Here is a 72,089-nt window from a genome sequence, read left to right as displayed (position 1 = left end):
AGGTCCTTGTTAGCGTAGCTTTAGCTTCCCTCGGTTCTCCCGATGCTAAACTAGCTTAACACGTGGCTAACTAGCTAGTCCTATGCTAACCGTGCTAACAGGCAATCTTCTCGCCTCGTTATCGCACGCGCGCTTCGAACTGTAGAATAATTCATCGTATCTGGGCCCATAACCTGTTAGCAGATTTAGACTTATACCTTTTGTCTCTCAGCAGCAGAAAGGTGCATTCATCTCGGCGTTATTTATTAGATGCACACAGGTCAAGAGACTTGAGGACTGAACAAGAAGGGGCGTGACTCCAACTGTCATATACCCCAGGTAGTAACATCACAATCATGTGCTCCAGCACTGTTGGAGTAGAATACCTCTGCTACGCGCCGTTCGTTGGATGAGGCTGGATCTCTATTAAATTAAGAAAGGAATTGAAAACACCGGAATCAAAGTTATAACAAATTATCTGAGTTTACTTCTAGTAGGAAACCAAACACATATACAAGTTATACAGAGTACTCGAGCACTCCGGGCTTCAGGCCTGATGATGCGGTTTTACAGGTAGACAGACCAGCTTTCAGAAAACGAGAAGTATGGACTCCAGGTTTGTGATGCGGTTTACCGTCTTCTAGCACCAGCTTTCAACAGACCAGAAGCATTTTACACTCAAAATCATCAGTATTTCTATCTGTCTTTGGGGCGGAGATTTGTCGATTCTTCCTTCCCACTTTTCTCCCAAGCGAATCAGAGAACCCCTGGGGAGGAGCTGTTTAAACTGACCACCTCCTCCAAGTGTCCTGACTGGCTGGATTCGCTTCTGGCCGAGGTCAATCAGAGTTTCGAACAGAGTGAGACCCCAAACCACACTAGGTCAAAAGTCAATGTTTATCTTTACCTTATCTTACTCTACATTCCTTCCCAGGGGTTCTTTTCACCTAAACCATTCTCCCACAGACATTTAAACTCTTCTTCACTTATTTTACGATGTCTTTTAACGACTTAATGACCGCATCTGGCTCTTAGTGGTGATAAGGATCAATGTTGGTGTGTGAAACACAGAATCTCTAAGTCAGTGAATTTAAAAGTGAGAATAACATTCTTTTTCTAAGTGATTATCAAAACCCGTTCAAACAATACATGTTTACTTCAATACAGTGTAGAATCATATCTTCTTACTTCAATCCCTCTTTTGATCTCACCTCACGAGATCAACATATAGCACTTGAAACATTACCACTGTCAATTTTCTTCTTACTGTGTCTGTCCCAACATTTATATAAACCCATCAGAAGTTGGGATATAGAGCACTTTAAACCTTTAGGAACAGTCCACAACAACAACTTATTATGACAGTGGAGGGAGAATAAAATATGTCTAAAAAGCAAAGTCCTTGTCAGCTGAGTCATCTTTACTCTTCCCTCAATGGTGGAACTGATGAGTCTTAACACACAATGAGCAGATACAAGGCACACAACAACAACCACATGTCACCAAAATGGCAATAAAAGTAGCCACAGAAATCAGAAAAGACATTATCATACTTTTCCCTCTTTTGGTAACACATAGTTCTGTAGAATAAAAAATACAAATCCCTTACATTATGGGATATAAAAATAAAGTTGAAAGTTCCTCAAAAAAAAAAAGGATTGTTCAGACAAAGTTCCACACCGGCTATATCAACCTGTTTCAGCGGGAAATGGAGTTCCCTGTGCCGTCTTGGTTTGCCATGTCTTCGTCCCCCCAGCCCGCTGACGGCGGCTTCTGGGGTGCTTGCTAGAGAGATGTGGCCTGATTGTTCTCCCCCGGCCCGCTGATGGCGGCTTCCGGGTCGATGCTGGAGAGATGTCCTCCCGATCCTCCTCCTCCGGTCTGCTGATGGCGCCTCCTGGGTCGACTGTTGGAGAGATGTCCTGATCCTCCTCCTCCGGTCTGCTGATGGCGCCTCCTGGGTCGATTGCCTTGACGAGATGTCCTGATGTCGTCCAGGGTCCTCGCAGGTGTTTTTCCCGACCGCACACTGGCTCCAGTGGTACCAGTTGTCTCCCTTTCCATCTAGGCGGATGGCATGGGAGGTCCCCTCCAACCAGACGTAATCTGCTGTGTTGGCCTTGTGTTTCTCGGGTCCCCCTTTTGACGTCAGCAGCCTGTATGGAGAAGTCTCATACCAAGCCCTTAAGTTGCTGGAAATATGGTTTTGAAATCATCTTTTCTACTTCTTTAGTGTTTATTGGCGGCACCAACTAGACTGGAGTGTGGACAAGAGACTATGCAGAAAATAATAAACAAAAATTTAAAATTTAAAATTAAAATAAAAAATAAAAAATAAAAAATAAAAATAAAATTAAAAAATAGAACAAAAATAAAAATAAAACAAAAAAGGAACAAACTAACAAAACAAAAAATAACCAAAGCTAGATTATTTTAACTGTATCAATTTCTCTTAAAAGCAACAAATAAAACAAAACAAAAAATACCAAAACTAGTATTTTAAATTGATAAATTTCTCCTAAAAACGTAATAATCTCACATACATATTGTCTGATGTATATCCTATCCTTTTCCCCCTTTTTCTGAAATAGAACGCCGTTAACGGTGTTCTTATTTTCAGAAACATCGAGCCTTATACATCAGTTATTTAATATCAGCTATATATTTACTATTACTATTACTTATATATCAGGCATTAAATGTCAGCCTTCTTCCATGATCGACCTCGTCTACATTATCTGACTTATATTGATACGTGTCTGTTTGTATTTATTTAATATACTGGGCAATTATTGATAACCTTTTGAATCTCCCTCTTTTCTTAACAACTTGAGGTATGGCTATTTCGAAATCTGACTTGGTTAAGAGATGATTTGTTTATTGGTGAAAGGAACACTCTTCCCCTCAATGGTGTGGGGGTGGATATTTAGGGAGAGTTCCTTACAATCTCCAGATCTTCCTCTCAGTGTAGAGGCCATAAAACCTTTTAATGGGCTCTGTGGTCTGTTCAGATTTAGATTTTCTTCCTCTCCAGAGGTCACGCCTGTCTTTGACCCTGTATGCTGCTTGGAGTCTGCAGCACCTCAGGAGCAGAGAAAGTGGAGATCTCTTCCCAAAAGTGTAAGCCCCCACATGAGCAACATAGCAACACATTAAACTCCCTGACTTGTTTGTAAAGCGTTCTTTAAGGCCTGAATTGAGTCTTCCGTTATGTAACGGAAAATCCCATTTCCAAAAAGGGTCAGTTTAATAGCCCTTATCATATTATCGCTCTGTGCTTGCATGCTAGGACCTATTGTCTTTGCCAGAGCTGCTGCTATTCTTGCTACATGTTTTAGCTCCATATTAGCAGGGTTCACTAACATGGTTGGTTGATCCAGTTTAAGATTTTCAATATCTTCCATTACTATTTCCAACATTCCTTATCCCTGAATATCAGGTCTAACAATGTGTTTTCCTTTAGGAGTATTAGATGGGATACTCATAAGTGGCATTTGTGAGCCCTTATCTCCTTAGGGTGGAGGTAGGGTCTCAGACATTATACCACCTTCTCGTTGCTCTCTGTCTCTCAAGTATTACACAGATTTGACTTTAAAAAAATCACACAGAGCTTCTCATACCTTATCATATCACATTCAGGCAAATTTTTATTGTGCGATGTTTATTTCAACCGATAGCGTGACTTCCAGAAGTAGGCTTCTACAATCTCCTCACGGTGATTGCGACTTCAGGTCAAGAGTTAAAAACTCAGTCAACAAAATCTCTTTATCGTCACGTTTAATGAGCCTGATTATCCCCACAACAGTTTCGTGATGAGATACGGTCGTTCCAAATAATTAGTTGGAGGTCGCGTCTCTCTCCTCCTCTATCACCCACCATATTACAATTACAGACATTTTTATACATTTAAAGCACCACGAAAGGTAACCGCATTAATCAATCTTATCATGATCTGCGGGGAATGCAACCCTTTTTTACACCTTTTGTAGTCTTTAATAGAAGCGCTGCAAGGTAACCGCATTAATCAATCTTATCATGATCTGCGGGGAATTTAACCCTCTTTTTCTAGCCTTGCAGCCTTCGTATTTAGTGAGTGAAGGGCTGGGATCTACCCGCCACACTCAAACACTATTTTTGCTCTAGATCCAGGACTGAATACCCTTCTCTAAGCACTAATAATCTAATTTAACTAGAATATGTATTGTATTTCCCACCGTGACTAAGAACACTGAGAACGCTGCTGACAACTCTACATTTTTAGTATAATCAATCACAGATTTTCGATAGTCAAAACAGGCGTCTGCTCACCTTTTGTATATGGCCATTGGTTTAGTTGTCACCAGTATCTCTGTGTCCTCCCCCTGGACTGGATTCTGTCCCCTGGCTATCGGTGTTCCTTTCTAGAGATCAGCTCACAAACGTCGGGAGTCACCACTTGTTGGAGTAGAATACCTCTGCTACGCGCCGTTCGTTGGATGAGGCTGGATCTCTATTAAATTAAGAAAGGAATTGAAAACACCGGAATCAAAGTTATAACAAATTATCTGAGTTTACTTCTAGTAGGAAACCAAACACATATACAAGTTATACAGAGTACTCGAGCACTCCGGGCTTCAGGCCTGATGATGCGGTTTTACAGGTAGACAGACCAGCTTTCAGAAAACGAGAAGTATGGACTCCAGGTTTGTGATGCGGTTTACCGTCTTCTAGCACCAGCTTTCAACAGACCAGAAGCATTTTACACTCAAAATCATCAGTATTTCTATCTGTCTTTGGGGCGGAGATTTGTCGATTCTTCCTTCCCACTTTTCTCCCAAGCGAATCAGAGAACCCCTGGGGAGGAGCTGTTTAAACTGACCACCTCCTCCAAGTGTCCTGACTGACTGGATTCGCTTCTGGCCGAGGTCAATCAGAGTTTCGAACAGAGTGAGACCCCAAACCACACTAGGTCAAAAGTCAATGTTTATCTTTACCTTATCTTACTCTACATTCCTTCCCAGGGGTTCTTTTCACCTAAACCATTCTCCCACAGACATTTAAACTCTTCTTCACTTATTTTACGATGTCTTTTAACGACTTAATGACCGCATCTGGCTCTTAGTGGTGATAAGGATCAATGTTGGTGTGTGAAACACAGAATCTCTAAGTCAGTGAATTTAAAAGTGAGAATAACATTCTTTTTCTAAGTGATTATCAAAACCCGTTCAAACAATACATGTTTACTTCAATACAGTGTAGAATCATATCTTCTTACTTCAGCACCCGTCCCAATGAACACAGTAGTAGTCACAGCTACTTATACAAACAATATGTTACACAGTATTACATCGAGTCATACAATATACAATATACATGTCTCTGTATGTTATACCTCAACATATATATATATATAAATAAATAAATAGGGACACCTTGTATTGTTTACTCTCAGTACAGCACCACTTTCCGAACAGGAAATGCACGCTAATACAAAATAAAATCGCACTGACACTTATTATATCTATATATATAGATATTTATTAGGGCTGTCAGTCGATTAAAATATTTAATCGCGATGATCGCATGATTGTCCATAGTTAATCGCGATTAATCGCAAATTAATCGCACATTTTTTATCTGTTCTAAATGTACCTTAGAGGGATATCTTTCAAGTTTTTAATACTCTTATCAACATATGAGTGGACAAATATGCTTTATATGTTTGTTTATTATCATTTGAACAATGACAAATATTCTCATGAATATTAAACACAACAACCTCTGAACATTACAAATATTCACCTCAATTCAACCTGGAACCTCTCTCATACAATAATACTGTGTGTGTGTGTGTGTGTGTGTGTGTGTGTGTGTGTGTGTGTGTGTGTGTGTGTGTGTGTGTGTGTGTGTGTGTGTGTGTGTGGAGAGACACTGTGATGGATCGTTGGAGCTATGTGCAGCTCAAGGCATATATGCTCGAATGGGAGCTGCCTGGACGCTGCAATCATGTTGCGCGTACTATCCGTGCTGAGTGTGCTGACTTTTCGTACAATGTCCCACTGTCTGGCTACCTGCATAAAGTCAAGTGCTCGGCGCAGTTGTCGGCGAAATGTCATTGAAACAGCTCCTTATATCCGTTAGCGCAGCTAGCTAGCACCAGATGCTAACAACAACACGTAAGGTGTGCCTCGCTCGCGCGAGTCGCGCCACACATACACACTCCCTCCCGGTCCTCCCGATGGCCAGTCCGGGCCTGCCAGTGAGCGTGGAAGTGTGGTCTGCCACAAGCGGGCGGCAGGAGCGGGGCTGTCAGCATCAGCTTGTAGATAGTATTTTACACTCAATGCGCTCTGAAACTACGGCGGCCGAGGACAAACAATACACATGCGTTAATCGCGTTAAAATAATTAGTGGCGTTAATTTTTTTTTGCGTTAACGCGTTATAGCGTTATTAACGCGTTATTAACGCGTTAACTTGACAGCCCTAATATTTATATATATAAATAATGACATCTTGTATTTTAGTTACACCCGCTAGACAACAGTGGAGGGTTCGAGAAACAACCGTGTTGGGTGCACCGCAGCGGAGGTTCCACCCGTGGTGGGACCCCTCAGTCAGACGGTGCCTCTTGGTCACGCTTCATATCGGCCGGCCCGGGAAGGAAGAGACACGCAGAGTGGGGGAAGTACCCCACCCCAACGCAGTACACCCTCCCAGCCATCAGAGTCGAACCCGCAGTTCGGAGGAACCGACCGCCAGAGCACCGGCACTAGGCCGGGCCGGTGGAGGCCTTCCGATGGTGGGTCGCGTTTGCCATTCAATCAGTGAGAGGAGAGGAGAAAAATTCAACAAAAATTGTCAAAATCCGTTAATATATGGATGAGTGGGGGGGGAAACGGCTGGACACAGGCCGTGGGGGGGGACCCGAGACCGGGCAGTGTCCCCGGTAGAAGGAACCGGGTGAAATAGCCAAAAAAAGAACAATTAATAAAACCGGGGGAAATAGGGGGAAAAAAAGTGTCCGAAAATAGGCACTCGTGAGGCGGGCAGAGTCCCCTGTCAACTCCCGTTACATTCCTCCATGGTGTCATTTGAGCGAAAAATGGCTAAGTCAACTCTTACGAGAACCAGGCTGGGGGGGTCAAAAGGGCTTGACCAAGGCCGACCCAAAGTGCATGGTGATTTGAAAACTTCCATCAGACGAGTCCTTCGGGGGGCGGGGAAAAAAATGTGTTCGTCAGAATCGTCACTTCCTGTACTGAGAGTGGAGGTGTCCTGAGAGTGGAGCCAACACCGGAACTGTCCTGAGAGTGGAGGCCTGCAGGCAGACTCCTCTCGGATAACGGGTTATCCCGACTTTTTTTTTTTTTTTGAGAAAGTTACCGGTGCGCCAAGGAGGAAGTGGAGCACACAGGAGACAACCATTTCATTGCAGACTGTTATGTTTACGAAATGACAGTGTATACATTATTTGAGATATATTTCGAACTCAGACTTAATTTTATGGACATTTCGGCCAGGGGTGTAGAGCTATTTGTTTAAGATTGGCAAAACAGGAGAGTCTGTAAACCAGTCTGCTTTGATCTATGAATTAATGTCCGTGACTCTCATACCCCTTTCACACCGGCGCTTTTCCAGCTCCTGCTGGGAGCTAGAGCCTGAAAAGCGCCGGTTTTTCCTGTTCACACCGCAGCGGCGGCGCGTCATAGCTCCGGAATGCGGTTCACTTCCAGCTCCAAAAAATTGTCGGTCCAGAGGCAAGAGCTTCGGAGCTATGACGCGGCGTCGCTTACGTCTCTTACGTCGAGGCGTGCAGGAAACCTTACTTTGACCATCCGTTCGCTGTTATTGATCATTGTGGAGATACATGGGCTATACAGGTTGTCATGTCCGACTATCAGAAGTAGAATCATAATGAAAAATACGCCGGTAAAATGTGCCTGTAGAAAACGGTTTAGCAAGTAGTCAGTTTAGCTTCGGTTGCTATGCTAACATCACCCATGTTATACCAGAGAAACTTTCATAACAGCGTTGTGATGCCAAACAGCGTCAATTCAGACTGACACACATTCACTTAAGGGGAACTGGGGATATGTATCAGCTGCTTGTGTGACAGTCAGACAGTGAATACTTTAGAGCCGTGTGAGCTAACCCGGAGCTAACGGGAGAATAAACTCCCGTGGAAGAGCAGCCAGCACTGCAGCGGTCGGTAAATGCCGCTGAAACACATTAATAAACAATGAACCACGGCACTCTGGAGAAAAGTATAAGGTTGGAGAAGTCGTTATTTAATTTAATCTGGCTTCGTATGATTAAAAGCAACACGATCATCGACCCGATGCAGTCCCCGGCCCGTTGTTGTTGTGGGAGAAAATCAGCGACGTAAACTGTGACGTCATGACGCAGCAGCGGCAGCTCTGGGCAGTGTGAACAGAGCGGGAGCTGAAAAGGGAAACGGGAGCTGAACCAGAAAAGCTCTCGCGAGGAGCTAGAAAGTGAAAAGCGCCGGTGTGAAAGCCGCATCAGAGTACCTGCTGCCCGCAGCTGGTTTAAAGGGAAACAAACACTCAGAACACACACACACAGAGCGGAGCTGAGCAGAGCACAAACAGACTCACATCATGCACCCTGGTGACCGGACATCTCCTTCATAAAACTAATAAAAGGGGGAGTAATCGGGCAGTTCGATGTGTGTGTGTGTGTAGAGGTGTGTGTGGGGCGGACTGGCCATCTGTAGAATCTGGAGAATCACAGAACAGCCGGTCGTCAAGGGCCGTTGACGGACGGCTCGGTTCGCTGACGGCAGGCTCGGTTCGCTGACAGCCGGCACCGCCCTTACATTTTTATGTTTTAAAACGGCATCATTGAAGTTGCGCTGACAGGCGACAGAGGTCCCCGCAGCGAGGCTCCCCCCCTGTTGACAATTCACTAGCAACCCCCCCCCCCCCCTCAAATAATGTATGCACTGTCATTTCCCCACGTAAACATAACAGTCTGCAATGAAATGGTTGTCTCCTCCTGTGTGCTCCACTTCCTCCTTGGCGCAGCGGTATCTTTCTCAAAAAAAAAAAAGAAAAGTCGGGATAACGGGTTAGTTTCTCTCTTTTTTTTTTTTTTTCATGTCCCTTTAGGCCAGGGGTGGTTCCCCACCCCTGGCCCGCGAGACCATTTGGTACGGCCCTCGAGGTAATTTATAAACACACGCAAATAAAAAATTAAAAAATTAAACAAGCGAGTGCCTGTTTTTCCTGGCCAAGGTCAGGGTCCTTGAACACAACACGAGCCTAACGTGACATCACGTGGTATATGTCTCGTCTGACAGACAGGGGCGCAGTGCTGACGGAGAGCACCAGAATGCGGCTCCGGCACTTCAGAACTGTCAGTACCCATAAGGAGCCGTACACATGCCGCAGTTTCTGCGTGGCTGTGTCTTTAGTTGAAAGCCCAGATCTGTTCATCTGTCATACTGATCATACAGTCAATCACTTTGTTGTTATTAGCATCTGGTTAGCTAGCTATGCTAACGAATATAAGAAGCTTTTTCTACAATCAGTGAGGTAAAAGCACATCTTTATATGATCATTATAGTTATCAAAAAATAAGAGAATAAAGTAAACAGGTATAAAATACTATGACAGTAAAAAAAAGTTGTTATTAATAAACAAGAACACAGTTTGAAAGGAGAGTGATTTGTAAAATATCCATAAAGAAAAATAAATCTGCTTACAGTTCTGTTTCATATGGGTGTTGCTCTCAAAGTGCACCAGATTGATGCTAACTTCAACATTTAAAAAAAAATCTTCCAGGGGGAGCATGCCCCCCGGACCCCCCTAGAGGAGGTTAAAACCACTTAAATCATGTCCACATGGATAGGAAACTAAATACATTTGCAAACATCTTGTGTCCATATCTTTCTGTTTTGGTGGTCATGCCACAACCGTGCACGTGCATGCATGCGCGAGTCATGGTAAAATATCTGGATTAAGAGGTTGCTTTTTCTTTGCACAGCATGAAAGAGAGGTGAAATGAATGGGCTGTGATTTTATTATTTTTAAGCAGAGGTCAATAATTTGTACGGTCCTCGGAGGATGTTGGAAAAATTGAAATGGCCCTTGAGAGGAAAAAGGTTCCCCACCCCTGCTTTAGGGGCTCCGTACATTTCCCTGGCGAGGCCTGAACAAATCTTCGTATTCTCCACAAAAAGTTGTGTTATAGTGAACCAAAAGTCGTGATAGAGGCTTAATTGCTTGTCAACATCCGGGTATTTCTCCACTGGTGGGCCATGTTAACAATCCCGGGTAACTGTGACGTTTTGAGGAGGTGAAATCGTGTCCCGGACGTGTCCCAGTGTGACCAACATGAAATGTTCACGTCTTGCCGTGATACCGGGTTGAATAAAACAAAACTAACGCTACGTAATTTCTTTGTATGTCAAAGTTCACTGCTGCTCCCAATGATGTTATCTCATTGAGACCCTCTGCTTTCACAAAACAGTAGCATGGAGGTGCACATTCATTATTTTCACATTTTTATTACATTTTCACAATCATGGTGGAAGTGACTGACTGAACTGAGGCATGGAGGTGTTTGTGTTTCATAAAGCTGCTCTACAGCTGTATTCATGACATGCATCGGGGATCGGGCCATGATGATGAGAAGGTCTGGCAGACAGGAAATGGTATGCGTTTGCTTGCTTCAGAGAAAAGGCTAGTGTTTAAAAATGAAGCCACTTAGAGTAGAGGAACAATGGAGGCCCAGTCCTAATCTATTATCGATAGATTTCCAGGGTTATTAGATATAACAGGCTTATTATAATGGCCCCAGCATTTATCCTGACAAGCAGCAACAAGTAACTGTATTGGGCTGCTTTGAATTGCATTCTCCAATAAAACCTTTCTTTATTTTTCATGTTTAAAGCTCTCGAAAAATCTGAAATATATTTTCTAAAACGTAGTCAGAATGTGAATAAAACCAAACCTCCAGTTTTTTCCATTTTATTTGAACTCCATGCAAGTCAGAGCATTTAAGTAAATGTGCATTCTATTACATAACAGATGATCTTTGTGAGATCAAGTAGTGTAATGTATTTTAATACTTTAGAACTGCTAATACTACATCAGTCTGATAAACAGCTGCACAAGATCTGTTGTATTCTTTAAAAGAAATCGGAATACTTACGCCTCACTTTACATGACATTGTGTTGTAGTGAAACTACATGAGGACAGACAGACTGTAAAAAGACATTTCCTCCTGAGGCAGAATAAATAATCATTTGAGTCCAACATAAAATGATGACAAGGTAAACTCTTATCTTCTAACAACATAATAATCCAGTGCATGTATTACCCTCACATACAGTGATGCTCTCCAGAAGAGTCAGCAAAAAGGGCTTGTTCCCCTTTAGTGTTGTGTTTACCCTTTTACCCAGAATGCATTTATGTAAAGCAATTATCTCGCACTAACACAAACACTGTGTTGGCTTTCTGATCTACTCCAGAGGCCTGTACTACGAAGGCGGATTTTCGCTTAGCGCGCTAACTTCAGGGAAAACTCTGGGTTTCCAGTCCTACGACGCTGGTTCACTTCTTACCGGGCTAGATCTCCATGGTAACTTATGCTGAACGGCTAACCTGCTCTGAGGCCTGTACTACGAAGCTGGATTTTCGCTTAGCCGGCTAAATTCAGGGAAATCTCGGGCTTTCCGGTCCTACGACGCTGGTTCTCTTTTTAGCAGGCTAGATTTCCATGGTAACTTATGCTGAGCGGCAAACCTGCTCCGGAGCAGGTTAGGTTGCAGGCTAAGAGATCAACTCAGTGAAAGCACCGCCTGCTGACCAATCAGAGCTCCGTGTGCGGAGTTTAAAGCTATCAATTCATATTACAGTGAGAGGAAATACAGAAAAACTGCCGTTGCAGGAAAGACGGCCGGCAAAAATCAACTGACTGTGTGAACGTGAAAATTAATAGAATATCCCCTCCCAGCTTCAGAGCAATCTGACTATTATAACATTAGCGTTAAGAAAGCTTACTTAAATATCTGCCACAACATAAGTAACCGGATCAAAGTAACATTACGTACAGTCCGCGGCACTGTGAGTGCAGACGTCGATGTGTCTCATTATCATATCACATCATAATGTATCATATATTTCCTTATCTGAGTCAGCTTCTTGAGCCGTATCTGGCCGTGCAACACTCACAGTGTCACATACTGTATGCAGAAGTATTATTTTAAGCAACACATTAAGTTGACGAAACACTCGAGTCAAATGTAATTAAAGTCAGATCCACTCGTGTCTTGGACGGGGCAGTGATATCATAAACCTGTTAATGTACGCATTCAAACACTTTTTCTTTTACCAGCTGTATTCACCTTGCAGGTGCAGCTATGTGGCTTTGATCCTGGATAAAGTGTTTAAGTCATGGATGTTTAAAGTTTAACTTCTTCATATGTCTAATATTAAAGTTCACTTTTCATTCAGGAAGTATGACGCTGCGCTGTCAGTACGCTTCTCCGTGTTTGTGATTGGTCGAATGCTCCAAATACAACCCCTTTCATGTGAACGCGCACCTAACTAGATAGGACACGGCGGCTTAAGCGATCCACTTGATAACCAGCGTCGTAGTACAGTTTAGCGCCAGCGCGTATGTTTTGGCTTAGGCCAACCGGCTAACTCAAACATATCCAGGTTAGGTTGAACCAGCTTCGTAGTACAGGCCTCCGGAACAGGTTTGGTTCCAGGATAAGAGATCAACTCAGTGAAAGCACCGCCTGCTGACCAATCAGAGCTCAGTGTGCGGAGTTTAAAGCCATCAAGTCATATTACAGGAGAAAGGAAATACAGAAAAACTGCCGTTGCAGGAACGACGGCCGGCAAAAATCACCGACTGTGTGAACGTGAAAATGTTCACACAGTCGGTGTATACTGTTATATTAGTCAGTTATATATTTCTGACCAATATAACATTAGCGTTAAGAAAGCTTACTTAAATATCTGCCACGACATAAGTAACCGGATCAGAGTAACATTACGTACAGTCCGCTGCACTGTGAGTGCAGACGTCGATGTGTCTCATTATCATTCATATCATATCACATCATAATGTATCATATATTTCCTTATCTGAGTCAGCTTCTTGAGCCGTATCTGGCCGTGCAACACTTACAGCATGGGTCGGCAATAGGCGACCCGCGGCCCGGAAAATTATTTTGAGAATAAAAATAAAATATTTTTTTTTAGATTTCTTTTTTTCTTTTTTCTTCAATATCGGACCGACAGTCGCACTGTCACACATATAGGCTATAATGTCAGAATAGATAATCTACCTACACCTGAAGAATGCTTATTGTACTTTTATCCATGTTGAGAGTGAATGACACACAGCACAGGCACAATCTGGCAGCGGGGTGCACTGACGCTGATAGTGGATCAATAAGTAGGTGGACAGCGCGTGGTGCTGAAATAGCCAACATGCGGTTTGTGGTTTGAAAAAATAACACCAGCTCACTAAATCATTACAACGTAATGTTTACTTGTATGTGAACAGTAACAAAGTTCAGTCAAAACATTGACAACAAAATTGGAGAAGCCGCTTGATCGTGGAGGGCGAGGGGTGGTGGTGCATATGCTGCCACCACAGTTGGCAGCTTTGTTTTGAAAGAAAAGTTTTGGCTCATCGGACATTTATGAGAGAAAATCCCTAATGTCCGAGTGCAAGTGAATGCAGCACAAGACGCGAGCCTTGTAACCCCGGCCCTGGCGCGAGCATGGAAATGTGATTGTCATTTGAACGGGACGGCGCAAAACGAGAACCATTCGGTCGACAATGACAGAGAAGAGACTGTCAAGTTTGGCTGTACTCAGCATTGATTCAAAACGCACTAAAGCTTTGGATCTTAATAAGCTTGTGAGCAGTGGCGGACTGGCCATCTGTAGAATCACAGAACGGCACCGCAGCGAGCATTCGAACGTGTCACATGTTTTAACAATCAATTACTTAAATAAGCCTTTGATTATGTTCCGGCCCGCCATCAAACTTACTTGCCGACCCCTGACTCACAGTGTCACATACTGTATGCAGAAGTATTATTTTAAGCAACACATTAAGTTGACGAAACACTCGAGTCAAATGTAATTAAAGTCAGATCGTGTCTTGGACGGGGCAGTGATATCATAAACCTGTTAATGTACGCATTCAAACACTTTTTCTTTTACCAGCTGTATTCACCTTGCAGGTGCAGCTATGTGGCTTTGATCCTGGATAAAGTGTTTAAGTCATGGATGTTTCAAGTTTAACTTCTTCATATTTGACTAATATTAAAGTTCACTTTTCATTCAGGAAGTATGACGCTGCGCTGTCAGTACGCTTCTCCATGTTTGTGATTGGTCAAATGTTGCTAACCCCGCCCCTTTCATGTGAACGCGCACTCAGCCGGACAGAGAAACCTTGGCTTGAGTTACCGAGTTGATAACCAGCGTCGTAGGACCGTTTAGCGAGAGCGCGTTTGTTTTGGATTAGGTAAGCCGGGTAACTCAAACATATCCAGGGTCTGTTGAACTGGATTCGTAGTACAGGCCTCTTGTAGTGAACCTGCAACCATCAACATACTCCCTTACTGACTGAGGGGACAAGATGCATCTGAGATACAAACACATTAAAACCACCTGAATCCTCCGTTCAAGTACGAACAGAATATCCCTCGTTTATAATACAAACATGTTGAATCAAAAAGTGACAATGGATTTCTCAAAAACAGCACAGACAGTTTCAACGGAACTAAAAGTGTGCAAACACATCTAAACTAATGACAGTACTATTATTATGACAGCAAAGACATGAAAATGATCTAGAAACAGTAGTGTGTGTGTGAGAGAGAGACCCTCTAACCCCATAAATCTTCAGTCCGGCCAAACTTGTAGATGAGAGTGCTGCAGAGAGAGAGAGGAAACAAGACGTGAGGTCAGAGATGTGTGCCGCTCAAACTACTGCTACATTTATTTTTCATCAGGCACACTGATTCTTCCATCCTTTGAAAACTGAAATAGCCCTACTGACCCTCTCACACTGTTATCTGCTGTGGTCTGAGACGTGGTCTGCATACTCGGCAGAAACATAACACCTGTCTGTGTGACGCTGACACAGTGTCAGAGTAACACAACCAGGGGCTCAGTCAGCATCAGTAAGTGGAAGAAAACAGTCAGATATCAAACTCAAATACCCAATAAGCCACCAGGCTCCCTTGACAGAAACAGTGATTTTACTTCCAAGAACACAGGTCTACAGCAGGCAGACGCTATGTGATGATTAGGCACGTACTCCATCAGTTATGAAAGGTTTGGAGGAATCATGAGGAGCTCACTGGCCATGTCACTGAGCATTATGGACACTCCAGTTCTCATGTCAAGCAGGGAAGAGGGTGGAGGAGGGAGGGACGAGGGATTTTACGCTCATTCTTTGTGGACTTATGGTCAGCTTTCAACTCACAGACATTCTCTAGTCTTTGCTGAAAACATATTCATGTTGTGAAGTTTCTACAAGTAGAACATCAAGTCATCAATGATCTGCACCCAAAAAGACATTCAAAAGGAGAATAAACAGTTTGTAACTGGTATTGTATTGGCAGGTATTTCATATTGTGTAAGGAGAATGTTTGAAGAGGGAATTCAAATTTAATTCATTTCAACCTTTATTGAGCAGTATTTAGGAATCCTTTCATTTCTGGTCCATCTTTGGACAGAATGTGCACATTTTGAATTCTAGCAGTTTCACAAAGTGTCACCAGCAGCTTTAGCCATGAGTTGTTAGCGTGACCTCTCTGTGACCTCTCTGCAACCTCTGCATCCTACGTGCTGGAAACGTATGATCTCTCGAGTCTGACGCCTGAACCTGATGCCCACTGGGCTGAAACTACTGCTACACAATTAAATGAATATTCATCTCAATCAGGATTTTTCCTCCAACCACTAAATAAATGTTGTGTGATATTTACGTTTAAAATGTGTGCTCCGCTCACAGAAAACTGCTGCATGTCAAATAAACAACATGGAGTGTAAAGTATCAACTGCTGTCTGACTTCTGGCATTTAGAGAGCAAAATTATAGTCATACAAATATTAGTGCTCTCAATTTAGATGCTTAAAATCCAAATGAAAAGAAAAAATATAGAATGTTGATGATTTAATATTCCACTACTGTTTCATGTTGTACTCACCTAAAAAAGATGAAGGCGTTCTGAAAGAACACAGCCAGCCCTGGTGCCACCTCTTTCTCTAAAGGTGAACAAAACAAAACCGAGATCACAGTTAATATCACTGACACACCAGTACGTAAAGACATGTTGAAACAAACAGACGTTTCTGTGTCGGTAAATGAGTCTTCTAGACAGAGGAGATGAAACTGAGCTGAAATAAGCTCCTGCTGACTTGTGGGGGGAAGTCATAACCAAACTCTTCTTCTCTGAAGCAGAACACTGCAGGAAGCCACCATGAGGCTTCAGCAGTCTACAGAATATTCTCTAGCTGGATGCCATATCTCTTATTTGTCATTTCCTTTCTTCTGGATCCTCGCTCTCTTTTGTGCGCCATCTCAAGCGTTCCATGGCAGTTATCTGTTCCCAGAGGAGCGAGGAGCCACCAGACCATCCTTCAGTGAAATCCTCAGCTGTTGACACACCCCCTTACTGTGTATCAGTCACTGATTGGACGCTGCAGTGCATCACCTGATCCGATGCAAATGGTTAAAAAAGCCCATTTTAAAATGATTAAACAAATGCCTGTTTGATACTGTACTCCTCAGAGTGCACACAAAAACATGACTTTGAGGGATAAATACATTCGGCTATGTTATTGAAAACCACCCCTCTAACAGTTCTCTTACATAAAAAATGCGGTAAACAGAAATGAGATGAGAGCATCTGCATCACGCTTAAATACCCCCCTCTGAAACCCCTTAAATTCAATCCAAATTGAGCTGGACTCGAGAGGGGACTCAAGAGGGGACTCGAGAGGGGACTCGAGAAGAGACTCGAGAGGGGACTTGAGTCTTGAGTTGACAGCACCCCCGACTCGGCGGGACCCCCGATGAAGAAGGGACTCGAGTAGGCGGGACCCCCGGCCGGTATGCCGACAGGACACGAGGGGTTGGCGTCGGCCGGTGAGCCAACAGGAGACGAGGAGCTGGAGTCGGCCGGTACGCCGACAGGACACGGGGAGCTGGCGTCGGCCGGAGAGCCAGTACTGGAGCCGAAACTGGAGTCGGGACCATGGCTGCTGGGGCCGGTACTGGAGCCGGAAACATGGCTGCTGGGGCCGGAACTGGAGCTGGGACCATGGCTGTGTGGGCCGGTACTGGAGCCGGAAACATGGCTGCTGGGACCGGAACCTCTGGAGCACGGGCTGGAATCCTGGCCTTGCGTCTTTTAGAGGTCTTTTGGAGAATCCGTGGACCTCTAAACGCCAGGCGGGATCCCGAGAAAGGGTCCGAGAATGGAGACTGGCCCTCAGGGCTGTGCGAAAAAACTCTGAGCCATTCAGGCAACGAGCTCCTCAACCATGGCATGTCGGCCACCTCCATTTGTGCCTTTTTGAGGGCAGCCTCTTTGTCCCTTCTAGCCGAGGTTCTACTCCACTCAGCATGATGACACCGAAGAGAGTAATCTAGATCAAACAGATCCAAGTCAAAATAATAAAAATCCGCTGGGTCCATAGTTGGTCGGTTCATTCTGTTAGAATGCGTGGAAAAGGTAAGACCCAAATGCAGACTACAAAAAAGGTAAAAAGGTCTAGAAACAAAAAGCGAGCTTTATTTTAAAAGCAAAAACATGGCATGAAACACATAGGTAGCACAAGGTAACAACAACACCAAAACTGACCGTGACCAACATGGAGGGAGACAGGAAAGACAATGAACCGACATGGAGCACAGGGGAAGACAAGACTAAATACACAGAAGGGTAATCACAGGACAAGACACAGCTGGGCAGGGGAGGCAGAAACACAAGGGCAACAGGTGAACACAATCAGACAATCAGACACAGGAGGGCAAACACAGGAAGGAAGACAAGACACAGGGGCCCTTTCTCATTTCACTAATTCCCCTCCTCGATTCCCCTCCTCGACTCCTATCCTCGACTCCTATCCTCGAGACTTAGTCCCGCCCACAGGAGATGCGAGTGGAGGAGCTGAGGAGGGGAACCGAGGAGAGAGGAGGGGAAGCAGCAGGCGGTTAGAGAAATGAGAACTCCTCTCCTCTGAGCGGTCATTTTAAAGAGACGTCCATTAATGATGACAGGAGGCACAGCAGCACTCTGTCTGATGGACAGATGTGTTCATGATGACTTATATATTTACTTTGAATTCATTCACAGTGCGGTATAATGAGACAATAACAGGCTACAGATGCGGACACACACACACACACACACACACACACACACACACACACACACACACACACACACACACACACACACATATGTATATATTTATATAAATATATACAATTTCAGAATCAAACAGAGCACTCTCATAATAACGTAACACAATCAGAGACTGGATATCCAGGGGATGCATGCAGAGCTGTGATTGGCTGAGATAAGTCCGGCCGTGCGTCACGACTCTTTGAAACATCTCTGTTGTCGGAAATGCATCCACGAAGGAGCCGTGGAGGACCCATCAGTGTATCCTCGGTTATAGCTCCTCCAGAGAGCCTCCTCGACGCTCGATGCTCGGTCCTCGAAGTGCATTTAGAGAAATGAGATGTTCAACATGGCGCGCTAAAATTCATTTCCGGGTCACTACCGGAGGACCGAGGAGTCGAGGAGGGGGAATTGATGAAATGAGAAAGGGCCAGGGAGAACAGAATAGCAAAATAAAACCCATTACCCGACAGACAAAACTAAAACCGTGACATAACACTAAGATCATGACAAAAGCTGATAAGACAAAAACTAGATTCAGACATATTCTTTTGCGCTGTTGCTGTTAAATGGAAACTTTGTTGATTATCTATTCTAACTGGCCACTGGAATCAGATAATTAATATAAATATAGAGATTAAATATGGTTTAACATTCTTTATTAACCATTCTGTTCGGCTCTAACGTTTCAATTTATAGATTCTCATTCTACATCAAAACAATTAGCTCTTATTGTTTCCAATGATAACGTCACCTTAAGTTAACCTGTTTTCAAATGTAGGGTTTTGATTTTGTTTGTCATTTCTCAGTAATGACACCCTCAGACACCAAACATCATTCCTGCTATGCCATCAGTAATAAGCCAGATGTAAAGTGGAGCTTTGCCTCCTGAATCAGACATGCTCTGTTCTTACATCAATTTCCTGCATAATATTTGTTTCTCACAATTGGCTTTTGTAAGCTGCACGTAGGTGATACTGAGTTTCTTCAATTAATGCATTAGCTAAACGATACCATGCTTAAATCAATTCCTAAATTATTATTTCACATGCAACCAGGGGTTAAATTGGGCCGGGGCTGTCCAGGGCTCACCCCCGGCACAAAGGATGATGCTCTGACGTCATCACCCTCGCACATTTGTCATATGTTTACAAAAAACGATATATATGTTAAAACTTTTCTCGTTCTTAATATAGACTATATTTAAGGTCGATATGTGTTGACTTTAAAATAGCAGATCTCTGTGACAGGATATCGTTTTTCGGCATAGTGAACGTGTGTCTCTGCCCTGGAGCTGACTCCGCTGCACCTCCCTGCAGAGAGTCTGTGGTGGTGTGTGTGTGTGTGTGTGTGTGTGTGTGTGTGTGTGTGTGTGTGTGTATGTGTGTGTGGTGTGTGTGTGTGTGTGTGTGTGTGTGTGTGTGTGTGTGTGTGTGTGTGTGTGTGTGTGTGTGTGTGTGTGCACAGATGCCCCTTTCACACCAACACGGTTCCCGTTCTAGCTCCGTGCTAGAGCTTTTCTGGTTTCAGCCCCCGTTTTGTTCACACCGCCCAGAGTTCGACTGGTGCTGCTCCGTCATGACGTCACCGTTTACGTCACTGATTTTCTCCCCAACGGCGTTACGGCGCTCACTACAACAACAACAATGGGGGACTGCGTCGGGTCGATGATCGTGTTGCTTTTAATCATACGAAGCCAGATTAAATTAAATAACGACTTCTCCAACCTTATACTTTTCTCCAGAGTGCCGTGGTTCATTGTTTATTAATGTGTTTCAGCGGCATTTACCGACCGCTGCAGTGCTGCTCTTCCACCGGAGTTTATTCTCCCGTTAGCTCCGGGTTAGCTCACACGGCAGCGGCCGCTGTAAAGTATTCACCAGGGACGTGCACAGGTACGGTCTAATGTAGCCCGGGCAACGGCCCGTTTTCCCTTTTTGGCTGACCTGCCCCTCTGGAGAGAGCGAGAGGTTTTTTCTGTTGTGGTCGAATCAACATGTTAAGCCCACAATTAGTATTGTAGTGTCTCGCTGCGGGAAACACACCAGCTTCATTCTTCTTCTACTACTTATTTTACTTCTTCTTCTTCCCCTTCTTCTTACATGTAATTGCCCGCGACATTTTTGATGAAGAACTCGTTTCAGTGTGAACTCATTCCACAGTATGACCACAAAAGTGTTTTAAACCAGGTCGGCCTACGTTTTTATTATTTATGTTCTATATTGCTAAGTGTGTGATTACACATGTTACGTATTATATATATAATGTTTATTATAGGCTTCTGTATTGGTGCTGGTGCGTTAAGACCACCTCTAGTGTCGGATTTTGGAAAATGGATTTTGAGTTTTCTCATGGCAGGGACTTTACTTCCTCTTGACACCGTCGGTTATTTACAAAAAAACACCTACATATACTTGTTATTGTGCTTCTGTCTTTTCTGTGTCTTTCCATCTGCTCCGTAAACTCCTATTAAACATCCATGGTAAACTCCCTCAACGGGGCAGCTCTCTCTCTTCTCTTGATCGCCCTCTCACAGGAGAACACTTCACTGTCCCGCTTCATTGTAGGATTTCTGCCATGTCTCTACTTTAATTTGACCATCTCTGTTATTAAGTTATGGAATACTAAATATATAAGTGATTAGATACCTTACCGTTACTGCGCTCATAAAGAATGATAAGAATAAGAATAATGCGTATTGAACTGGTTTCATTCATTAGTGAGTTTATTTAAGGTAATTATAGAAGCCCTATTTTATCAGTATGTCTGCACAGCAGTTACAATGGTCAAACTACATTGAATTGTCCCCATTCTTTCTTTAAAGGGCCCATGTCATGGCCATTTCCACTGATCATAATTACATTGTTGAGGTATACTAAAATAGATTTATACTGTGCAATTTTCCAAACTCACATTGGTTTCGCATACAGCATCTCTGTCAAGCATGTGTATTCAGCAGTATTCACTCTCTCCACTAAACGACTCGTTGGAGCTCTTGCCCCCCCCCTCCTTGTGAGCCTAGTGTGCTCCGGTTGGTCAGCTCGGCCACTCTGTTCTGATTAGTCAACCACCAGAGAGGCTCCGCCCGCTTTTTTCGGGGAACATCAGTGTAATAATGGCGTCGGTACAGCTGATATTTTATACTAACTAACCTAACTGAACCTACAACTGTTGTTATAGAAGAGTGTGACGGCCCCAGGGCCTTTGTGCAGGTGTGTTGCAGGGCTTACGGTGGGGTGGAGCTGAAGAGGGTAATCAGCGCGATCACGGACACCTCCGTAGCCGGTGCTATTAATCCCAGCGGCCCGGAGTCTCTCTCCAAAGCGGCTGCAGAAGGACGAACTCAGCGCTCCTCTCCCCTCGACCACCTATCTCTGCATTTCCCACATAAATGTGCCGTGGTTTTGTAAACTCGTGTATGTCTCCTTGCCTTTACGTTGTGGCCTACGAGCCGGTCATAACAAAGAGTAAGTTATTTTTACCTGTAATAAACTACTACTGTTTGATGAGAAATCAAATCATGGTTTGCTATATATGAATGATATGTTATAGGGGCAAATAATTCAGGGAAGAAAGGATAGGCCTACTAAGTATTTCCATTAAACTTTATTTTTAGAAATGTACAAAATGAACATAAATATACATATATACACGGTATATCATCCATTCCTCCTCGCATCTTGCCTGCGCACAGCCGGTGCGGTGCCTTTTAGCACGAGGCCTCAGTAGTAGTAGAAGTCCCGTCCCCGTCATGGATTGTCCGCCAGGATCTGGCTGGACGAAATCAAATGCAAATCACAAAATATTAGAGAAACTTAGTTGTTTTAGATTCGTTAGTAGTAGTTGTGGTAGGAGTGTGGATCTATCTAATGAACAGCTTGCCTGCTAATATGCTAACCTAGCTTTGTTTACCTTGGTAGCTAACACGATATGAACGTTAGCTTGGAGGAACGGCAACTATAATGGAGTGTAATAAAACTACTATGAACAAAAGCTAGTGGTTCATATTAGGCTAGCAATAACGTGTTTATAATTGCAATCGTATACGGGTATTCTGCTACGTTCGGTCATACATTGTAATTTGCATGAATACATTGTTTTGCGCTAGCATACAGCTAGCCTCGTTAGCTACATGCAGTATATGTACTGTCACAATGTACGGTAAATCACCCGGAGTATACTGTATGAGTATTCCGTGTGTGTGACTGCAGACATTCTCCTGCCATGACAAACATGTAAGGCCATCTGCTGACATTGTAGTTGATATATTTAAACGCTAGCAACGTAGCATCACAAAAATGCTTTTCCGACCAAACCTAGCTCTAGCTCCGTGTGTTAGATCGGTTGCATACACGCTACGCCAGCTATAATGTAATTACGTTTCGCTACTGACCGCACGGCAAATCACCCGCAGTATACTGTCAATAGGTATTTTGTGTGTGAATGCAGACATTCTCCTGCTATGAGATACATGTATGCAAGGCCATCTGCTGATATTAGAGTTGATATATGGAAACCCTAGCAACTTAGTTAGCACAGTTAGCACTGCGTCAATGGCTTAGCAGTCCAACACAGTTTACACATTTAAACAGTCTTGTTTGATAAATACACAAATAACAATGCAAACTTACAGGTTGTGTACCCGGATCTTCCCCTGCTCCAAACGGTCCAAACAAGCTGTGCATATCCGGCCTCAAACTGGGCAATGTTTTGGAAGCTTTCGTCTGTGAAATGCCGGTTCTTCGAACCTCTGGAGGAACACGCCGCTGCTGGTGTGGCCATAGCTCTTCGGGTCCTGGGCAGTGACGTATCTCCAACGAGGCGTTTTGGGGAGGTATTTTCTGTGTTAGAGTTTTACTCGCTACAGGGTGTACTTTGAGGGTTTTGACTCTGCACACCGTTTACATGCATAAAAACCTTCATAACACACAAGGGGACGGGTAATAACCGGAAAAGCATGACATGGGAGCTTTAATAGTTACTAATATTAGATATTTTAATGAGATATGGACCGCAAAACAAAACATTTCCCTGGTTTTCATTTTAAAAATCAAGTCACCGAATGCAAGTATTGCCTTAGCTTATTTTGTTGCGAGATGATGATGTGAATTACTGTTCAAATTAGTTAATGCAATAATCGTTTTGGTCTTATATTATCTTTCGGGGGGAGGCCCTTTTTCCAGTTTAGAGCAATAGCCCCTCCAAATGTCTGTGCACGTCCCTGGTATTCACTGTCTGACTGTCACACAAGCAGCTGATACATATCCCCAGTTCCCCTTAAGTGAATGTGTGTCAGTCTGAATTGACGCTGTTTGGCATCACAACGCCGTTATGAAAGTTTCTCTGGTATAAAATGGGTGATGTTAGCATAGCAACCGAAGCTAAACTGACTATCTTGACTACTTGTTGTTGCTATCCTATTGTGGCATAAGCCGTTTTCTACAGGCACATTTTACCGGCGTATTTTTCATTATGATTCGACTTGTGATAGTCGGACACAGGGCCTGGACCTGAAAACATTCGGGGCTTAGCCCACACACACAGTACACCCGCCAACACATTGCTGACTGTTGCTATCTGTAAACTATGCCGCCGAAACATAATTTCAGCCAATCAGTGTCGTCAGATCTGATGGTCATACGGCGCTAATTTCAGACCCAATGCAGTCTGTGAGTTGTTTGGACTCGTATCCAAGGTGACGCTACATTAGTTGATGAGGATGGCTGCGTCTGCAGGTGGAGACTCCGGGTGCTAGTGGATCGCCGGAGCTGTAGATTAACATTTACATGCTTATTGTAGTTGTAAGGGCAATGCCTGTAGCACCATGGAGCATATGTGTGGGCTGGACCTGTATTTTACAGGAAAGGAGTGAGCAGAGGGTCGAGTTGTCGATTCTTGTTCAGTTTTCTGTGACTATCTTCCTCACCCTCTCAGACTTTGAGTTGCGAGCGCTACTAAAGAGACGCGCTACCATGGAAACCAAACAATGGTGTAGCTGTATTAAAGTCAGAGTGGAAACAGTCGTGAGTAAATCTGATTTTGTCAGAAATCGGGAGAAATACGGGAGAAATATGACCCCGGGAGGAAACTGGGACAGGGCAATGAAATCGGGAGTCTCCCGCGAAAATCGGGAGGGTTGGCAAGTATGACACACACACACACACACACACACACACACACACACACACACACACACACACACACACACACACACACACACACACACACATAATGTTCATATTTAGTCTCCTGATTTTAAATGGGAATTAAATCATTTGAGTGTTCCCAAAGCCCCGGTGTTCTGCAGTTTGTGTGGGCCTACTGTCCTGTTGCACAGTTTATACCAGTGGTTCTCAACTGGTTAGGCCTCGGGACCCACTTTTTACTTGGTCAATACATCGCGACCCAACATTTTGAAGCACTCAAATCTATTCAACAAAAAATCGTGCTGTAATATATACGCTTTTCAGAATACAATATTAATAAAAGTGAAGTACAGTACATATATCCCTTCACAGAAAATATGCTTTTAAAAAAGGTTTAATGAGATGATGGAATCAAAGCTGAACTATATAAAAAGGCACACATGCTGAAAACCCAACCCCAGCAGGGGGGTCTGGGGGGATTCTCCCCCAGGAGATTTTTAGAAATACTAACATAAACTACGCATTCTGGTACACTCTGAGAAGAAAATTAATTAATCTATTACTACCCGACATATTAATAATATTTTATGCCATTGTTTGTTTTTCACTTAGTTCTGACAGCTTGCTGAGAGAAGAGTAAAGAGGAGATAGTCTGTGTGACTTACTTTAAATTGGGGGTAAGGGTAGATAGCCCCCATTGTTCTGTGACCTGTCAATCATCAAACCGGGGGTCATATTTCATTATGTGTTCATTTTTATCTGAAGTTGTACCCATGGATGTATAAAGAATAGTTCTACCGCAGTTATTCTCCGTGGGGACTTCCGGCAACAATCTTGATTCTGATTGGCCAGAAGACTCGAAAAAACATCAGCAGAGATGTTTTATTGAGAAGATGATCACTACGTGACAGAAGTTTTCAAAACCATTTATGGTCTCCGGTACTTCCAGTCCAACGCCTACTGCATGCACAGCATTAGAAAATCGGTCCTTCAAAATAAAAGTTTGCATTTTTTCCCAAAAAAAAAAAAAAAAAATCCAATTTTTTTTTTCAACTTTTTTTTCTTCACTCACACATACATATACTTGTTATTGTGCTTCTGTCTTTTCTGTGTCTTTCCATCTGCTCCGTAAACTCCTATTAAACATCCATGGTAAACTCCCTCAACGGGGCAGCTCTCTCTCTTCTCTTGATCGCCCTCTCACAGGAGAACACTTCACTGTCCCGCTTCATTGTAGGATTTCTGCCATGTCTCTACTTTAATTTGACCATCTCTGTTATTAAGTTATGGAATACTAAATATATAAGTGATTAGATACCTTACCGTTACTGCGCTCATAAAGAATGATAAGAATAAGAATAATGCGTATTGAACTGGTTTCATTCATTAGTGAGTTTATTTAAGGTAATTATAGAAGCCCTATTTTATCAGTATGTCTGCACAGCAGTTACAATGGTCAAACTACATTGAATTGTCCCCATTCTTTCTTTAAAGGGCCCATGTCATGGCCATTTCCACTGATCATAATTACATTGTTGAGGTATACTAAAATAGATTTATACTGTGCAATTTTCCAAACTCACATTGGTTTCGCATACAGCATCTCTGTCAAGCATGTGTATTCAGCAGTATTCACTCTCTCCACTAAACGACTCGTTGGAGCTCTTGCCCCCCCCTCCTTGTGAGCCTAGTGTGCTCCGGTTGGTCAGCTCGGCCACTCTGTTCTGATTAGTCAACCACCAGAGAGGCTCCGCCCGCTTTTTTCGGGGAACATCAGTGTAATAATGGCGTCGGTACAGCTGATATTTTATACTAACTAACCTAACTGAACCTACAACTGTTGTTATAGAAGAGTGTGACGGCCCCAGGGCCTTTGTGCAGGTGTGTTGCAGGGCTTACGGTGGGGTGGAGCTGAAGAGGGTAATCAGCGCGATCACGGACACCTCCGTAGCCGGTGCTATTAATCCCAGCGGCCCGGAGTCTCTCTCCAAAGCGGCTGCAGAAGGACGAACTCAGCGCTCCTCTCCCCTCGACCACCTATCTCTGCATTTCCCACATAAATGTGCCGTGGTTTTGTAAACTCGTGTATGTCTCCTTGCCTTTACGTTGTGGCCTACGAGCCGGTCATAACAAAGAGTAAGTTATTTTTACCTGTAATAAACTACTACTGTTTGATGAGAAATCAAATCATGGTTTGCTATATATGAATGATATGTTATAGGGGCAAATAATTCAGGGAAGAAAGGATAGGCCTACTAAGTATTTCCATTAAACTTTATTTTTAGAAATGTACAAAATGAACATAAATATACATATATACACGGTATATCATCCATTCCTCCTCGCATCTTGCCTGCGCACAGCCGGTGCGGTGCCTTTTAGCACGAGGCCTCAGTAGTAGTAGAAGTCCCGTCCCCGTCATGGATTGTCCGCCAGGATCTGGCTGGACGAAATCAAATGCAAATCACAAAATATTAGAGAAACTTAGTTGTTTTAGATTCGTTAGTAGTAGTTGTGGTAGGAGTGTGGATCTATCTAATGAACAGCTTGCCTGCTAATATGCTAACCTAGCTTTGTTTACCTTGGTAGCTAACACGATATGAACGTTAGCTTGGAGGAACGGCAACTATAATGGAGTGTAATAAAACTACTATGAACAAAAGCTAGTGGTTCATATTAGGCTAGCAATAACGTGTTTATAATTGCAATCGTATACGGGTATTCTGCTACGTTCGGTCATACATTGTAATTTGCATGAATACATTGTTTTGCGCTAGCATACAGCTAGCCTCGTTAGCTACATGCAGTATATGTACTGTCACAATGTACGGTAAATCACCCGGAGTATACTGTATGAGTATTCCGTGTGTGTGACTGCAGACATTCTCCTGCCATGACAAACATGTAAGGCCATCTGCTGACATTGTAGTTGATATATTTAAACGCTAGCAACGTAGCATCACAAAAATGCTTTTCCGACCAAACCTAGCTCTAGCTCCGTGTGTTAGATCGGTTGCATACACGCTACGCCAGCTATAATGTAATTACGTTTCGCTACTGACCGCACGGCAAATCACCCGCAGTATACTGTCAATAGGTATTTTGTGTGTGAATGCAGACATTCTCCTGCTATGAGATACATGTATGCAAGGCCATCTGCTGATATTAGAGTTGATATATGGAAACCCTAGCAACTTAGTTAGCACAGTTAGCACTGCGTCAATGGCTTAGCAGTCCAACACAGTTTACACATTTAAACAGTCTTGTTTGATAAATACACAAATAACAATGCAAACTTACAGGTTGTGTACCCGGATCTTCCCCTGCTCCAAACGGTCCAAACAAGCTGTGCATATCCGGCCTCAAACTGGGCAATGTTTTGGAAGCTTTCGTCTGTGAAATGCCGGTTCTTCGAACCTCTGGAGGAACACGCCGCTGCTGGTGTGGCCATAGCTCTTCGGGTCCTGGGCAGTGACGTATCTCCAACGAGGCGTTTTGGGGAGGTATTTTCTGTGTTAGAGTTTTACTCGCTACAGGGTGTACTTTGAGGGTTTTGACTCTGCACACCGTTTACATGCATAAAAACCTTCATAACACACAAGGGGACGGGTAATAACCGGAAAAGCATGACATGGGAGCTTTAATAGTTACTAATATTAGATATTTTAATGAGATATGGACCGCAAAACAAAACATTTCCCTGGTTTTCATTTTAAAAATCAAGTCACCGAATGCAAGTATTGCCTTAGCTTATTTTGTTGCGAGATGATGATGTGAATTACTGTTCAAATTAGTTAATGCAATAATCGTTTTGGTCTTATATTATCTTTCGGGGGGAGGCCCTTTTTCCAGTTTAGAGCAATAGCCCCTCCAAATGTCTGTGCACGTCCCTGGTATTCACTGTCTGACTGTCACACAAGCAGCTGATACATATCCCCAGTTCCCCTTAAGTGAATGTGTGTCAGTCTGAATTGACGCTGTTTGGCATCACAACGCCGTTATGAAAGTTTCTCTGGTATAAAATGGGTGATGTTAGCATAGCAACCGAAGCTAAACTGACTATCTTGACTACTTGTTGTTGCTATCCTATTGTGGCATAAGCCGTTTTCTACAGGCACATTTTACCGGCGTATTTTTCATTATGATTCGACTTGTGATAGTCGGACACAGGGCCTGGACCTGAAAACATTCGGGGCTTAGCCCACACACACAGTACACCCGCCAACACATTGCTGACTGTTGCTATCTGTAAACTATGCCGCCGAAACATAATTTCAGCCAATCAGTGTCGTCAGATCTGATGGTCATACGGCGCTAATTTCAGACCCAATGCAGTCTGTGAGTTGTTTGGACTCGTATCCAAGGTGACGCTACATTAGTTGATGAGGATGGCTGCGTCTGCAGGTGGAGACTCCGGGTGCTAGTGGATCGCCGGAGCTGTAGATTAACATTTACATGCTTATTGTAGTTGTAAGGGCAATGCCTGTAGCACCATGGAGCATATGTGTGGGCTGGACCTGTATTTTACAGGAAAGGAGTGAGCAGAGGGTCGAGTTGTCGATTCTTGTTCAGTTTTCTGTGACTATCTTCCTCACCCTCTCAGACTTTGAGTTGCGAGCGCTACTAAAGAGACGCGCTACCATGGAAACCAAACAATGGTGTAGCTGTATTAAAGTCAGAGTGGAAACAGTCGTGAGTAAATCTGATTTTGTCAGAAATCGGGAGAAATACGGGAGAAATATGACCCCGGGAGGAAACTGGGACAGGGCAATGAAATCGGGAGTCTCCCGCGAAAATCGGGAGGGTTGGCAAGTATGACACACACACACACACACACACACACACACACACACACACACACACACACACACACACACACACACACACACACACACACACACACACACACACACATAATGTTCATATTTAGTCTCCTGATTTTAAATGGGAATTAAATCATTTGAGTGTTCCCAAAGCCCCGGTGTTCTGCAGTTTGTGTGGGCCTACTGTCCTGTTGCACAGTTTATACCAGTGGTTCTCAACTGGTTAGGCCTCGGGACCCACTTTTTACTTGGTCAATACATCGCGACCCAACATTTTGAAGCACTCAAATCTATTCAACAAAATATCGTGCTGTAATATATACGCTTTTCAGAATACAATATTAATAAAAGTGAAGTACAGTACATATATCCCTTCACAGAAAATATGCTTTTAAAAAAGGTTTAATGAGATGATGGAATCAAAGCTGAACTATATAAAAAGGCACACATGCTGAAAACCCAACCCCAGCAGGGGGGTCTGGGGGGATTCTCCCCCAGGAGATTTTTAGAAATACTAACATAAACTACGCATTCTGGTACACTCTGAGAAGAAAATTAATTAATCTATTACTACCCGACATATTAATAATATTTTATGCCATTGTTTGTTTTTCACTTAGTTCTGACAGCTTGCTGAGAGAAGAGTAAAGAGGAGATAGTCTGTGTGACTTACTTTAAATTGGGGGTAAGGGTAGATAGCCCCCATTGTTCTGTGACCTGTCAATCATCAAACCGGGGGTCATATTTCATTATGTGTTCATTTTTATCTGAAGTTGTACCCATGGATGTATAAAGAATAGTTCTACCGCAGTTATTCTCCGTGGGGACTTCCGGCAACAATCTTGATTCTGATTGGCCAGAAGACTCGAAAAAACATCAGCAGAGATGTTTTATTGAGAAGATGATCACTACGTGACAGAAGTTTTCAAAACCATTTATGGTCTCCGGTACTTCCAGTCCAACGCCTACTGCATGCACAGCATTAGAAAATCGGTCCTTCAAAATAAAAGTTTGCATTTTTTCCCAAAAAAAAAAAAAAAAAAATCCAATTTTTTTTTTCAACTTTTTTTTCTTCACTCACACATCCGCGACCCACTTGAAACGGGTCCGCGACCCACTTTTGGGTCGCGACCCACCAGTTGAGAACCACTGGTTTATACTGTAGAAACTATCCAGGACAAGGTATTTGGAAGTTTTTGAAGATTCATAGCTAACCACACTGAAGATTATGGATTATCTCATATTTTTAAGCCTCAATTTGTCCTTCCCCCCCCCCCCCTCTAACATCACCAGAAGTCATAATTTAAGGGGTCATTTCTCAAAATGTTCTTCCGGGGGAGCATCCCCCCAGACCCCCCTAGTATGGTTTGGTCACCATTTCCATAGCCCCACCAAAAATATTTTCCACCAGCCGCCACTGGCCACTGAGATAACTTAGACCAGGCCTATTCAACTAGCGGCCCGCGGGCCGAATCAGGCCCTTCAGAACTTTTTTCTGGCCCACAAGAGGTTGCCTGCAAATGTGTTATAGCATAAATAAAACTAATGTCTGATCACACTAAATTCGACGATGCGGCGAAAACGCTGGTTTTTCCATTAAGGCGAGACACCCCAGGTGAATAGGGTAATTTTTTTAACTTAAAGATATCAGCAAGAAATTTCTCCAGTTAATTACTTACAACAAGGCAATTGTTTTTTGTATTACAAGTTTTCTGAAATAGCATGTTTAAATATGCAAATGAGCCATTACCTCATGAAATATGGGCATATTTTAACACATTTCAGGAACCGAAATCTGAACTTTGGATAAAGCCAGGATCAAAATTATTGTTTCATTTTGTAGTCATATTAGTATCTAAGGCTTTTACAGAAGGGATTTTGGATATCTCTTGTATCACTCCATAAACCAGAAAATACTGTCAACAGCCCTAAAATATCAATTTTCACCATGTTTTTAGGTATAAAATGTTATATAATTCAGGCTATGAATTATATATGACCAAACCCTTCTGTAAAAGCCTTCATAATATTGATAGGAATATAACTGGAAGGTTTGGTGTATGTAACTGCTACTGAAGTGGAAATTTCGAACTCAAGAGTAGGAGAAAAAACTCATTTTGAGAAAACGACCTTTAAAGATTGCAGTGTGACGCTAGCTAAACCCTCCTGTTATCTGGATGATAGCTTGCGCATCGACGCACTCCCTGAAGGTATTTCATGTTCGGGGTCATTTGTTTTTTGTATAACCTTGCTTTGTGCAAGTGGCAATTGTTGTCGTCTTCTCTGTGAACGTTTTTTTCGCCGTTATTTTGCCATTTTCAGATTTAAGTTTCTAGCGGAAAGCTAACCAGGAAGTGCTTTAGCACACCACGTGACGCATCTGAACGAATCACGTTGTCAGAAATTGACACCAGCCAATGAGATTTCGTTTCTTGGTTTAAGACCCCTTTGTACTTTCACGATTGGTTGCTGATACAAAGGAAATGACCATATTTGGATCCGATGAGATTGTGCAGGAGACACGGAGCTTTCCAACGATACCTCTGATGACATGGTGCAAACAGCGGTCGCGGTACTTTATGTTACGTTAGAATGCTAACTTTTGGTGAATTTAGGAGAAATCTACAGACGCAAATAGACAAACTATAGTAAAATAAACACTTAAATGTGTATTTTGTACGTTTTCCTTCCAAAAGCCTGAAAGAAAACATGTTATGGAATCAAAATAGCACAAAATCTCAAAATTGACCAGTGCAGGAAAAACGATGTTTTTGCCTGTCGTGTCTCGCCTTAATTTGAATTATTTTGAATCCGTTATTTTGCCTGCCGCGCTCTGCTCATTAAAAAAAAAAAAACGCACTGTGTCCGCACTTGCCATTGGCTCAGTCAAACTCACGTTACACACTAGGTTCGCGGGACACAGAGAAAGTACTTTAGTTAACAACAGCTTCAAGATGTCTCTCTCCAAGCACAAGAAACGTAAAGTTGATTCGGAAAATCGCCAATTCCAGAATGAATGGACTGACAAATATGTATTTACTTTGCCAGCCGCAACAAGTAATAAACCGGTGTGTTTATTGTGCAACGAAAGTATATCCATGATGAAAGAATACAATGTAAAGCGACACTACAACTTCAATCACGGGTCGCTTTCTGCCAGTTTTCCCGTGGGCTCAGAGGAACGGAGAAGGAAAGTACAGGGACTGCTAGCATCATTTGAACGGAGTCAAGTGGCTTTTAGTCGCTTTTGCACGGAACAAGAGAGAGCTACGATAGCATCCCTACGAGTAGCCTGGACACTAGCCAGACAGAAGAGGCCCTTTACCGACGCGGAGACCGTTAAAGAGTGCATGCTTGCTGTCATCGATGAAGTGGTTATTGACCAAAAAGTAAAAGACAGCGTCACTTCAGCCCAGGGGCGTCGCCTGGACCTGAAAACATTCGGGGCTTAGCCCACAGTGGCGGCGGCACTACAGTGGCATTTTTTACTGCAACACTCCCCACACGCACACACACAGTACACCCGCGACTGTTACAATGAAGGCTCGATAATCAGCTCACGGCATATAGGCAGGGGTAAAGTGGTCTTTTTTATGAGTGGGGGGCTCACCTCCTCGAGGGGGGTCCGGGGGGATGCTCCCCCGGGAAGATTTTTTTTTAAATATTGAAGTTAGATGCATCAATCTGGTGCACTTTGAGAGCAAAATTAAGAGATCTATGGATACCTCTCTCAACACCCATATGAAGCAGAACTGTAAACAGATGTACTTTTTCTTTATGGATATTTTACTAATCACTCCCCTTTTAAACTCTATTCTTGTTTTACTGCCATATAGTATTTCATAACTGTTTTTCCTTTATTCTCTTATTTTTTTTATAACTATAATGATCATATGAAGGTGTGCCGCGGAAATAATCTTTTGAATAATTTGTGACCAAACCATTTGAGACCCACTGAGATAACTTAGACTAAAGTTAACTATCTAAACACTCAGAGAGTCCTTTAGCTCACCTGAGTCTCTCAGTCTGAGAGGAGAGGACTCTCCTCCAGCTTCTTGTGGAACAAACAGCTCCTTATGTCCGTTAGTGCAGCTAGCTAACCAGATGCTAACAACACGGTCCATGCTGGCACGGTCCCTCCCTCCCCCTCTCTCCCTCCCTCTCTCCCCCTCTCTCTCTCTCTCACATGCGCTATTGCCACACACACACACACACACACACAGAGCCGAGCTTGAATGACACAAGCACACGTTTATTTCCATGCAACTCTCTGATTGGTCTGGTGTCATGCCTCTGTTGCATTCAATGAACACGGGAAATTACAGTGCTGCCGTCCTCTCTTGTGTCATGATGAGGTTCACGTAAAGCACGGTTAATGTATTATATTATTGAGGGAGAATTGTCCGGGGCTACAGAAAAAACATTCGGGGCTAAAGCCCCGGATGCCCAGGCCAGGCGACGCCACTGCTTCAGCCATTCAAAAAGTACCTCTCTCAGACACAACAACACTTCGCAGAGTGGAACTACTTACAAAGGATGTGTCAGGGAAGCTTTTGGAAAACCTTCGAAAAGCAGAGTTTATATCAATCGCTGTGGACGAATCAACTGACTGTACTGACATGGCCCAGCTGTGCATCTATGTGAGGTTTTTCGATGGAGTTCGCTTTAGGGAAGAACTTCTGGGGCTTCTTCTTCCTCGTTGGTTTCGCTTGCAATTTCATATCTTGTAGTTCCTCTTTGACAACATGTTTTTCTGCTTCCATTCCTGGTGCTTTTTGAGTGTTCATCTGGATTTCAAGAGCCTTATACGCTTCTTCTTCTTGTGAAAGTTCACATTTCAGGTTTGACATTTGACTCATTAATCCATGTACCTTCAGCTGCCCTCTCTCTTTAGCTTCCCTCTTCCTTCTCTTCTTATGTTCCTTCATAGATTTAGCTTCCTTCCTCACCTCATTCTTTTGTTCCTCCTCTATTTCTCCACCTTTCTCTTGCTCAGGCTCACTGTCTTCACTGTCAATGGGAGCACGGATCATTCTCTTGCTCTTCTGGGCCCCTTTCTCTTTCCTATCACCCTTCTTTTCTGCCTGTTCAGTGTCCATCTCCTCTCCGCTGAAAGCAGATAAGACCAGCGCTTCGGCCATGTTTACACTTAATGAAGTTTTGTCCCGAGTATCATCAGGACATCCTCCTAATGGTCCACTAACTGTCCATCCGAGCATGGTTTTCACGGCATAAGGTCCATCCCCCACACTCCTGATTACATCAATTGGTTCAAGGGCTTTTGGAACATCTGAACCAATCAGCAACTCAATTTCAGCATCAATTTCAGGTAGACAAACATCCCTCAAATGCAACCATTGATTGATGTCGGTTTGACGTGGAATGTTTCCTTTGTGCACGGGCATAGTCTTCTGAGTGTATATGCCGGGTAGATCACAAAAGTCGCTGTTATCCAGTCCAGCAACCTCTAGGCCTGACACAATGCTGGTTTCAATGACCTTCCTTTGACCCATAGTTCTCAGCAGAATGTTTGACCTTCTTCCTTGGAGGTTAAGTTTGTTCATAAGGCCTAATGTGCAAAACGAAGCAGTGCTGCCTGGGTCAAGAAATGCATAGGTATGCACTGTTGTGTTCCCCTTTTGGGCTTTAACTTGGACTGGTACTATGGAGAGTTTGCAACCATCTTCACCGGCCCCAGTAAGGCCACCTGTCTGAATTGAGGCTTCAGCAGTGTTTGCAGATGCTTCTTCCACTTCCTCCTGCTCGTTTTCCATTTCCTTCCTTTGTTGGTAGATGTGCAACATTCTGGTATGATTTAGATTGCATATGTTGCACCTCATTCGTTTCCTGCAGTCTCTACTTACAGTATGTGTCCTTTACACAGGCAGCCAAAACAAATACCATTTTCTTTAAGAAATGTGATTTTGTTCATGATGTGTCCTCCTTCCTAACTGTGGACACATCTCCAGAGCATGTTCACATCTACAATACAAGCAGTTTTCTACAGTGCTTCTGTCATATTTATTTTCTGTAACCTTCACGTTGGTTGCAAAGATGCTTCCACTTGGATGAGGCTGTGGCCTTCTTATGTCTTTGCTTACGGGAGGGGGGTCTTTAATGTCCCCAAATATGGGATCTGTAGCCATTTTTACTTGCCTTTCAAGGAATTCCACAATATCCTTGAAGGCAGCTCTTTGGTGGTGTTTTTCCTGGATGTCACATGCTACAGTTCTCCATAAATCCCTCAGCCTATATGGAAGTTTCTTTAAAATGGCTAGCATGTTTGCTGGAATGTTGAGCTCAAACATGTAGTTTACATCTTCCATCGCATTGCAACATCCTCTAAGGTAGACCGTGTATGCCTGTAGAGCCCTTGTGTCCTCAGCCCTTATTAATGGCCATGAAAGAGCTCTTTCCATGTATGCTGTAGCAATTTTATGTTCATTGCCAAAGTTCTGTTGTAGTAACCATTTGGCCTTGCTGAATCCACTGTCTGAGGCCATATGTTGGCAACCCAAGGTCTCTGGGCAGTCCTGTTGTATATTGCTCCAGGTAGTAGAGGCAGTCTCTGGGGTTATTGTTTTTGCTTTCAATATTGAATTCGAAAGATCTCACAAATGTGTGGTACTGAAGTGGGTCACCATTAAACACTGGAATGTCTTTCTTGGGCATGGATGATAGACACTGTTGCTGGATTAATAAAGCGGTTATTTCATTTTGTTTTTCCATGACTGAAAATATATTGCACTTGTCACTGTTGCTTGTGGCAGTTACTGGATCTGGAGATGTTACATGTAGATGTTCATCTAGATTCCTGATGCCTGCATTGGGTGTTAGGGGAGCTGTATCAATGTTAGTGACAGCTCTGTCTGTGGTGGTTATGATTGGTTGTTTTAATGTTACAAACGGTATTTCCCTTTGTCCCGTTTCAAAATATGACTGCATGCCATTGGATGATATAGAACAATTAGCTGATCCCCTGGGGGCTGCTAACACTTTCATTTTTGCAATGGTGGCAGCAATGTTTCCTTCTAATTCCATTTGCTCCTTTTTCCTCCTCAATTCCTGCTCCTGTGCTTCCAGGACATGTTTGTCCTTTAGGAGTTTTTGGAGTACTTTCATGGCTGCCACTTCGGCCTCAGCTTTTATGTGTGCAGATGCGGTGCTGGAAACTCTTGATCTTGAGCTTTGCCTGCTTTTTGTGCTACCAATGTTTGATATGCTGTCACCAGGTTGTATATCATCTTGTGTGCATGATGTAGCCATTGTTGTACATCCTCCATAACATCATTGTTATGTTTTGTTATTTGTTGAAACCAGTTATTTTGTATTTCCAGGTCGTCTTCGGAAAGCAACATAATAACTGATTCATGTGCTGTTTTTGCATTTCCATATTGATGAATTCATTTGTCCAGTTTGAGTTTAACATCCTTTGCATTTTCATCATTTTTCATTAGATGTTTGATTTCCTGTGTGCGTCCTTTAATCTTCTGCACGTTTGACTGACATTCTTTTTGCAGTTGTTCGATTTTGCAAGCCAAGGCTTTACTAGTAAGCTTGACAGTCCTTTTTTCCATTCCATCGTTTGTGTCACTCATATTTGATGCAATATGTGTGGTGCCTTAGCATTTAAAGTAACACGACAGTGTTCACTGGTATGAAACTTAAACCAGCGGGGCCCGCCCGCCACAGCAAAACAAACAATTCGAAAACTTCCGCTGCTCACGGCATAACAAGCACACACAACCGCCGCTCACAGCACAACAAGCGCACACAACAAAACCCAAAGTCCCCAACGGTCACGCTTCCCAAACTACAACTGTTTTTCTCTCCATCACAACAATCACTCACAGGATATATGTTCAAGCTTCAATATGAAAATTCATAATGAGGAAACAAATTCCATAAAGGTGGATGGATCTAGTTTTGTTTGCCCTGCTGGTCATATAAGCAAAGACTATTGGAGACATATGAAGTGCAGTGTGTGTCACCAGAAGCAACTGTCAGCCCTTCACATTGAAGATGAGGATACAAGCACATCCTTCAACAAAGCACATGTTTCACCTGGACAGTCAGAGACAAGTGTTCATACTGGGGCCGGTGGACAGGACAATGGATTCAGCTCTGGCTGCCCTGTTGTAGTAACCTCTCAGCTTGCATTGGAACAGCAAGAAAAGATGTTCATCAAACATCAAACCATCAGGATTTACAAGAAAAAACATCAACAGTGCCATGTGAAAAGCACACAGAGAGTGAGGAGCAGGAAATAGATCACAAAGAGGAGACCAGCTCCAAGACATCAGAGCATCACCAAAGTCATAAACATCAGACTGAAACACAGGATGAAGAAATGGAATCCGACCTCCATATAGAAGGTGTTCTGTAGCCCCGGACAATTCTCCCTCAATAATATAATACATTAACCGTGCTTTAGTGAACCTCATCATGACACAAGAGAGGACGGCAGCACTGTAATTTCCCGTGTTCAGTGAATGCAACAGAGGCATGACACCAGACCAATCAGAGAGTTGCATGGAAATAAACATGTGCTTGTGTCATTCAAGCTCGGCTCTGTGTGTGTGTGTGTGTGTGTGTGTGTGTGTGTGTGTGTGTGTGTGTGTGTGGCAATAGCGCATTTAGTGTGATAGAGAGAGAGAGAGGGGGAGAGAGGGAGAGAGGGGGAGGGAGGGACCGGTGTCAGCATGGACCGTGTTGTTAGCATCTGGTTAGCTAGCTGCGCTAACGGACATAAGGAGCTGTTTGTTCCACAAGAAGCTGGAGGAGAGTCCTCTCCTCTCAGACTGAGAGACTCAGGTGAGCTAAAGGACTCTCTGAGTGTTTAGATAGTTAACTTTAGTCTAAGTTATCTCAGTGGGTCTCAAACGGTTTGGTCACAAATTATTCAAAAGATTATTTCCGCGGCACACCTTCATATGATCATTATAGTTATAAAAAAAATAAGAGAATAAAGGAAAAACAGTTATGAAATACTATATGGCAGTAAAACAAGAATAGAGTTTAAAAGGGGAGTGATTAGTAAAATATCCATAAAGAAAAAGTACATCTGTTTACAGTTCTGCTTCATATGGGTGTTGAGAGAGGTATCCATAGATCTCTTAATTTTGCTCTCAAAGTGCACCAGATTGATGCATCTAACTTCAATATTTAAAAAAAAATCTTCCCGGGGGAGCATCCCCCCGGACCCCCCTCGAGGAGGTGAGCCCCCCACTCATAAAAAAGACCACTTTACCCCTGCCTATATGCCGTGAGCTGATTATCGAGCCTTCATTGTAACAGTCGCGGGTGTACTGTGTGTGTGCGTGTGGGGAGTGTTGCAGTAAAAAATGCCACTGTAGTGCCGCCGCCACTGTGGGCTAAGCCCCGAATGTTTTCAGGTCCAGGCGACGCCCCTGGTGTGAACAGTGATGGAGACACAGAGGAGCCTCGATATGAAGAGGATTTGGATGACAGAGCGAATGGAAAAGGCCCAGAAAATAATTTCCAACAGGAGATATTTTCTTTATTGCAAATACAAGTGGACCCTGGATGAGGGAAAGGATGGACAAGGATTGGTCAGCTCTGTGAGCCCCAAATGAAGACCAGTGTCATGGAGAGACCTGTTTGAAGATCCGCCTGCTCCTGGATGCAGCAGCGTAGCATCATGAACATTTATTCTTTCTGTTTCTCTAGACTATTTTTATTTCTCTCTATTTATTTTCTAGGAAGCTGTTGCCTGAAGAAAATGCAGATGATTATTTGTATGTTGTATGGTTAGGATGAAGATAGAGTATAGCTCCATTTATATATATTTAAGTAATTGTGTGTTTACACAGGTCTCAATTAGGGGCCGGAATGTTGGAGCTATATATCTCTTTATATTATTTAATAGTTTAACATTTATTTTCTTGCTGTTTATAGTGTTTATTGTAAATGTATTCTGAGTTAGCGTCATAAGTTAAAGTAGTTTCTATGCTTTTATTTTGAAGGCATGTTTGGGCACTGTGATTAGAGCACCTGGTGTAATTGTATATATTGGAGACAGGTGGGTGGTGGGAGCCAGAGCACTAGTAGGCAAACGGTTTTTTCTCAGGGGTTGCGTTCGAATACTCCAAAAAAACAGCTCCTAAGTTCTAACCCTATCGTCTATTCCTTGACCTCGGAGTGAAACGTCATGGGGTTAAGGGATAGTGGATAGGAGAATTCAAAAGGATTTAGGAGAAGAGACTGCGGCACTTTAGAGAATCCGACTGCACGTTCACTATCCGACGTGTTTATGATGCGCCAGCGGACGTCATAAATGTGCGTCTGCTGCTGTGGGGAAACTATGGAAACTACAGTTTTCTATACAGCGGACTACAACATGGATGTTTAATAAGAACGAGGGACTACTGTAAACTCATCTAGAGACTCTGCACCGTGCTCTGATGCTGTTATGCTTTATGAACGGGGACAACAGAGAAACATATTCTTCATGACCAAAGTTGGAATTGAAATAAAAAAGGAAAGTGAAACTTATGCTCGTCACCCTCTCCCTCCGGTCCACATTAATACAAATGATCCCAATACGTATGATTGTATGAAAAGATCTTAAAATCAATACAAATGTATTTATTATAAACGTTAGTCCTTAACATCTATCACTGTGTATATCACCATTCAAACATCTTTTAAAAGTTGAACAAACCCCACACAGCTCAGTAAAGACTGTGAAATGTTGACTTTATTTGATCATTTCAGTAAAAACTAACGTTCATATTTCTCTTTTTGATTATAATACTGATGAACGTTCAAAACAAAGCACTTTGGCAACTTACCACATACGTTTTAAAATGCTTAATAAGCACCGTAACTTTCATGATATCATTTCTCGTTCATAATCGGTTGTTTCCGTGAACGGCCGACTGTTGTGTGACGGCAAATGCTGCGGCCGCAAGGCATTGTGGGGCAGCATTTTCTCCTCTCCTTTCGGTTAGGGAGGTCCAGTGGTTCCTAAGCTAAAGGAGGTTATAAAGGAAGTTTGAAAACCTCCTTTCCTTTTAATTTAGAGAATTCGAACGGCACTTATCATGGCTGCCACTGAGGGACTTCCGGGTCATTTCACTCCGTTAGGAAGGTTCCTAAGCTAAATGGACTATTTGAATGCAACCAGGGTGTTTCAACCACAAGAAAGGAAAGCCATAGGAAAGGCTTAAAGGAACCAACCATAGGAAACCTGTTCATTGTCAATGATATTGGATCATAATAAATGCACAACGGAGAATCTTGTCTGGACCTGGATCATTGCCCTGCGTAAGATCTGCTAACTAGTAGTGATGGCGAGATGAAGCCTTATGAAGCTTTGAAGCTTTCCAGCCAATTGGTTCGCAAAAGGGTTCATCTCATGAGGCTTCATCATGGGCTTCATTTGAACACAAACCCCCCTGTTGGTCAAAGTGTGTAAAACAGGCAGATTGGACATCTCAACAGTGTGCTCTATCTCATACCGAGTTCCCAATGAGTAAAGCCTTAGAATAACTCTAAACAACGAACATAAAATCATATTTTCATGTTAACAATATTGTTTTTATTCCAGTTGAATGATTGTGATTGAAAAGCCTAAGGAGGCTGCTAAACATTGCAAAGAGGGATTTGTATTCCTTAATAATATTCATAAACGTAACCATGTTGTAGCCTGAGAAAGGCTAAACCATATCAAAGACTACATTAACTACATTATCTCATTTAGCTGTAGCTTTTATAAACAACAAAAGATGTATTGTTCAGTCGTTGAACCAGGGACCCTGCGGTCGTGAGTCAATTGCTTTCCAGCTGAGCCACAGCACACACGCTGAATCTCCCTGAAAACACTACACCATATTTATTCATTTATTTATTCATGTTCCTACATTTATTTATGCTTGTATCTATTTATACTTATGACATGTTCCGACCTCTATATGAGTGAGGGTCTGAGCTCTTTTAATTCCATCGTGTCACCAGCGGACCCGGGTACAGGAGGGGTAATATGGTTCTTATTATACATCCATGGGTAATTAATATGAGCGTTGTGGTTCAACGGTTCAACCGATCTGAATCGCTTTCTGAAGCAGTCACGTGGTATCGACAGGCAGCGAGGCTTCGTTTGTCATCGATGACGTCACTGGCCCAAAACGATACAAGCCTCGATACATGCTTCACAAAAAGCTTCGGGGATTACTCGACACACGCTCCGAAGCCTCTGCACAATACGTAACATCACTACTAACTAGTGCCTCAGCGGCTGTATTATTTTAAGTTAATTATCTGTTTTATTTCTATATGATTTTGGCCGCTACAAAGACAAAGCTAACGATCTTCAAAACAGACCGAATGACAACAAAACTGCTGCACTTCCCAAAACTCTGTGCATTTATGACCACATCACCTGGAGCAAACATGACGCCAGTCATGACAGACTTCATGACAAAATTGACTGATAACTTTACTGACAGATTCCAAGGCTTCAGCATTCCAATTGAGGTATTGCAGTTTGCTCGTGACCCGTTTTTCATCAAGCCTGATGCAGACTTCTGTGTAAAAGTAAAAGAGGTAATATCTTGCATTGATGAGAGCCTCTTTCAGATGGAGCTGGTTGGTCTTCCTTTGCTTTAAAACAGCTCCTGCAGTCTGAGGGTGTAGTGGACTTTTGGTCTAACCATGTTAGCCAGTATCAGTACCCCACAATGAGGAAGGTGGCCTTGCTTATACTGACAATGTTTTGTTACTTGTGAGTCTAGCTTTTCTCATATCAAAACAAGGGCACGTTGCTCCATGACCAATGAGAAGTTGCATGAGTGTCTCAGGATTGCTCTTACCACTTATGAGCCAAACTATGCTGAAATAGCTAAATCAAGGCAGTGTAATTTCTCTCACTGACTCAAACAGGCTAAACATGACAGAAGTCTGATGCATGGTATGTATGCAGATCTGTTTTTATGGTCATTCATTTTATGGTCATTCAAACAAACCTACTTACTGTTTTGCAAATTGTAAAAATGTTTCCAAGATATGAATGTTATTGTGAGTCTGATGGCTATTGTTTTACTATGTTCTATTTGCATTTAGTATTACATTTTATGGATTTGTGTTGTCTTCAAAGCACCTTATGTATGCTTGGAAGTATTGAGGATATTATAAACAGGGCTACTTACTGTTAATTTGATGAATACTGTTTTATTATATTCATCTTGTTTTGTACATTAGTGGACATGGAACTGTTGGGGGAAAAAACCTCATGTCTCCTTAGTTTTAAAGATGCAACATTTTGCACTTTTGTGTCAAGCCTTGTAACCGAAGCTTTCCTACTTTTTTATGGACTGGTTGCTTTCTGTAATGATTTATGTTGATACAATTAAAGTCAAAAAAAGGGATGCACTTGACTAGTTCATTTAATGTATTAGTATCTATTAACACTACTGTAAGCAAGAGTTATTTGTAGTGATTCCTTGACAAAGTATTGTGTGGCCCACAAACCCCCAGTGATTTTCCTATTTGGCCCACTTGCTAATGAAGTTGAATAGTCCTGACTTAGACTAAAGTTAACTATCTAAACCCTCAGAGTCCTTTAGCTCACCTGAGCCTCTCAGTCTGAGAGGAGATGACTCTCCTCCAGCTTGTTGTGGAACAAACAGCTCCTTATGTCCGTTAGTGCAGCTAGCTAACCAGATGCTAACAACACGGTCCCTGCTGGCACCGCTCCCCCTCTCTCCCTCTCTCCCTCTCTCTCCCTCTCTCTCCCTCTCTCCCTCTCTCTCTATCACACTATATGCGCTATTGCCACACACACACACAGAGCCGAGCTTGAATGACACAAGCACACGTTTATTTCCATGCAACTCTCTGATTGGTCTGGTGTCTTGCCTCTGTTGCATTCACTGAACACGGGAAATTACAGTCCTGCCGTCCTCTCGTGTGTCATAATGAGGTTCACGTAAAGCACGGTTAATGTATTATATTATTGAGGGAGAATTGTCCGGGGCTACAGAAAAAACATTCGGGGCTAAAGCCCCGAATGCCCAGGCCAGGCGACGCCACTGGTCGGACATGACAACCTGTGCAGCCCATGTATTGATTCCATCCGATAGCTGCTATAATACAAAACAAAACGTCTGCCTGCTCTCCACAATGATCAATAACAGCTAACGGATGGTCAAAGTAAGGTACAAATAAACAGAATCACACGAAGCCTGGTTAGTGTTGCCTGACTTTATAAAGTGTGTTTTTTTGTGTGTGGTTGCGTTCTAGTCACTTTGCTCAGCGCTACTGCTGGTTACAACTTTTATTTGCCGTACTCGCCTTTAACTGTTAGCTCAGGTTAATCTCGCCCCCCTCCGACGTAAGCGTGACGTATGTGGTTCTTGCTTCTAGACCAAAAAAATGTTGGTGCTTGAAACAAACCGGATTCCGGAGCTTAGAGGCGGCTCCGCTGCGGTGTGAACAGGAAAAAACGGTGCTTTTCAGGCTCTAGCTCCGAACCGGCCCTGGAACCGCGTTGGTGTGAAAGCCCCAAGAGAGTCTGCAGCGGTGCCGCCAAACCACCCGACCCGTCTTGTAACACGGAGCCCGTTTCCTAAACCATGCTAAATGTATGTGTGTGCATACAAATAAAAGTTTACAGTGAGATTTACATACATACTTTTGGCCATACTCGCGCAGCCCTACAAATGAACTGAGATTTCCACACAAATGTTCTTGCAAGTGTGCAGAGCTATGTAGATTTAAAATAACAATTTGAAGGTCGGATATTTGTAAAAAGATGTTGTGTATATTAATAATTTAAGATGTAAATTAATTGTATTTGTAGTACTTTTTATTGTGTTATTTGGTGGCATCAATGTGTGCATTTGATACAGATAATGGAGCAGATACTTTAGGGCCACATTTACAGTATAGCCCTTAAGGTCAAATAATGAGATCCTCGACATGGCAACCTGTTAAGCCCCATGCCCCCGACGCAACATCTTGCAAGAAACAGCGTCTGAGGGCTTCTTAACATTTATGAAACTATGAATGTGTCATATCCACTTAACGGGAAGAAACTCAGCTAACTGACGATATGAAAATGTTTTTGCCAAACGAAACACAAGTCTAACGCCGAGCCTCTGAATTAGCCCTGAGCGAAAAAATGCTAACGCACTTAGCACAGAACTCACGGTAGAAACACTCCACCACTTATCGGATCTGCACAAACAATACATCAGCTAGCAAGCTGAGATTCCACAGATTCCAGAAATATAAGTATCATCACTGAGCGACCAGAACTCGCGGCATGGGATGCAAACCCAGACATCACACAACGTAGCTTTACGGAGCTTTACGGAGCAAACACGTGAATAGTCTTACCTTTGCTGTTATTCTGATCAAAAGTTGTGTTCAATGGCATCAAAACAATAAAAACGCTGCTGAAGGTTAATCCAATGGTTAATCCAATGTGTCTGTGTCACTTTGAAATTATTACTGATAATCCATCTGTTGGAGCCAATTTGCTTTGGGTTGTGCACAGGGTTTGTCTATGTGTGTGTGAATGAGTCATCATCCAATCTGCGCACCTGGGAGCACGGGAGGTAATTAACCTATATATGTGGGCACGGGTGATCAGCTGGGATGAGAGGTTAGCCACGCGTTTTTCAACCGTGTTGACCGTGATTGTTTGTGTCTGAGCGTGTGCGTGATCGTTATGTTTTAAACAAGATTTTAGATACGTGAGTCTTAAAAGAACATTTTAACCGTGGACAAGTAAATAAAGCAAGGACCTCATCCTTCACAACAACACGCGTTGGGAACTCTGACTGCTAACCTCCATGAGTGGTCTTTTTTGATGAGCGATCGCCGCTACACCATCTTCATATTTACTAGTTTGAGCCTAGGTTTCAGTTTTCAGTTTTCAGAGCATAACATAGCTTTCGACTGCGTGCGCGTCACTCTCACTCCTCAATGGTAACGTGTGTATGTTGAACTTTCCCTTCGATTCTATTGGCTCTAACGGTTCAAAAGAGATGTCAATCACCAAAATCGACCAACCAGAGAAATGGCAAATCCACCCAAATCACCCCAAAGGTGGGGTTTCTTTTGCTAAACCTCTCTAAAAAAGGTAAAATGTTATTATATGTTATAGTTTGGATTCCTAAAGCTTTTAGTCTACTATCCCATCATTCAAGCGTGGTTTTCACTATAAGTAATAGTTTATTTTTTGACGGACACTATAATTTACATTTTTTTACTATGTTCAATCTGAATTTACTTTAAAATAAAAAATATCTATATTGATTCTGACTTTTCTACATCCAACTCACAGGTTTATCATTGCTTTGAGAAAAAAGATTATTCATTTACCCCTTTTAGAAGGGAAGTTATGGTCATTTGTTCTGGAAATGTCATTTTCGAGCCTGAGGCCTGAAAAACAGGCTTGGGGCTTAACAGGTTAAGCTCTGATGAAGAGTTTGAATCAATCAGCACCTCAGTCCTAATCTACAGTATCAGGATGCTTAACAGACACTCAGAACGGTGTCATAAATGGAGGAGAACAAGTCAGAAAGACTGACGGACATGTTCTTCCAGCTCTCGTACAAAGATGAACTTTGAATTGAAGGTATTGAATAATAAGATATTTCTAATATTATCACAGATAATGTTAATATCCTTAATCCTTCAACAATCAGGGTTACAAAATACTTGTCTGTTATGCATCATATATGCAGATAGACCACAAAATTAAAGTACTGGATTAAAATTGCTTTGGTCGAAAACTAATGCATGTATAATAATTTATATAACAAGAGTTAGCATACTTGATTCCTCTAATTAGACAATTATAATCTTTAGAAATTGATATTCTATATTCAACATTAGGTAAACACAAACACTTTTTAAGTAGATTTTCTGGTAAGTATGGCTAATACAAATAATTGATTGAGTACACTGCCCTCTGCTCAGAGCTGGTCCAAATTCCTGGAGTGGATCCCACCGCCCTCTGCTCAGAGCTGGCCCAAATAACCTGGAGTGGATCCCACCGCCCTCTGCTCAGATCCGGTCCAAATACCTGGAGTGGATTCCACCGCCCTCTGCTCAGATCCGGTCCAAATACCTGGAGTGGATTCCACTGCCCTCAACCACCAAAAACTGATAATAACACACTTCCTTCCACCTTCACTCCGCTCCTCCCCCCCATCTCACGTTCCCCCCCGCACTGTCAACCTGGACAACCTCTTACCTCTTGAGCCTGTGACCACACCACGCCCCTCCCACTCAACTAACATTGCCCTCCTTAACATCCGATCACTCAACAAGAAAGCCCTCATCCTCCATGAACTAATCTTGGAAAAATCCCTTGACTTCCTTCTGCTCACAGAAACCTGGCAACAGCCCGATGACTTCTTCTCCCTCAACCAAACATCCCCCCCTGGCTTTAAATACATCACCAAACCCCGCCCCTCCCGCCGTGGTGGTGGCCTTGCTGTAATCCACAATCAGAACATCCAGATCACAGAACTAACTCTCCCCTCAGTATCATCCTTTGAATTCATTGCCTTCAAAGCCCCTCCCTCACTGACAGTCATCCTCATCTACCGGCCTCCTAAACCTCATCCCTCCTTCCTCTACGATTTCACTGAATTCCTCACACTTGCCTCATCCCTCTCTCAACGTCTGTTACTACTTGGTGACCTCAACATTCACATTAACTCACCCACCTGCAAGCTGGCATCCGAATTCACAACCCTACTGGACAATTTCACTATCACCCAACATGTCACCTTCCTCACCCATGACAAAGGACACATCCTTGATCTCGTCTGCTCTACCAACCTCCCAGTGATTGACCTCCACCCTTGCCCATTTCCCCTCTCCGACCACAAACTCATACAATTCACCATTGCCCCCCCCACCCGAAACCCCTGCCCACCCAGAAACATCACCTTCCGTAATCTACACTCCATTGACCATAACCATCTCTCCGAAATGCTATCGTCTAATCTCCCCCTGGACGCAACCCTCAACTCACCTGATGATCTGCTCAACCACCTCAACTCCACCCTACACTCCCTCAACACTTTAGCCCCCCTCAAAAATAAAACTGTTACTTTCAAGACCTCCTTACCCTGGTTCACACCCGCACTCCGTAAAATGAAGCAGCGAGGCCGCCAACTTGAACGTCTTTCAAAGAAATCATCCCTCACCGTCCATCACATAAGCTACAAACTCCATCTCAATGCATACAAAGATGCTCTTATTGCCACTAAATCTGCCTACCTCTCCAACATCTTCACTGACCCCTCCCGTAACCCCAGGACCCTCTTCTCCACAGTTAACAAGCTCTTCAAACCCTGTGCTGATAACCTCCCTACTTCTACTTCCGCTACTTGCAGCTCATTCCTCCAGTTTTTCTCAGACAAAATTAACGCCATTAACCACTCCTTCTCAGCTCCATCTGATATACAAGCATCTCCCCCAACCTCCACCGCTACCACTTCTCCCCCCATCTCCCTTGACCTCCTGACTCCTCCTCCCCAGCGCCGCCTCTCCCAGTTCAACCTGGTTACCCCACTTGAAATACTCCATCTGATCGGTTCCTCAAATCCCACAACCTGCTCCCTTGACCCTCTACCCACTCCTCTCCTGAAGTCCTGCCTCCCCGTCCTCTGCCCCTATCTTGCTAACCTTTTCAACTCCTCGCTGTCCCATGGAACCGTCCCCTCTGCCTTCAAAACTGCTGCCGTTACTCCAATCCTCAAAAAACCCGGACTTGATCCCTCCTCCCTCACTAATTACCGCCCCATTTCCAACCTACCATTCCTCTCAAAAACTCTTGAACGCATTGTAGCCAAACAAATTCACTGCCATCTCCAAACCAACCAGCTTTACGAACCCCTTCAGTCTGGATTTCGTCCTCACCACAGTACAGAAACTGCACTCGTCAAAGTCCTCAATGACCTCCTCACCTCTGCTGACACTGGTTCCCTCAATATTCTCATCCTCCTCGACCTGAGTGCAGCCTTCGATACCGTGAGCCACAACATCCTGCTCACCCGACTCAGGGACATTGGTATTGAAGGTATTGCACTCAGATGGCTCCAGTCCTACCTCACTGATTGATCCCACTTCATCTCCCTCCCCAACCACTCCTCTGCCACAGCTTCAGTCACCCAAGGCGTTCCTCAAGGATCAGTACTTGGCCCCCTCCTCTTCATCATTTACATCCTCCCCCTCGGTCAGATACTCCGCCACTTCAACCTGGACTTCCACTGCTATGCTGATGACACTTAGATCCATGGGCGTCGCAGCCATTATATGAGGGTGGGACAAGTCCCCCCCACTTTTTCAAATGATTAGTTTAGACCCCCCCCACTTTTACTATGCGGAAAGTCCGTGAATCGGTCTATCCACTCGCTGCACTTTGTCGAGCGCTGTGTCAGTGCTTCACTATCAAATGAAATCCATTCCACTTGCTTATTGAGAGAATGCCCAAATCAATGAAACTCCGTTCCATGTTTTCACTGCTACTTTGTACCAAGGCAGATTCTCACATAGCGCGCGCATGTTCAAGGAGTGATGTCATAGTTGGACAGCTCAGATCTGTTGTATGAAGCGATGCCGGTAGCGGAGGTAAGGCACACACACCAAATGTTCAGGAAATGGTTAATACAGCGAAAATCAAAGCTGACGATCTCTTGGTTTGATATGTTTTCTCCCCCAGACAACATGGACATAAGAACATTTTTTTCAAAGAAGAGGAAAGTAAGTCATCAGCTGGTAGCAGTTAATCAGTTAACAGTGATGGCGGTGTCTCACTTCTGGAGAGGAGTTTCGTCTTTATGTCATGATAGAAAGATACAAATACTGAATAGTTTAGATGAGAAAAGGCATCGAAATGCCAGGTTACTAGTATTTATCAGTATTTATTATCACTTCACCACCTCTCTTGACATCTAGGCACTTGAGAGTGAGTCAGAGGCAGAATACAGGGACAGTGGAGAGAGGTCCATTGCTGAGGTGAGTGATGAAAGGGAAATGACAGTTGAGAGTAAATTGTGATGTGGACTCTCATCCCAGGATTTTAAGGAAATCAGTGGGGATCTTGAACAGGAAACATTTCAGTCAAGGGGCATCATATGACCAATATACAGATGGAGCCTCTTATTTTGGACCCCAGCATACAGCTTCCTGCCGACTGCCAGTCAGTTGCCAGCCAGTTGCCTGCCAAAGACCAGTATTCAGGAATGTTAGGCCCTCCCACTATTCTCCAATTTCAGGGTTTAACCAGGAGATGGCGCTATATATTAAATAACTAAGACTTAGTTTTTCACAATAGAAAATGTAGATATTATATAAAAAACTAAAGTTAAAATCTTGTTTTTAATGCCCCAAGAGCAATAACATCTTGTCACAAGCTTTTTGGAAGAAAAAGACTGACTCAAGAGACCTGTAGTTGACTAATTACAGGCCTCAATAAAGTTCTGCCATTGGTTGTGAAAAACAACGGTGGACATAGTGGAAAGTGAAATTGACATTGTCGAATTTAATAAAAATACAAAATAATGTATCTGTGTACGTGTTTTACTATGTGATCTGCACTTATCAAACATCTAATTAAGGCGAGACACCCCAGGTGAATAGGGTATTTTTAACTTAAAGATATCAGCTAAATATTTCTCCAGTTAATTACTTACAATAAGGCAATTGTTTTTTGTATTACAAGTTTTCTGAAATAGCATGTTTAAATATCCAAATGAACCATTATCTCATGAAATATGCGCATATTTTAACACATTTCAGGAACCGAAATCTGAACTTTGGATAAAGCCAGGATCAAAATTATTGTTTCATTTTGTAGTCATATTAGTATCTAAGGCTTTTACAGAAGGGATTTTGGATATCTCTTTTTATCACTCCATAAATCAGAAAATACTGTCAACAGCCCTGAAATATCAATTTTCACCATGTTTTTAGGTATAAAATGTTATATAATTCAGGCTATGAATTATATATGACCAAACCCTTCTGTAAAAGCCTTCATAATATTGATAGGAATATAACTGGAAGGTTTGGTGTATGTAACTGCTGAGTGATTCTACAATTTAGGGTACATTCCATGTCCATTGATGTCCATTGATGATAATTATAATTATTCTAACTATTTTCTTCAAAAATATCATATTTTGCCTATTATTGGAAAGCATGTTATAATATCACACAAACATTATGTGCATCCTATGCTTTATTTAGCTTGAAATGTGTCATGATGTTCTTAAATTGTCAGTTTTTGCTATGTCCGTTTTTCAGTTGAGGGTGTCTTGGATTCAAAATAATGAATAAAAACCATTAAAGTAAATTTAAAAAATGATTCATTTATTTCAAAAGTCTAAATACTAAAGAATAATAACATATTTTTAATTGATTTCCCCCTTTAAATAATTTAAATATCTTAATATATGAATGTCCGCAAAAGTTCTGTCAACTATGTTACTAACAGAACTTCCCCCTTTAACTCAAAAATTGTTTGTCCCAATACCATGTCACCAGCATCACATGATGCCATGTTCCTCTTTGGCAGACATTTTGAACACACTGTGGTGATTGTCCTCTACATTTTTACAATATTTTATGTATAATAGCACATGGTCAATTAATATACTCATTGACAATCAACAATGTTACGTACATTGTTATGGTTTACAATTGTTTAATGATTTTAATTCAATTATATGTGCAAATGTGATGTTAACCTGTTCAAGAAAATGACATGTGGTCATCCAGGCAAGGCCTACCATTGAAATGATGGGTCAAAATAGGGAAATTGTCAACTAGGTTACCTGTCAACTAAGTTACCCAGTACTGTAATAACTGTAGTAACTTAGTTGACAGGTAACCTAGTTGACAATTTGTACGACATGTAGACGTCATTACACATCATTATCAATGGAATTTTGCACTTCTGCCTTGAAATTAACATAGTGCTGATGGTTAATAATGTGTCCAGTCAACTATGTTATTTGCGTCAAATGTTTGACTTTCATTGTCAACTATGTTGCACCTCATTTTTTTCAAATTTAAAATATCTAAAATAGTGCTTCTGATATCCTTTATAGTATAATGTATATCTACACAGGTTGGAGTTTTACATGACATCTCTTAAAACTATCAAAATGACCTGTATGGTAGTTTTATAATACAAAATATCCCTAAACTTAATGACAGTGCTGAACATATCACATGAAAAAACAAAACTTTAATACAATTATTTTTTAAACTTTAAAAAATCTTTGGATATATGGTAGAATAGACTCAAGAGCCTTTCAAATTTGATTTTACTTGAAGTGCAGGACTTAATCAAATGATTGTAATGACATCAAGTTTGTCCGTAACATAGTTGACAAACTGAGTAGTGAAAACATCCTTTCCCTTAAAATAAAAAAATATATAAAAATGTTTAAGCTTTGCAACTAGTGGATATGTTACACTGAGGAATATACTAACTTGAACCACTGATTGTTCTATCTATACATTTTATTTGGCATTAGTAAATAATTATGCACATTTACAGATATTTTACATGATATGAGTGATAACACGTGTTATAAGGGCTATTTCGCACAATAGGTGTGCCTTGAGATTTTTACTTGTCCTTTGGTGTGCCTTGGGCACAAAAAGTTTGGGAACCACTGCTGTAGAGAAATGTAAACGTTCACCATCCCCCACCCGCCTACTGTATGTTGCTTTTTGACATGTAAATGGGTAACTACCCCCCCTCTGAGTGAATACCTGTTGTACCTGTCCGGGGCTAAGCCCATAGGACGATGCTCTGATGTCATCACCCTCGCACATTGGTCATATGTTTACAAAAAACGATGTTAACACTTTCTCGTTCTTAATATATGCTATATTTAGGGTCGATATGTGTTGAATTTACTTTAAAATAGCAGATCACTGTGATTCACTTCTCCGCGGCTCCTCCGTGCAGAGAGACCCCCCCCCGTTGACAATTCACGAGCGTCTAACTCTCTCCCCCCTGTGAAGAGATATCACAGGGGGGGGTTGGGACACACACATTCCGATGGCCAATTCGTTTTAAACAAAGAGTGGGGTGGGGGCTGGTGAACGGTATGGTCAATGTTTGTAAACACTGTGACATTTTGACTTTATTTGATCATTTCAGTTAAAAACTAACGTTCATATTTCATATTACTGTTTTGCCTGGCTGGACCTGTAATTTACAGGAAAGGAGTGCACGCTACTAAAGAGACACGCTACCATGGAAACCAAACAATGGTGTTGCTGTATTGAAGTCCGAGTGGAAACAGTCATATTTGGAGCGTTATGTTAGAATGAAACAGCGAGGTCGTGACTCACAAAAAAAAAGTGTTACTTCACTAACTGTAAGCTTGTCACTCAGAGTAACCTACAGTTAACTTAACTGTTGGAAAAGAAAGATCAGAGTTAGGAGTGTGAACACACAGCTGAGAGCTGCCGTTTCATTCTGACTGTTTAAAAAACGGTAACAACGGACTATTTTTCTTAGCGGATGCATGTAAATTTAAATCAATACATAGAACTATGTTTTAAATCAATAAAAATATTTTCTAAATCCATAAAAGCATTTTAATTAATATTGGGAGTCATGTCGTTACTTTGTTGAGAATGTGGCCATGTAATAAGCGGGGGAATTTGCAGCGACTTGGTCATTATGGGGAAAAATAACACCCAGGGATCAAGATCCCTCCGCGACGCGGAGGGATCAGTAATTTTTAGTGAATTACTGAGTTTAGGCACGTTAATAACATTTTAATGAAGTTGAATACAGTATATTCATATTTGTCAGTGATTTCATGTCAATTCGGCGAACATAAACGATTAAATTAGGATTAAAAATCGAGAGCCGGCTGCTGTTCGTTACGGTAACCCAACTAGGACACTTGACACAGTGGCTTTTGGCAAAGCACACAAAGAAAACAAAAAAAACCGAGAGAGATGAGTTATTGTTATTACAACGTGACTTCACTATTATTTAACAACTATTTTTATTGGGTTCTTTTATTTGGGGTTAAGTACATTGTCAGAATAAGTGAGAAATGGATTTAACTTCTGTTAGACAGCTATCATACTGAATAAATATTTATGCAAAAATGTATGGCATTAATAATGTATATCTAATTACATTTAAAAATGTATGGCATTAATAATGTATATCTAATTACATTAACTGTGAATGTCTTTCATTTTATTTAAAATGAAATAAAATTACATAAAACATTTTCCATAAAAAAGTTGATTCAAGAACAAATCAGTACTTTTCTTATATGACTATTATTGCTAAATTTGAAAGGTCTTTACCAGCTTTGGAATTATATATATATATATATATATATATATATATATATAGCACCTTCTGCCATCCCATCTCTACTGACATATGGATCTTAACAAAGATCCGCTATACATTAGTACCAGATATACTGTACACGGACATTTTAGTGAACCAGACCAGCTGTTTCCGCCGGGTCTTCGCTTCCCGGGCATCACGTTGTTTACAAGTGTGTTCAGATGCTAAATGACAAGTGCAAGTGACAATTGTTGTCGTCTTCTCTGTGAACGTTTTTTTCTCCGTTATTTTGCCATTTTCAGATTTAAATTTCGAGCGGAAAGCTAACCAGGAAGTAATAATTACTTAAGCGGAGAACGGAGAAAGTAAACGTTACAGCAGGCATAACAACAGCCGGTGTTTATTTTATTATAATATATATCATTTGTTTTAAAGCTCAATATATAGTTCTATCCGTGACATATGGATCTTAACAAAGATCCGCTATACATTAGTACCAGATATACTGTACACGGACATTTTAGTGAACCAGACCAGCTGTTTCCGCCGGGTCTTCGCTTCCCGGGCATCACGTTGTTTACAAGTGTGTTCAGATGCTAAATAAAAGTTTAGCTTGTACTTTTGATACCCCGCCTCTCGGCACCACAACATCCAGTTTACTGTATTTCACATGAGCGATGTCGAACATTGAAAAGTCCTTATAAATCTCTGTTATTAGATCAGTACTTTTCTTATATGACTATTATTGACTTGAACACTGAGAATGTATTTATTAACTTCAGACATTTGAAATATTTGAAATCAGATGAAAACAAACTGTAACGGACCCTGCCGTGTTATCTATGATTACTATGCCTTACTGTACATTCATAATTTCAGCCGGAGGGAGGTGGGCGGCGCTGCGGAGGAGCAGATTGCGAGTGAGGTGCCTGTTCTAAACGAACTATTCCAGCTGTTATAAAGCATTAAATAAAAAGTAAGCAAGGAATACAGAATGTTTCGTTACGTAACTTTGTTGAGAATGTGGCCATGTACATGTAATACATGGGATCATTTGCAGCGACTTGGTCATTGTGGGGAAAAATAACACCCATCCTGATCGTTTCAATGAAGTTGAATACAGAATATTCATATTTGTCAGTGATTTCATGTCAATTCGGCGAACATAAACATCAATGATGATGATTAAATTAGGATTAAAAATCGGGAGAGCCGGCTCGTTCGTTTTTTCCGACTAAACAACATCTATTATTTAGAAGTTGATTTCACATGACTCCAGTGTGGAACCCCACTGCACCCCCTGGTGGATCAATGATCCATTGCAGCTGGCTTCACAATAATTAAATGTATTTATCATGGGGGCGGTATCAAGTCTGACTGGGGGCCGGCCGGCCATCACGGAACGTGCACGAACCGATCACGACCCTCGCACTTTAAACTGTCCAAAATAAGACGCTGCATCTGTAGACAGAAGAGCAACATTTATTTGAACATTTAAGTCAATGATACCATTCCTAGGTGAACTTAACATCCGTATGGAGTCAGATCAGTCTCAATATTAATAAATGCTCACAGAAGGATTCACAAATGTATTTTGCGATTTATATATAAATGACTCTCCACAACAATATCTCTCAATGCACTCACAAATATTTATTGTTGTATATAAATGTACAAAAAATGGGCATTTAAACTGCTTTTTATTAATTAAAAGACAGCTCTGAATTAATAATCAAATATGTTTCCTTTCTTTACTACTGGATGAAATTACAAAATGTACCCATCATTTTCCTCATGCTAGTATAGCCACATAAAAGTATCAAACCACCTGTTAAAATGCACCAGAATACAGGAAATCTATATTTTTTTTCGCCCCCACACCCCCGTTAAAAATGTCCCCCCCACATTCAGGATGCTTCCTACGCCCATGCTTAGATCTAAATCAGCACCAAATCCCTCCATAACCCACCCCTTACCCACATCGATTCCTGTCTGACAGCTATTAAAACTTGGATGCAACATAACCTCCTCAAACTGAACAGCAACAAAACAGAACTCCTCCTAATCGGCTCCAAATCCACCCTCAGCAAGGTGACTAACATAACACTCACCATCGATGGCACCACTGTTTCCCCCCTCCACTCAGGCACGCAACCTTGGCGTAATCTTTGACCCCACCCTCTCCCTCAAACCTCACATCCGCCATGTGTCAGTCAAAACCTCATTTTTCCACCTCCGCAATATTGCAAAAATTCGACCCTCTCTCACCCGCCCCGCAGCCGAACGACTAATCCATGCCTTCATTTCCTCCCGCCTCGATTACTGCAACTCACTTCTTTACGGCATCAGCACTACATCCCTCAACAGACTCCAACGGGTTCAAAATGCAGCTGCACGTCTCCTTACGCATACCAAATCATGGCATCACATCACCCCAGTCCTCAAAGACCTCCACTGGCTTCCTGTCTCCCATCGCATGAACTACAAAATTCTTGTCCTCACCTACAAAGCACTCCACCATCTGGCCCCCCCTTATCTCACAAACCTTCTCACTCCTTATCAACCCCCACGGTCCCTCAGATCCACCGCAGCCGGACTCCTATCCATTCCCACATCCACACTCTGCAGCTTTGGGGACAGAGCCTTCTCAGTGGCAGCTCCTAGGCTCTGGAATTCCCTCCCCCAAGATCTCCGTGACTCTGAATCCCTCACAGTCTTTCAGTCCCGCCTCAAAACACATCTTTTCAACTCTGTCTACCCATAAGCCCCCCCCCCCCCCTCTCAATCAACTTCCTCTTGACTGTCTTTTTTTTGTTTATTTTATTTTACTGTATTTATTTGTTTGCCTGTCCTTGTTTGTCTACCCTCCCTCATACTGTAAAGCGTCTTTGAGTTGTGAAAAGCGCTATATAAATAAAATGTATTATTATTATTACATTTGGTACAGATCAGTTGTAGCATTCACAATGATAAATGTATGTATGAATTCAAGTGTAAAGAAAGTTTAATCCTTACTTTCCAGGTTTTTGCCAAAGGTTTTTGAATATTTTCCTTACTTTTCCTTTTCAGATCAAGCTCCACTGGCTCCCCATCCCCCAGATAATTCAGTACAAAATCCTCCTGATGACATACAAAGCTATGGAGCCCCTAAAGGGACATGAAAAAGAAAAAAGAAAAGGATGAGAAAAAAAAAAGTCGGGATAACGGGTGAGTATCTTGCGCACGAGAAAACTAAGCTGTTATCCCGACTTTTTAATTTTTATTTTGAGAAAGTTACCGGTGCGCCAAGGAGCAAGTGGAGCACACAGGAGACAACCATTTCATTGCAGACTGTTATGTTTACGTGGGGAAATGACAGTGCATACATTATTTGAGATATATTTCGAACTCAGACTTAATTTTATGGACATTTCGGCCAGGGGTGTAGAGCTAAAACAGGAGAGTCTGTAAACCAGTCTGCTTTGATCTATGAATTAATGTCCGTGACTCTCAGAGTACCTGCTGCCCGCAGCTGGTTTAAAGGGAAACAAACACTCAGAACACACACACACAGAGCGGAGCAGAGCACAAACAGACTCACATCATGCACCCTGGTGACCGGACATCTCCTTCATGAAACTAATCGGGCAGTTCGATGTGTGTAGAGGTGTGTGTGTGTGGGGCAGACTGGCCATCTGTAGAATCTGGAGAATCACAGAACGGCCGGTCGTCAAGGGCCGGTAATGGCCGGCTCGGTTCGCTGACGGCCGGCACCGCCCTTACATTTTTATGTTTTTAAACGGCATCATTGAAGCTGCGCTGACAGGCGACAGAGGTCCACCGTTTCCCCGCAGCGAGGCTGTTGACAGTTCACTAGCACCCGCCCCCTCCTCCCGTTGACAATTCACTAGCACCCCCACCCCCCTCAAATAATGTATGCACTGTCATTTCCCCACGTAAACATAACCGTCTGCAATGAAATGGTTGTCTCCTACTGTGTGCTCCACTTCCTCCTTGGCGCAGCGGTTACTTTCTCCCAAAAAAAAAAAATCTCTTGTGCTCCCGAGAAACTAACCCGTTATCCCGACTTTTTTTTTTTTTTTTTTTCATGTCCCTTTAGGGGCTCCGTACAAAGTCCTCCATAACCTGGCCCCATCCTACCTGACTGACCTGCTCCACAGACACACTCCCACCCGCTCCCTCCGCTCTGCCAACCTCCTGTCCCCCCCAATCCGGACCAACCTCAAGTCCTGGGGCGACAGAGCCTTCTCCGTTGCTGCACCCACCCTCTGGAACTCACTACCCCAATCCATCAGAGACTCTTCCTCCCTCACCACATTCAAAACATCACTCAAAACCCACCACTGCAATCAACCACTGACCACCCACCCCCCCCTCTTTTCTGTTTTAGTTCATCTCTTTTTGTATTTTTCTTAGTTTTTTTGTTGTTTTTATTCTCTGTCAATGCGTCTTTGAGTTTTTAGAAAAGCGCTATATAAGTCTCATGTATTATTATTATTATTATTATTATTATTATTATTATTATTATTATTATTATTATTATTATTATTATTAAGCAGTTCATAACTAAAATTGCAAAGGAGGATGGCAGTACCACCTCAGACCACACCTTCAGGAACTTTTATTCTAGGCTCTACTCTTCTGAATTTCACAATGATAACAATTTGATGGAAGGTTTCTTAAACAACTTAAACATCCCCAAAATCTCGACTGAACATAGAGTACAACTGGAGCAGCCTGTTTCGCAAGCTGAAATAGCTATAGCTATCTCCTCCCTACAGTCTGGAAAATCTCCAGGACCCGACGGGTTCCCTGCAGAGTTCTTCAAATCATTCTCTTCACTGATTTCTCCTCAACTCAGTTTAGTTCTGTCAGAATCTTTCAAACAAGGCAAACTTCTCTCATCATTTTATGAAGCAACCACCATATGGGAGACTGCCTGCAGGCGCCAATCTCAGGACACCGCCACTCTCAGGACAGGAAGTGCACGCTAAGAATTACAAAATAAAATCGCCACTCTCAGTACAGCGCCACTTTCCAAAACATTAATTAATGCTTGTGTACACAAGACGGCATGCAAAACCGTTTTAAATGTGATCGATCAGCCTGTACGACGAAGCCAGTTCAACAGACCCTAAATATCTTTGAGTTATCTGGCTTAACTAACCCTAACAAACGAGATCTTGCTAAGCGGTCCAACGACGCTGGTTATCAACTCGGTAAATCAACCCAGGGTTTCTCTGTCAGGCTGAGAGCGCGTTCACATGAAAGGGGCGAGGTTAGCAACATTTGACCAATCACAAACAGGGACAAGCGTACTGACAGCGCAGCGTCATACTTCATTAATGAAAAGTAAACTATCATGTTAGACAAATACGAAAAGTAATCATGTCGGGAGATTAGACTGTGAAGTTCCGATGCTCTCTCTACCCTCCCTCCCTCCCTCCACGTCTCGCGCACAGCGGTGCGGACCTCGGCAGTCACTTCAGACAGACAGGTAGCAGCACCTCCCACCTTACAGTCACTTCAGACAGACAGGTAGCAGCACCTCCCACCTTACAGTCACTTCAGACAGACAGGTAGCAGCACCTCCCACTTTACAGTCACTTCAGACAGACAGGTAGCAGCACCTCCCACCTTACAGTCACTTCAGACAGACAGGTAGCAGCACCTCCCACCTTACAGTCACTTCAGACAGACAGGTAGCAGCACCTCCCACTTTACAGTCACTTCAGACAGACAGGTAGCAGCACCTCCCACCTTACAGTCACTTCAGACAGACAGGTAGCAGCACCTCCCACTTTACAGTCACTTCAGACAGACAGGTAGCAGCACCTCCCACTTTACTGTCCCTTCAGACAGACAGGTAGCAGCACCTCCCACCTTACAGTCCCTTCAGACAGACAGGTAGCAGCACCTCCCACCTTACAGTCCCTTCAGACAGACAGGTAGCAGCACCTCCCACCTTACAGTCACTTCAGACAGACAGATAGCAGCACCTCCCACCTTACAGTCACTTCAGACAGACAGGTAGCAGCACCTCCCACCTTACAGTCACTTCAGACAGACAGGTAGCAGCACCTCCCACCTTACAGTCACTTCAGACAGACAGGTAGCAGCACCTCCCACCTTACTGTCACTTCAGACAGACAGGTAGCAGCACCTCCCACCTTACAGTCACTTCAGACAGACAGGTAGCAGCACCTCCCACCTTACAGTCACTTCAGACAGACAGGTAGCAGCACCTCCCACCTTACAGTCACTTCAGACAGACAGGTAGCAGCACCTCCCACCTTACAGTCACTTCAGACAGACAGGTAGCAGCACCTCCCACTTTACAGTCACTTCAGACAGACAGGTAGCAGCACCTCCCACCTTATAGTCCCTTCAGACAGACAGGTAGCAGCACCTCCCACCTTACTGTCCCTTCAGACAGACAGGTAGCAGCACCTCCCACTTTACTGTCCCTTCAGACAGACAGGTAGCAGCACCTCCCACTTTACTGTCCCTTCAGACAGACAGGTAGCAGCACCTCCCACCTTATAGTCACTTCAGACAGACAGGTAGCAGCACCTCCCACCTTACAGTCACTTCAGACAGACAGGTAGCAGCACCTCCCACTTTACTGTCCCTTCAGACAGACAGGTAGCAGCACCTCCCACCTTACAGTCACTTCAGACAGACAGGTAGCAGCACCTCCCACCTTATAGTCCCTTCAGACAGACAGGTAGCAGCACCTCCCACCTTACAGTCACTTCAGACAGACAGGTAGCAGCACCTCCCACTTTACTGTCCCTTCAGACAGACAGGTAGCAGCACCTCCCACCTTACAGTCACTTCAGACAGACAGGTAGCAGCACCTCCCACCTTACAGTCCCTTCAGACAGACAGGTAGCAGCACCTCCCACTTTACTGTCACTTCAGACAGACAGGTAGCAGCACCTCCCACTTTACAGTCACTTCAGACAGACAGGTAGCAGCACCTCCCACTTTACAGTCACTTCAGACAGACAGGTAGCAGCACCTCCCACTTTACAGTCCCTTCAGACAGACAGGTAGCAGCACCTCCCACCTTACAGTCACTTCAGACAGACAGGTAGCAGCACCTCCCACCTTACAGTCCCTTCAGACAGACAGGTAGCAGCACCTCCCACTTTACTGTCCCTTCAGACAGACAGGTAGCAGCACCTCCCACTTTACTGTCCCTTCAGACAGACAGGTAGCAGCACCTCCCACTTTACTGTCCCATGTTATGCCGGCTTTTCTTGGCTTGTTTGAAGGTGAGTGGTGATGAACAAATTACTAAACTGCCAGTGACTCGAGTTTACAGCTAATTAGCTAAAAGACAATAACAAATATAGTTAACTAAGGTAGGCTACTAGCTAATGGATAAGTTAGCTCAAGGTTTAGCTAAGGCAATTTATCATGGGCATACAGGCTAATGTACTGTAGGTTACTTAAGGGGAGACACTAAAGGTGAATACAGTAAAATGTGTATCTAATAACGTCATCACAATCGCACATTGATATGGAAACTAGGCGTTAACTAGGCCTAATTAAAATGCGCTAATTTGCATGCAGTTACCAAGGCATTGCAGGTGAAAAGGATACAACAAAGTCAGAGATGTGGAACTATATTTAACTTTTTGTTTTAAAACATTTTTTTATAAATGATTATGGGAAGTGCCCTTTTTCTCACTTGAGCTCCTGCCCCCCAAAATGTCAGTCACAAGAAAACATAAGCTACTTTTTAGAGAAAAATGTCATTCTTTGTTGAATCAGGTGAAACACCATCTGGCACAGTGGTCCCCCCTTTCTACGACCCTGGTAGGTCGTATTCATTCTGTACCTTTTTCCAAATTATACCAGTTTTCATTCCTAAATCCTTCTTTGATTTGTTAGACTCAGTCATATCATCTTATATTTGGAGGGGCAAGCGACCCCGACTGAACAAAGCCCATCTTCATGCCTAATTTTCATTTTTACTATTGGACGTTGTATTACGTTTTGGTCTCATTTTCATAATCAGGCCGACTGTACGTCCTGGGTGGCTATGGAGTTGAGTTCCTTCAAAGAACTTTCGATCTTAGCCCTGCTCGGATTTTCACTCCCTCTCCCTCCAAAAAACTTGGGTTGTAATCCGGTTGCTAGATACACATTGAGGGTGTGGGCTCAGTTCAGAAAACACTTCGGCTTTCATGGTTTCTCTCTCTTGAGTCCTATTCTATCCAACCACCTTTTTCAACTGTCTGCATCTAACTCTGTGTTTTGGGAATGGTATCACATGTTTTAAGGATATTTGTATTAACAACAGCTTTGCTTCGTTTGAGCAACTTTCTGAAAAGTTTAGCCTTCCGAACAATAATTTCTTCAGATATCTGCAAATCAGGTATTTCCTCCATTCTAAGATCTCAAGCTTCCCAGAAGCACCCGAGCCGAACATCGCTGAGATGTTTCTTAAATGATATCCAATGCGCAGAGGTTATCTGCACATTATCTATGACAAGCTGACAGGTATAAGAAAATGCTCCCCTCAACAAAATTAAAACTGCCTGGGGGCTTGATTTAAATGTTTCAATCTTCAACATGGTTAATTCCACATCCATCTGTGCCCATCACTGTTTGCTACAGTTTAAAGTTGTACACAGGGCTCATATGTCTAAAGCTAAATTGTCCCAGATCTACCCAGATGTAAGTCCCTACTGTGAAAGGTGTAAAATAAATGAGGCCACCCTGGCACACATGTTTTGGACATGTCCTAGCCTAGAGAAATATTGGAAGGACATTTTCAATACTTTGTCTGCTATCCTTGATCAAAAGCTGGACCCTCACCCTCTAGTTGCACTCTTTGGCACCACTGGAGAGGAAGATACACTCCTGACTCCAACCAAGGCTCGCACACTGTCCTTTGCCTCCCTGCTGGCCAGGCGAGTGATACTACTTAGGTGGAAAGATGCTGTCCCGCCCACCCACGCTCAGTGGCTAAATTACCTAATGTCATGCCTTACACTTGAAAGATCCGCTACTCAGTCTGCGGCTCGAGTACTAAGTTCAATAAGGTATGGGGGGCATTCCTAAAACACTTTAAGAAGCTTAAGTCATGAGGATGGTGTACTATTTCTGACTGTACTCTTTATTATTATTATTATCATTTGTATTATTATTATTATTAACACTGTTACTGTTATTTGTGTCATATCCTTGCACATATTGTTCAGGTCTGTTTGGGAATGGGGAAGGGGTATATGTGTAAATGTGTAATGTGTTGATGTTTGTTGTTGTCTTTAAAAAATCTAATAAAAATATTTCTGAGAAGAAAAAAAAGAATAACCTCCAAAGACCACTCAAATAAGAAATGTTAGATTTAGTTGCTTAGATATTGTATGTTTGCTACTTCGCATGTAACGAAATTGAACTGAAAAAATCTGAAATACCAGAGATAAAACAATCCAATGTATCCGCCAGACATCGAGCAATGTTCGCCCTATTTACTGCTATTTACATTGGCAGATAAGGAGACAAGCGCCAATGGCAGGAGTAAATTATTATCTGTTTTGCTCGGCTATGTGACTGGAAGAGGTTGCTTTAGAGTCACATTTGTTTAATAATGACAAACAAAATCTGAAGGTCATCTGTCATTCTGAAGGATTAGAGCACTGACTGAGCCTCCTCTGTGGGAGGGTCTGCTGCAGGACCTCCACTCGGTCTCATCTGCTCCGTGTGCTGACATCAAGAGTTTTCATTCCCTTATTTATAAACTAAAAGATTATTCTGTACATTTATTTTGAAATTTCAATGCTATAAAAAATGTTTTCTACTGTTATCATAAAAATGAATATTGAGTTATGGCGCCAAATGCAACTTGTTACTTTAAATCTTATTATTTTTCCCTGGCAAAATGAGAATAAGTAAAAATTAGTAAGTAAAGTAATTGTGACTCTTAATATCGTATTGGTAATGGAAATTTGCCATCAATGCATTCTTAATATATATATCTAAACTCTTTATACATCTGTCAGCGGCAGTGCTGCTTTGGTTTTACTTTGATTTTATAATTAAGTACATGTTATACACAGCTCTGGAGAAAATGAGGAGACCACTGCAGAATTATCAGTTTCTCTGGTTTTACTATCTAAAGGTATGTGTTACATTAGAATTAATATTTGTTTATGTTATTCTATAAACTACTTACTACATTTCTCTGTGTTGGATTTCAACAGACACTGGAATGGAATGGCTGCCAGACATGTATAGATTGAGATTTCAGTAAAGAGAGTGGTCTCTTAATTTTTTCCAGAGCTGTATGTACAATATTCCATCACTGTCACAGTAGGCTGGGACCGACTAGTCTAGTTTTTGGTAAAACATTATCTAAAAAACTGACAAAGTAAATCATCACTTATAAGTTTTAAAATAGTAACTGTATGAACATTTGATGTCTGATTTCAATGGAATCATCAAGAAAGTTGAAGTTACTTGGAATAATACAACTTTTGACCAGTTCACAAGTGTTCTCTGAAGTGAAAGAGAGCATGGACAGAAGCAGGTGTGAGACTCACTGGGCACCACGTAGCCCCCAAACAGGATCCAGATGGAGGCGATGAGCGAGCCGAACATCATCATGAAGCCGATGAAGAGCCAGAGACGAGCTCCTGTGAGGACACATACACTCATCACTTTCAATGGGTAACGAGTTGCATTCACTCCCTGACAGCCAAACACACACACACTTCGTATCTCTTAATACTTTTAATCATTACCTAGATAATAGGGGTGTCAAATGTAATGCTTGCAATTAATCTGGAAACCTTAAATTTGAACAAATCAATCTCATTAACAACTTAACATCCTCCCATCATTTAAGCATGGATGTTTACCATGAATTGCATGGCAGTGAAAAGGCAAAGGAAGCCTAGAAACTGGTATATGCTACCTGTACTGCCCTGACTGGGTTAGTCAGAACCATTCACTGCCTCACTGTAACAGCACTCCTGATCCATCACTAAAGTTCTGCACTCGCATTTAGTTGAACAATGCCCCAGCTTTTTTAAGTTACACAGGAGTGTGAGATAGTGGACAGGGTCTCCACTATAGGAAGAGATAGAGATGCAGTATGATAGCAGCAGAGAGGATTTGCTCTGTGTAGCACACATTACACAGAGGGCAATCACAGCGGCTCTCTGACAGCGGCTTTGTCCATGCTTTAGATAGCTGTCAGATTACTGTCTGACTTCATGCCAATTATTCAGTAATCCTGTTATAATAAAGTAAAACACCCTCTGATTTCTCTCACCAGTTTGTCATGCATGTATTTATGCACACTCACACACACACACACACACACACACACACACACACACACACACACACACACACACACACACACACACACACACACACACACACACACACACACACACACACACACACACACACACACACACACACACACACACACACACACACACACACACACACACACACACACAGAGACGCACCTGTCCGGCCAAGGCAGCCCTCTACATACGTGTCTCCTCTCACCTGGCCGTTAGAAACTGCATTTATCCTGAAAATGAAGACAGTCAACAGTTTTACAAAAGAGGAATCAGTAGCTTCACAGCTCGACATATTAGTATAACATTTCAATAGGGAAGATTGAAAAATGAAAATAATAATGCTATCAGTCAAACTGACGCTAGCATTGGCCCAGGGTTCAAGTTAAAAATAAAACTTTTTAAGGCCTTTTATAACTCTTGAAATGCAATTTAATACGCTTTTTATGTTCATACAGTTCAAAGGATGATTACATACCTGTGAGGACAACAAAGCATAAAGTCATTTTTATCACATGTCAGTACTTTCAAGCTGTATATAACTTCCATCCATAATGATATAAGAGCGTCTGTCTGAATTGACTGTTGGTATATCTAGTGGTTGAGTCAAAAAAAGGCTACAAATTCATGCAAAACCGTACCGGAGAGACCCAAAGCGGAGACAGACATTTACTATGAAGAAATACAAAAACACCAACACCTGGAAAAGCACCAAAACTGTTTGTTGCAGGCACTGCCTCCAGGAAGTGAACCCGGGCGGAACTCTACAGACACGTACAGCCTGGAGAGAGCAGCACTCACATGAAGAATGCTATGGTGGAGAAGACACCGCATGTGTGGAACGCATGCTCCATCTGCTCCTGGGACGGATACGTCACTGCTGCGTCAATCATGATCCACCAGCCTGTGAAGAACTGGGACCAGAGAAATCATGAGATGCAGTTTCACTCATACTGCGATGTTGGGGAAAGCTGGTGCAAAACAAAGAATAAAGAGAGCAAGAGGAACACAAATGGAACAGTTCCAAAATCTCCTTATGATCCCAACAATGTGAGACGTAGAGGAAGAAACTGAGACAACATGTAGTGTGTTATATAGGTGTCTGTGCATTTACACTGTGTTCACAATTATTAGGCAAGTTGTATTTTTGAGGATTATTTTAATTATTGAACAACTAGTGCTCTCGGTCAATCCAAAATGTTAATAAACCTCAAACCTGAATATTTAAGAAAGTAAAAGGGAAGTTTTGGCTTTCTTAGGAGAATATCGATGTGTTCACAATTATTGGGCAACTATTGTGCAGAATTATTATGCAACTAAAGGAAAAACGAAAATGTTCCCATCTGATTTATTTTCATCTGTTAAAGTGAGAATAGTAAACAAACAACTCAAAATGTACAAATAAACATTTCTGATATTTCAAAACAAAGACCAGATTCCAATATAGCAACCCTTCTCTTCAATGACAGTCACAAGCCGTCCATTGATGGAGTCTAGGGATGCTCCGATCGCCCATTTTGGGGCCGATCGCCGATCGCCGGAATCAGTATCGGCCGATACCGATCGCCGATCCGATCGAGTGGGCGGGGCCTATGGGGATCTTCCATTTAAAGTGATGTTTAAAACTCAGTTAATGGGGCTCATTCATTGGCGCTTCCACAAACAACAACCAACATAATTATTACATTCAAATGAAGTACATTATTCAAGTGTACATTAACTTTGGATAATAACACGGGAGAAATGAGCGGAAGCGCTCTCTTTTCCTCTCTCCCCCTCTCTCTCTCTCTCCTGACAGCCTGTCAGTATTGTCTCATGCAGCTCACTGATCCAGTAATGAGTGACCCGACAGTGAAGAATAAATATATTTATAATTAGTTTAGGTTGTTCCAGAGGTAGATAAAATAGCTAAGTGTGTTAGGTCTAACTTGAAGTGTGTGACACCGGTCAGTCACCGCGGGCGGAGCTACAGGTGATCCGGGAGAGCTTTCTAATGGAAACTCTGTTGTGTACATTATATATTTATTGACTATTTAGAGCAATACAAGTAACTATTCTTAACAGCATTGCAGAAATATAATTAAGACCTGAGAAAGCAGAAATTGACTACTGTTTATTTATCAGAAGGCCACATATGCAACATATTCCATTCTCTTAGGGCATGTAGATTTTGAAGAAACTAAAATCAATATAATAGCCTATGCTCGGCTAAAGTGCAGTTTAGCAAATATTGGATGTAAATATATTAATAATAAAAGCAAAATTTGCTCAACACTATTTTTCAAATCATAAGAAACCATTATAGCCTATATAAGGCAATACAAATCAATTCCAATAGAAGGGACAAAAACATACAATTCAATAGACGGAACAAAATACAGGGCCTTTCTAAACATAAGCCTACTTCAAATGTAGACAATATTTAAATGGAAACAAAGAAAGGCTATAGCCAAATACTATAAAACATTCCTCAACATGTAGGCCCAGGGACGTGCACAGACATGTTGGGGGGCGGGTGCTCAAGTGAGAAAAAGGGCACTTCCCATAATCATTTATAAAAAAATGTTTTAAAACAAAAAGTTAAAGGACACCTATCATGCTATATTTAAATGATATATTGTAGGGCCATACCTATATAAGGTATATTTGTACGTTTCTGTTTTCAAAATACCAAACAGATCATGCATTTTAGCCATGCCTCATTTCGCTCTATTTGCTGTTCTCCAGCACTGTTTTTGCACGGGGCTGATTCTGTGAGCTGCAGCTGACCACGCCCCCCTGCAGGAGAGGGGAGCCGTGCTCTGATCAAGTCAAGAGGGGGAGAAAAATAGATCTCCGTCCTCCGTGTTTTATTATATTATTATAGGCCTATAGAGTCGTTATTCATTTGTTTTAAAGCTCAATAAATAACAAAGAAGACCTTTGACCGGCACTTTTCTAATTTTGTCCGGAAGATTTAAACTTTAACGGACATCTTGACCGGCAAAAGAAAACCTAACTGAAACTCTGCTGCACGGTCCCCTCGTTCCTTGGAAGAGGCAGAGAGGTGGGTGTTTGTCATCTGCTGGTGGACTAACCGGAGAGAATTACAGTGCTTGCCTCGACGGGGAGGGATTGCATTGAATTAAAGCAGCGGGAGCAAACGCTTGCCTCGGGGAGGGAGGAAAAAAGCCACAGCGGAGAATAAACAGAAGGGTAACCATGGTAACCATGCGCGGGAAGTCTTCTTCGCTGCTTTTGTGGCAGACTACAGCGCCACTTACAGGCCTGGCATATGTACTACAGCGTCTCCAGCGCTTTCGAGCGGCAATGGCCGGCCGTGGCCCAACCCCACATTCCCCTGATAGGTGGAGAGTCGGCCCAATAGCCGTAGTGCCACCGTCCTGACGTCAGGACAGTGTTCAAATCTGGATCAGTTTTTATCAGATCCGTTGCAGCCCCTTTTTTAGAGATTTGGGTATGGAGGAAAATAGAGAGGGTTGTGTTTTCTGACACTTGGTGAGTTCCCTGGAACACCGGGGACACATATTCATGTATAAAAGATGTACAAAAGTGCATTTTGCATGATAGGTCCCCTTTAAATATAGTTGCACATCTCTGACTTACTGACCAATTTATTTTAATACCCTCACACTCACGCAATTGTTTAATACTCAACAGAATTCTACAAAATAATCAGCTAACAGAGACAATGGTCTTCTTTAGTATTCACTAAGCACAAGAGCAGACAACAAACTAGTACAATTCATAGTTATTAAATGAGCAGCCAACAATCAAAATTATGGAGTTACTGTTTAAGGACATTACAGGCAAAAAGATCGTTTTTTCATGTACTTGTTATTCTGGTCTATTTTGCTTCCATGTTTTCTTTCACTCTAATGGAAAGAAAACTTCCAAGAAACACATAAATGGTGTTCGCTTTGCTGCCATGTCTGAATTCATCTATAGATTTAAAGCTAATCTGCATATTTAAACACAACATTTCAGGGAAAATACTGACTTGACGTAAGTAACTATCTGGGGAAGTTGTGAGGTGGTGCAAATTAGCGCATTTTAATTAATATATATATCCTTTATTTAACCAGGTAAAAAGACTCATTGAGATTAAAATCTCTTTTCCAAGAGTGACCTGGCCAAGAAGGGCAGCATGAACAAAGTTACAACACAGACAAGACAGGCAGACAAATACAGCTGTAAAACACAAATAAAATGGCACATTAGCCAGTCAATATGCGAAATAAAACAAACTATTAAAAATCTTTAAAAACTGGCAAAATTTAAAACGATTTTAAGATATACGAGTTGAGCCTAGTTAACGCCTAATTTGCATATCAATGTGGCGATTGTGATGACGTTATTAGATACACATTTTACTGCTGGGAGTCCCAGCAGCTTCTACTGAAGCCAGTCCCCAACTCCGGGGACTTCCGGCCGGGGACTTCGGGTGGCAGTATACGCCGTGAAGTTGTTTGCGGCCTGCCAGTAAACCCAAAGCAGAAGAAGAAGAAGTGACGTCAGCGGCTCATTTGCGTAATCTTCCCTCAGGGAACTTATTCCGGTGTGAACGCAATCTGTACTTAGTTCCATGGGGGTACTAAGTGCCGGCACTAAGTACGGCAAAGTACTTGGTGTGGAAGCGGCTACTGATGGAAGAAAGTGTCTTCTAAAAACCCGCAGTTGGTTTGGGAGTTGATTTAGAGTCCATCTTCAACCTGGAAAGGTCCAACTAGCTCCTCTTTAATAATAGTGTTTAAAGTGGACCTATCATGCTATATTTGACAAATATATTGTAGGGCCATACCTATATAAAACATGTCTGTGAAGTTTTTTTTTCAAAATACCAAAAAGCCACTGACCAGAACTCCAGAGGCAACAGAGGCCACGGCGTTCCTCCTCTCCCCCCAGTCCATGCATTCGCACTCTGGCCAGCGGAAGTTATCCAGAAAGCCAGCCATCTGCAGCTGTGTCCTCCTGCTTGTTCTTCTTCCTGGTTCCTGCCCAGCTGAAGCAGTCCTCCTCCCAGCTCTGTCTGTGTGACTGCTGCCCCCCCCCCCGGCTGCTCTGCTTCTGGCTCAGATCAGGGACAGTCAAAGTTCCCTGTAGACGATGGTTACATTCATGTCTTATAATAATAAAATAATAATAATACATGGGATTTTCTTTCTGCTCGGGAACGTTCATGTTTCTCACACATTTCTGACAATCTCTTAAGCTTTGAAAATATCATTATGTTTCAGACAGTTCAATTGGTATTTGAAAACATTAACAATATAGCTTCTCTGACATCGAGTAGCTTTTGTCAGCTCCGCTCTGAGCAGATGTGCAGACCCTCACAATCTGCCCTAAACACTGACCCAACCAATTCCAGCTGAGCTTTAGGTGTGCACAGACATGTCATCAATTTGGATCTGTACATTGATCTGGCTGTAGTGTCGTAGAAACTATGTAATGTTTAAGTGTTCATTTCTATGTGTGAAGCTGCCCAGGCAGCGCAGATGGAAATGAGCTTATAGCTAAATATGGCATAAATGATCTTTATTCATTTATGAGATTTATTTATTTTTATTGATGGTCTTTGTTTAATAAAGACAGCTTGAAAGGGTTAATGGTAAGTGATCATGTGTTGGTGGCTTTCTTATGACTACTACATATGGTTCGGACAGCATGACCTTTAACCTGTTCCTAATTTCATTTCTTCATAAAGTTAAACAGCTCTTATAAACATTCACATAATCTACTATATGCTAATTATGATGTATTCACTCGAATATGAGGGAAACAGATCCAGCTAAATGTCACAGTTCAGTGAGAAACATACAGTGGAGAACAAGCAGGCTGGAGTGAAGAATGAATGGTACTCAACCAGCGTTTAACGTTTCTGCATGAGGTTATAACATGTGAACTGCCGTTTTACTAAGGATGAGGTTATAACATGTGAACTGCCGTTTTACTAAGGATGAGGTTATAACATGTGAACTGCCGTTTTACTGAGGATGAGGTTATAACATGTTATTGAGGTAAGCTTTGATTTCTTCCAGGCTCGGAGTATAATACAGACAGCAGCTCCGGCTAACAGCTGACACTTCGAAGCTAGCTCTAACCAAGCGTTAGCACAGTTATCCTTTACCTCACATTAAGCTACAACTCGTATAGCAGTGGTATTTTATTAGATGAATAATCCATAGTCTGTTGAGTGGATTATATCATTAGGGACTTCACATGAATGTTTGCTGGGCTGCTTGTTATTTGAATGTGTGAGGGCCAACAGGAGCTGGCGTCATGTTAGTGTTACTCCAGCTGAGGATGCAGATGTTTAGTTAACAAAGATTCTGTGTAAGAAATATGAGTTTCCATTTAATAATAACAGGCACCTTAGTTATAATCCAATGAGACATGCTGTGTATGCAGGGTAACATGCAGGTGCCCACCTTGTCTACAGCCCGGGAGCGCTTTCAGTTTCCATACAGCAGCTAGCATGCTTCTTCTTCTTCAGGTTTATTGGCAGAGCGCGAGCCCACTTTAAAGATGCATACCGCCACCTAATGTATCGGAGTGGGTAGTATGGCATTGTCTCAGTCATTGATGAATAATGATGCTTTTTACATGATTAACATCCTATTTCCTAATCCTCCCTGTATAAATGATATCCAACATATCAACCCCCTTCTTATTTCCCTGTCCTGGGCTTAGTATTAATTCCAAACTCCACTTCTATACACATGTTTTTTTTATCTTAAAGGTCCCATGTCATGGCCATTTCTACTGATCATAATTCCATTGTTGAGGTATACTAAAATAGATTTATATTGTGCAATTTTCCAAAATCACATTGGTTTCTCATACAGCATCTCTGTATAGTATGTGTATTCACTCTCTGTCCTACATGGCTTGTTGTGCTGTGGGGTAGCTTGACGTTTCATAGAGGGTGCTCAAACATGTAGGGTTTCCCATTAATGTACCGGTCGCTACAGTTGAATTTTCTACTGCAACACTCCCCACGCAAATACACACACAGTACACCCGCGACTGTTACAATGAAGGCTCGATAATCAACTCACGGCATATAGGTGTAAGCAGGG

At 42.4% G+C, this 72,089-nt stretch overlaps 1 protein-coding gene across 2 annotated transcripts; it reads right to left on the bottom strand.

Annotated features, from left to right (window-relative positions):
• Positions 1–14,412: 14,412 nt before the first annotated feature.
• On the bottom strand, positions 14,413–71,492 carry LOC117485650 (transmembrane protein 50B). Of its 2 annotated transcripts, none has more exons than XM_034134265.1 (7): positions 71,382–71,454; positions 69,867–70,107; positions 65,812–65,924; positions 65,176–65,243; positions 64,237–64,329; positions 16,173–16,230; positions 14,413–14,890 (listed from the first exon to the last, which is right to left on the bottom strand). In XM_034134265.1, the coding sequence occupies exons 2-7, from the start codon at positions 69,963–69,965 to the stop codon at positions 14,845–14,847; spliced, it is 477 nt and encodes a 158-aa protein (XP_033990156.1). In that variant the 5' UTR covers positions 69,966–70,107; positions 71,382–71,454; the 3' UTR covers positions 14,413–14,844. The 2 variants fall into 2 exon arrangements, with proteins under 2 accessions (XP_033990156.1, XP_033990155.1); XM_034134264.1 differs by having other exon boundaries at positions 14,414–14,890; positions 71,439–71,492.
• Between the last annotated feature and the right edge of the window lie 597 nt (positions 71,493–72,089).

This window comes from Trematomus bernacchii, unplaced genomic scaffold (genome assembly GCF_902827165.1).
Source record: "Trematomus bernacchii unplaced genomic scaffold, fTreBer1.1, whole genome shotgun sequence".
Lineage (NCBI taxonomy): Eukaryota > Metazoa > Chordata > Actinopteri > Perciformes > Nototheniidae > Trematomus > Trematomus bernacchii.
Note: the sequence above shows the minus strand (reverse complement) of the source record. Positions and strands in the feature narration are given on the sequence as shown.

Excerpts from the sequence above, each read along its gene's own strand:
- LOC117485650 (XM_034134264.1), bottom strand. The coding sequence starts at position 69,965 with ATGGCTGGCTTTCTGGATAACTTCCGCTGGCCAGAGTGCGAATGCATG. Across the intron at positions 64,330-65,175 it reads GGGCTGCCTTGGCCGGACAG|GAGCTCGTCTCTGGCTCTTC; the intron begins GTGCGTCTCTGT and ends GTGTCCTCACAG. Across the intron at positions 14,891-16,172 it reads AACGCCTTCATCTTTTTTAG|CACTCTCATCTACAAGTTTG; the intron begins GTGAGTACAACA and ends CTCTCTCTGCAG.